Genomic DNA, 72,089 nt, shown 5'->3' with positions numbered 1-72,089 from the left:
GCTTGGAGAGCTGCCAGGCCGATATCTGCAAAACTTGGCCAGGAGTCTCGGAGAGTCACGAACCAATTAAGTGAACTAATTGTCTCCTGCAAACTCCACTCCCCTTTCGCTCCTCTTTTATTCCCTCTGGGAGGGCCCATTCATCATCCCCCTGTGGCCTTACTCCCAAGTCGGGCCCTGTTCTTTAGCTATTCCCTTCCTCTGGCAACTCTGCGCATGCGCACAGTGGGAACAGGCTCCAGCTGTTCATCTGCCTCACTGATTTCTTACTTCGAAGGCAGCTGATAACTGGCATACGGCTCTGGCCCCCTCTCTGCCTCCGACACAGAGCCCTCATCAGAGCCTTCCCCAGACTCCAGCACTGGCCCATCTTCCTTCCCAACCTCCTCACTGTCCGAATCTGCTGTCAGCTCCACTGGTGGGCCGCAACAGCTACAAGGCCCATTTGGTCCAGTGGGTGAAGGCCCCAGGCTAGAAACCAGGAGACCGTGAGTTCTAGTCCTGCCTTAAGCACAAACCCAGCCTGTCGTTCACTCTTAGCCCGAGGAAGGAGGCAACGGCAAATCCCTTCTGAAAAACCGTGCAGAGAAAACCTACCCAGGTAGTTGCCAGCTATCATTATGGAGTTGACACACACGAAGGGTCCAAAGAGCCAAAACAACCACCCACCCCCAAACTTTGGATTGTTTTCACTGTAAAAATAGATGGAAACCCTTGCGTGAAAATTCACCCTGCAGAGCCCAGCGGAACGAACAAGCCCAACCCTTACAGTCAATGGGCCCTCTGGCACTTTTAGCTCCTGTAGGGAGAGCAGAATTAAAAACACTGGCCCCATTTTCCTTCTACTGTAATTAACTAAAGAGAGTGCGGCACTGCCAGATATATATATATTTTAAAAAACATTCTTTTTGGCAGGTCCACCAGCTGGAAGATAGAAGGCATCTACTGTGCACACAGAGGAAGAAGCTTGCCAAAAAACGTGCAGGTGGGGAAGTAGTTGAGGGCTGGTGCTGTAATCCGACTCACTCCCAGCTTTAGAAGCTGAAACACCAAGGAACAGCTTTTGGTTTAACCCTGGGAGTGTGACCTCACTACGGATAGTCCTCGTCTCACAACTGTTTGTTGAGTGACCATTCAAAGTTACAACGGCACCGAAATCTCAAGGATGCTTTCCTCCCCACCCAAGAAGCAACTGGATTTTCTGGTTTTTCTTTTGAAGACGTTTCGCTTCTCATCCAAGAAGCTTCTTCAGCTCTGACTGGATGGTCAGAGCTGAAGAAGGGCGCTCTACATGGGGCAGCCCTTGAAGAGTATTCGGAGACTTCAACTCGTCCAGAACGCAGCCGCGCGAGCGATTGTGGGTGCACCTTGGTACACCCACGTTACACCTATCCTCCGCGAGCTGCACTGGTTACCGATCAGTCTCCGGATATGCTTCAAGGTGCTAGTCGTCACTTATAAAGCCCTTCATGTTATTGGGCCTGGGTACTTGAGAGACCGCCTGCTGCCAATTACCTCTCACAGACCCATTAGATCTCACAGGGTTGGCCTCCTCCGGGTTCCATCTACTAGCCAATGCCACCTGGCTATTACCCGGGGGAGGGCCTTCTCTGTGGCAGCTCCGGCCCTCTGGAATGAACTCCCCGCAGGGATTCGGACCCTCACCTCTCTCCAGGCCTTCCGAAAAGCCGTCAAAACCTGGCTTTGTCGGCAGGCCTGGGGGTGATGAGTTCCCTCCCCTCTCGACATATATGGTTGTGCGACTGTTGTCTACTTTTATTATTTGTATTTTGTTTTTTTATGTTCCCTTTTTTCCCCCTTGAATTGTTCGCCGCCCTGAGTCCTCCCGGAGAAGGGCGGCATACAAATAATAAAATACAAATAATAAAATACAAATACAAATACAAATGGTGGGGAATGGAAGGATTTATACGCCTTGCAGACAGCTGGTCATTTGCATCCTTTTAGAGGGTCTTTGAGGCCACTTGGAGGTTTACCTGTGTCCTTAAGGTCACCTGAGTGGTGCAAATGGTTCCTGTAGTCTGTATTTTTTCCCCTCTGGAAATCCATTCCTTCTTCCCCACCATTCCAAGGGTGTTCATCCCAAATTGTATAGCTAAAAGTCTGTAGAGATTCTCAGTCATCCAGGTCATGGTTGTCCCAAAGGTGCTTTTTTTTCCAGGAGGCAAATGGACTTTCTGGTTCTTCCTTTCTTTTGAAGACATTTCGCTTCTCATAGCAATAGCAATAGCAGTTAGACTTATATACTGCTTCATAGGGCTTTCAGGCCTCTCTAAGCGGTTTACAGAGTCAGCATATCGCCCCCAACAATCCGGGGCCTCATTTTACCCACCTCGGAAGGATGGAAGGCTGAGTCAACCCTGAGCTGGTGGGATTTGAACAGCCGAACTGCCGAACTAGCAGTCAGCTGAAGTAGCCTGCAGTACTGCATTTAACCACTGCGCCACCTCGGCTCTCATCCAAAGAAGCTTCTTCAGCTCTGACTAGATGGTGGGGGAATGGAAGGATTTATTATTCATCGCAGACAGCTGGTCATTTGCATCCTTTTAGAGGGTCCTTGAGGCCACCTGGAGGTTTATCTGTGTCCTCAGGGTCACCTGAGTGGTGCAAATAGAGTCACCTGAGTAGTGCAATAGGTGTGGGGCCTTCTTAGAACTTCTGAAAGGACTGTGTTGTAAACTGGAGATAGATGATGTCATATCCTTCCCCCTCTGGAGTATGAATCCTTCCATTCCCCCACCATCCAGTCACAGCTGAAGAAGCTTCTTGGATGAGAAGGGAAACATCTTCAAGGAAAAACCCAAGAAAGTCCAGTGGCCTCTTGAAAAAGCACCTTTGGGACAACCATGACCTGGAGGACGGAGAATCTCTACAGACCTTTTAGCTATACAATTTGGGATGAAGACCCTTGGAATGGTGTGGGAGTAGGAACGGATTTCCAGAGAGAAAAATTGCAGACTACAGGAACCATTTGCACCATTCAGATGACCCTAAGAATTGAATTGAATTTTATTATTTGTATGCCGCCCTTCTCCGGGAAGGACTCAGGGCGGCGAACAACTCAAAAAGGGAAAAGGGGGAACATAAAACAGAATACAGATAATTAAAATAAGCAAGAGTCAGGCAACCATACAAGTCGAGAGGGGAGGGGAACTCATCAACCCCAGGACTGCCGGCAAAGCCAGGTTTTGACGGCTTTTCGGAAGGCCTGGAGAGAGGTGAGGGTCCGAATCCCTGCGGGGAGTTCATTCCAAAGGGCCGGAGATGCTACAGAGAAGGCCCTCCCCCGGGTAGTAGCCAGATGGCATTGGCTGGTGGACGGAACCCGGAGGAGGCCGACCCTGTGAGATCTGACGGGTCTTTGGGAGGTAATTGGCAGCAGGCGGTCTCTCAAGTACCCAGATCCAATACCATGAAGGGCTTTATAAGTTACGACTAGCACTTTGAAGCGTATCCGGAGACTGATCGGTAACCAGTGCAGCTCGCGGAGGATAGGTGTAACGTGGGTGTACCGCACCCACAATCGCTCGCGCGGCTGCATTCTGGACGAGTTGAAGTCTCCGAATACTCTTCAAGGGCTGCCCCATGTAGATAATAATAATGTCACATGTTCTTGATTCTACCTCGCTTAACGCAACCCATGTAGAGCGCATTGCAGTAGTCCAGTCTTGAGGATAAAACCTCCAAGTGCTTCTTAGACCCTCTAAAAGGATGCAAAGGACCAGCTGTCTGCAAGGAATATAAATCTTTCCATCCCCTACTATCCTGTCAGAGCTGAAGAAGCTTCATGGATGAGAAGCAAAACGTCTTCAAAAGAAAAAAACAACAACAAGATAGTCCAGTTGCCTCCTGAAAAAACACACCTTCGGTTCAGACTGATGGTTTCCCCTAACTCTTCCCTCGTCCTCTGTTGTGCTTGAGGTGCCATGTTTCCCAGCCTGCACTGTCGGCCCTTCCCTTTTAAAAAGGAGCAGAGAAAGAGAGCGATAAAAGATTGTTTTGTGGCAACCAGCAGAACTGTTTTGAAGTAGCCAAGGAACTCCAAGTCAAAGCAAGAAAGACAAGAGTGGGCCAAGGGAGGATGCTTGGCTTCCTGCTGATCTTTGCATTCCCCAGCTGACCACCTAGAAGAAGAGCCGCTCTGGCTGTCTCCGTGTTTGGAGGAAGGCGTTGGAAAAGATAATCATGGCCCACGTTGAATAGGGTTCTCAGGAGGAAGAAGAAATCATATCGGCAAGGAAGAACCTTAAATATCAGAGCCGGGCCCAATTTACACAACAGAGGAGGGGGAAACACACCCCGTTTTGGAGGCCAACATTCTGCTTACACATGTGTATCATTTGCAAAAGAAACAACAAGACAAGTCCCCTTGAGCCAAGATGGGGTGGAGATGGGAGAAAACATTAATCTTGGCCCCTTTTTCATTGCACAAAGGTTGAGAAAAGGTTTGGTTACTCTGAATCGACTCCTGAACATCTCCATCATCCAACTCTCAAAAGAATGGTTCAAGGTCAGTGCAACCGTCATAAATATTCCGAATGAACCATAATTCCCACTTTCGGCTTTCACACACCCCATTTTCAGTCTCTGAGAAAGTCCTACACGGAGGCCAAAATTGGGACATGCAGAGTCCGAAAATGGGGCATGCAGAAGCTGAAAATGGGGTGTGGGTAAGCCAAAAATGGGGTGCATGGAAATCTGTTCTGACCTCCTCCTCCGTCCAGTAATGAAAGCCGAGACACACTTAATGAGAATGTCCTTTAATAAGAAGACCAGAATCTTGGTGGCTGAAACCCAAGTAAACAAACAGATAAGGACCTTGGCAGCAAGTCCGACAAACCTTGGCAGCAATTCAGACAAACTCTAGCAGCAATCCAGCCTGCCAAGTTCATTTCTCTTTAGTCAAAGCGTTGACTTCTGCAAGAAGAGCGTGGCACAAGCAGTCTTTTTTATAGTCTGGAGAGGAGCCTGATGACCATCAGCTGAGCGTAATTACCTCCTGTAATTACATAATTGTTCTTGACGCCGAGTAGCTCTTCGACGGCGTGCATCCCGGAACAACTCACTGTTGGTTTCTGGATCACTCTCCCTTGTCTCCTCCCCACTGGTCCAAGGCTCAGGCGCCACCTGGTGGCCAACCAGTCTCTCTGTGCTCTGCTTGGAGTCGGGACCCTGTCCAGGGTCCTCCACATCCTCCAGAGCCGACTCATAGGGCCCCTCGCTGTCGGAGTCTGGTGGCAGCTCCAACGGCTCCTGCTGGGCCACACAACAGAGATCATAAATGGGACACACAGAGGCTGAAAATGGGCGCGGGGGAAGCCAAAAATGGGAAGTGCAGAGGCCAAAAATGGGATGTGCGAAATCCGAAAATGGGGTATGCGGAAGGCGAAAACAGCTGAAAGGTGGGAGCCGGTGGGTGGGCAGGGCTTTGGCAATATTCGCTCCATCAGACACACAGACGTTTCCACTCTCTTTTGGGGAACAAAAAAAGTGAGTCTTATGGAATGAAAAATACAGTAAATCAAAACACCATGGGATGCTGCAATCGTCATAAATGTGAGAAATGAATATAGGTCACTTTTTTCAGTGCCTTAGTCACTTCGAAGCAAACAATTGTAAGTTAAGGGACTTATATCATAATACAATACAATAGCAGAGTTGGAAGGGACCTTGGAGGTCTTCTAGTCCAACCCCCTGCCTAGGCAGGAAACCATATACCATTTCAGAGAAATGGCTATCCAACATCTCCTTAAAGACTTCCAGTGTTGGGGCATTCACAACTTCTGGAGGCAACTTCTGTTCCACCGATTAATTGTTCTAATTGTTTTTATAATCTGGAGAGGAGCCTAATGACCATCAGCTGAGCGTAATTACCTCCTGTAGTTCTAAGTTGCATCTCTCCTTGATTAGCTTCCACCCATTGCTTCTTGTTCTACCCTCAGGTGCTTTGGAGAATAGCTTGACTCCCTCTTCTTTGTGGCAACCCCTGAGATATTGGAAGACTGCTATCATGTCTCCCCTAGTCCTTCTTTTCATTAAACTAGACATACCCAATTTTGGCGACTATTCTTCATATGTTTTAGTCTCCAATCCCCTAATCATCTTTGTTGCTCTTCTCTGCACTCTTTCTAGAGTCTCCACAACTTTTCTACATCGTGGTGACCAAAACTGAATGCAGTATTCCACGTGTGGCCTTACCAAGGCCTTATAAAGTGGTATTAACACTTCACATGATCTTGATTCTATCCCTCTGTTTATAATAGTATAAATTAGCCATTATTATCTAATCAACAAATCTATCTAATCAGCAAAACTCAAAATCAAAGTTTCTTTTCTTTTTTTTACCTCAAGCACAAAATCCAAAAGCTTCTCCTTAATTCCAGATTGCTTCTCTCCTTGATTAGTTTCCACCCATTGCTTCCTGTTCTACCCTCAGGTGCTTTGGAGAATAGCTTGACTTCCTCTTCTTTGTGGCAGCCCCTGAGATATCGGGACACTGCTATCATGTCTCCCCTAGTCCTCCTTTTCTCCAAACTAGCCAAACCCAAATCCTGCAACTGTTCCTCATATGTTTTACTCTCCAGGCCTTTGATCACCTTAGTTGCTTAGTTGAGGAGCCAAGGTGGCGCAGTGGTTAAATGCAGCACTGCAGGCTACTGCTAGATCAGCAGTTCAGCGGTTCAAATCTCACCGGCTCAGGGTTGACTCAGCCTTCCATCCTTCTGAGGTGGGTAAAATGAGGACCCAGATTGTTGGGGGCAATATGCTGACTCTCTGTAAACCGCTTAGAGAGGGCTGAAAGCCCTATGAAGCGGTATATAAGTCTACTGCTATTGCTATTGCTATTGCTGTTTTTTAAACTTTTTCACAGGTCTCAATATCTTTTTTTATAACGTGGTGACCAAATTTGGTTGCAGTATTCCAAGTGTGGTCTTACTAAGGTTTTATATATTTTTTTATTTTTTTTAAACACATAAACACATCAACAAAAATAAACACATGACTTAAAACAACATAGGGACAAGAAGTTCCATCATATATCATACAGCAGTTCCGTATCCGTTTCTTTACAGTTAGTGTTTTACCTTCTATACATTTCTATCTTGCATTCATGGTCCCCTTATTCGTTATCCATTTTTATGTACTATTCTATATTTATTTATACTTAGCTATTTATAACAAAATATCATTTATCTATATTATGCTTTATATCCTTACTATGATTTATTCTCTTACAAACAATTATAGGTATACATTCACATAGTTATTCTTTTTCTTTGCCATTCTTATACTTCTGTTATTCCATTTAAAAGGTTCTAATATACAGTTTGGGTTGCTTTGTTTACCATCCCTAGCGCCTGTTGTAACACCACCTTATTTTCCCTTTCTTTTATTCCTCCCTTCCTTCTCTACTTCCTTCCTTTCTCCTCTCCTTCCCCTTCCTTCTTCCCTTACCTCTCCCCTACTCCTACCCTCTCTCTTCCCCTTCCTGCCCTCTCTCCTTCTCTTTCTCTCCCTTCCACCCTCCTCTCCTTCTCTTTTTTTACTAAGGTTTTATAAAGCGGTACTAATACAATACGTGATTTTGATTCAATGCCTCTGTTTATACAACCGAGGATTGTATTCGCTTTTTCCGCTGTTGCTGCATATAACAATAGCAATAGCAGTTAGACTTATATACCGCTTCATAGGGCTTTCAGCCCTCTCTAAGCGGTTTACAGAGTCAGCATATTGCCCCCAACAATCCGGGTCCTCATTTTACCCACCTCGGAAGGATGGAAGGCTGAGTCAACCCTGAGCCGGTGAGATTTGAACAGCCGAACTGCAGAACTGCAGTCAGCTGAAGTAGCCTGCAGTGCTGCATTTAACCACTGCGCCACCTCGGCTCTCATGCCTGGCTCATGTTTAAGCGATCGTCAATTAAGACTCCAAGATCCCCCCTTGTGTGACATCATACTATGAAATAATCTCAGAGAACACCAGGGAACATGAGATTAGCAGAAATCTGGAAGGCTGTATTGACACGTTAAGGCTTCTTTGTTCCTTGTGAAATGCACCAGGAAAGAGATCCGGGATCTTTAGGACAATATTCAGACTGTTAGAGAGTCGGATAAGGAGGCCTTTGGAATCAGATCTGGAATTCTAATTGTTGCAGAGACATCCCTTGGCTGCTTGCTGGCGGGGATCATTCCTGGGTAAAAAGAGGTTAAAAAATGCAGACAAAGTTGAAATCGAAGCAGCAGAGATGTTGCTGGGGTACTTTTGACACGGAGTTGCTGTGGATGATTATCTGTAGGACCTACTGATCATTTTCATGACTTTAGCAAATGAGAAATCGAGAATAAGAACAAGTGGACCATTTACGCCGCACAGAGAAACTTGCAATGCATTTTGCAGAACTGCTAACAAAAGCTAAGTTTACAGTGACAAAATCAGAAGACTCTTCCAAGGACACCCATATTATTATTATTGCGTGGTTAATCTTTGGTGAGATTCACAGCCTTTGGGGCTGGTTGATAGCTCAACAGCTCAAGTCCTAACCAAGGACCTAGGAACTGTTAAGGTAACATCAGAGGATATAAGCTGTTCCAAGGAGGGTGGTTTTTTGTAGAATCAGAATGTTCAAGTCTGATAAATTTAAAATTTCCAAATAGCGAGGTAGCCCTTTAGGTATTGCTCCAAGGGCTCCAATTACAATCGGGACAACACACGATTTCTTTTTCCACAGTCGCTCAACTTCAATTTGCAAGTCCCGGTATTTTGTGATTTTTTTCTTGCTGTTTATCTTCAATCCGTGCATCTCCAGGTATTGCAATGTCAATGAACCAAGCTTTTTTCTTTTCAACTATTGTTCTGTCAGGTGTGTTGTGGGCCAAGTGCCTGTCAGTCTGGATTCTGAAGTCCCACAAGATTTTGACTTTCTCATTCTCTAAAACATTCTCAACCTGATGTTCCCAGTGGTTTTTGCTGTACTCAAATCCAAACTAGCCGGAGCCTGCCTGGAGCACCAGATACCATTCTGGTACGGTGCTCTGGAGGGCCCACCCACCTGCCTGAGCTCCTTACCAGTCTTTTAAGTCTTCGGTATTTCCGCACAAGCGCACGGTGTGTACAGCACCTGTGCGACACTCTGCTGAGCAGCTGGAACATCACAGAGGCTCACGGAAGCAGTAAGACGCATGTGCGTGTGCGCTGCGCATGTCCATGTGGACGGCGCTGGGCCCATTTGCAAGTCCCGGTATTTTGTGATTTTTTCTTGCTGTTTATCTTCAATTCGTGCATCTCCAGGTATTGCAATGAGCCGAGGTGGCGCAGTGGTTAGGGTGCAGTACTGCAGGCCACTTCAGCTGACTGTTATCTGCAGTTCAGCGGTTCAAATCTCACCGGCTCAGGGTTGACTCAGCCTTCCATCCTTCCGAGGTGGGTAAAATGAGGGCCCAGACTGTGGGGGCGATATGCTGACTCTGTAAACCGCTTAGAGAGGGCTGAAAGCCCTATGAAGCGGTATATAAGTCTAGCTGCTATTGCTATTGCTATTCCAACCGTACCCGTTAGAACGGGATCCGGAATTCATCACTGACGCAAACTCCTGCCCCACACACATGTAGAGGCGTCTCCAAGCATGAGAGCTGAATATCAGCTGTTCAGTGAGAGGCATGTAGGCATGTGCAGTAGAGCTGAGATGGGCGACAGCTTCTCGTGCCCACAGAGAGGGCTCCATGTGCCACCTGTGCCACAGGTATCCTAAGTTTGCCATCATGGCCCTAGCAGACAACCCCCGGCTATTTTGCCTTCTCCCAAAAGGGAAGCTTGGATGCAAATCGGTTTTTTCTTGCATCTTGCTGGGTCCCATAAAAATGCCTTGTTTGTAAAAAAAAAAGTGCAAGCAATAATCAAGGATGATCTGGTTGGTCTCGGGGAGCCAAAACAAACCAGGCTGAATGTAAAAGAAATTTTCTCCATCTGATTCACCCTTCATCAGCGGTTCTTTGATAGCAAAAGGGGAAGGAGGGGAGAACACGCAGGGCGTATCCACGGACTCTCTCTCATTTCTCTGGCTCTTTAGTCACGATTCCTGATTCTGTGCCATCCAGACTCTCTTTTTCCTAACGGGTAGCCTGGATTTCCCATGCCCAGATCGTTATCTTCAGTGGACATTTGGGTAATTAGTCCTGACGAGGTCAACAGCTCCCTCCCACCTCCCTCCCTGCATTGACAGGCGGTGCTCAAAGGGTTCGGAGGGGTCCAGCCAAGAAACATCTCTGATGACCTCAGCAAAATGTCAGCTCTTTGGCTCTGGGTCAGCTGAACCAGAGGAGAGTCCAGGACCAAGCAGACGGACAGCTGAGACTTTCTCATTGTCTAGCAACCTGCTGTGTTTGGGCCCATCTTGGCAGGGAAGTGGAGATTACTAATAGGGATTTTCCATCTCAGGGGTGGAGGTGAGCCATTACCCACAGCAGACTTTCATGCCTGCTCATCAGCCTCTCTCATTGTCTGCCTGACTCCATTGTTACGAAGACGTCTTCCTAATCCCCTGGTCCAAGCACAACAACAACAACCACAAAAAGAACAACTCTTCCATAGCACCGGTTAGTTAAAGGGCGGACCTGGTGGGAAAGTTGAGTTCACACGACTTTTTTGCTCTCGAACAGAAGGAAGAGAGAGAGAGAGGAAAAAAAAAACAAGCAGAGGAAATTCCGAAACAGCTCGGCTGTTGTAAGAAAGCTGCGTCTGCCAGCTGGCAGGCTAACAAAATGGATTGTTTTTAAAGCTTTTTTAAAGCTGGGTGAACGGTGGGTTGCGAGATTAAATGGCCTCTCGGCCTTGGCACACAGCCTCGTGTGAAGTCAGCATCACTGGGCACGCATTGTGCCATCGTCCTTGTCGCTTTGCTAGGTGAGCTGAGGTTGGTTGCAAAATAGCTTCCCTACCTGTTCTTAGCGCTTGTTTATTTTAAAACAAAATTTATCAGATTGTGGTGCCTTCCCTTTGGTCCCCTTTTGCATAAAGCTGTTAGGTTGTGGCTGACGTGAGGGTAAGTTTAATCTCGTAGAAATGACCCCAGCTTCTTTAGGATGGTGATCTTTAAAAAAAAATGGACCTAAAGGGCTGGAATGAACAATAGAGGAGGGTTATGTGCAAAGTCCTTTATTTGGGGCAGGGGAGGGGGATTGCCCTGAAAACAAAGTCTTACGTTGGCTGGCTGTCTTGATCATAGGTCTTGGGGGAAAGATCTGAGAACAGAGGTTTGATCTTAAGCAGAAAAAAAAATCTGCCAGCAGCGCACAATTCTTTACAGGTGGCCTCCGACTTACAGTTATTTGTTTAGGGTCTAGAAGTGTCCGAAAAAAGTGACTTATGAGTGTGCTAAAGGTGCTTTCCTAACAGGTAACTGGACTTTCTTGCTTTTTTCTTCCCTTTGAAAATGTTTCACTTCTCATCCAAGAAGCTTCTTCTGTTGTAACTGAAGTTAGAAGGTTCCTTCCCTTTCCTCTTCCTTTTCCTCTTCCCTTCCCCCTTCCCTCCCTTCCCCCTTCCCTCCCTTCCCTCTTCCTTTCCCTTCTCTCTTCCCTTCCCTCTTCCCTTCCTTTCCTTCCCCCTTCCCTCCCTTCCCTTCCTTTTCCTCTTCCCTTCCCTCTTCCCTTCCCTCTTCCCTTCCCTTCTCTCTTCCCTTCCCTCTTCCCTTCCTTTCCTTTCCTTCCCCCTTCCCTCCCTTCCCTTCCTTTTCCTCTTCCCTTCCCTCTTCCCTTCCCTTCTCTCTTCCCTTCCCTCTTCCCTTCCTTTCCTTTCCTTCCCCCTTCCCTCCCTTCCCTTCCTTTTCTTCTTCCCTTCCCTCTTCCCTTCTCTCTTGCCTTCCTTCTTTCCTTCCCTTCCCTCTTCCCTTCCCTTCCTTCCCTTCCCCCCTCCATCCCTTCCCTTTCTTTTCCTCTTCCCTTCCCTTCTCTTCCCCCTTCCCTTCTCTTCCCCCTTCCCCTCCACCTTCCCTTCCTTTTCCTCTTCCCTCTTCCCTTTACTCTTCCTTTTCCTCTTTCCTCTTCCCTTCCCTTTCCTCTTCCCTTCCTTCTTCCCTTTTCCCTTCTCTTCTCTACCCCCTTCCTTTCCTTTCCCTTCTCTCTTGCCTTCCTTTTTTCCTTTCCTTCCCTCTTCCCTTCCCTCTTCCCTTCTCTCTTCCCTTCCCAAACCAAAAATCTCTGATTCAGGAATGCAGATATTCCCAGTTGCAACTGGGAATATCTCCATATTTTGAACCAGCTATATTGGGTAGGGAAGAGCTGAGACACCGCCCCGTTATGTGTTCACTTCAATTATAAATATTACACATAGAGGCCTCTTCTTTATCCAACATATTTCACTCCCAGATCTACTCACAGCCAGGGGCAATCAGAAGATCAAATTGATCAAAATGGAAGATGGACTTGTGCCACTGAAGAGGCGGGGGTGCCCATGGCACAATCATTGCCGCCATCTTGACTCCTTTCACAAACGCCACACAATGCGCTCTACATGGGGCAGCCCTTGAAGAGCATTCGGAGACTTCAACTCGTCCAGAATGCAGCCGCGCGAGCGATTGTGGGTGCACCTCCAGAAAGCCGTCAAAACCTGGCTGTGCCGGCAGGCCTGCGGTTGACGAGTTCCACTCCCCTCTCGACCTGTGTGGCTGTGTGATTCATGGCTATTTTAACTACTTGTATTGTGTTTTATGTTCCCTTTCCCCCCTTTGAGTTGTTCGCTGCCCTGAGTCCCTCCCGGAAAAGGGCGGCATATAAATAAAACAAATCTAAATCTATATCTCTACTTACTACACACTTCATTTTTTTTATAGCCACTAGTTGAAAATGAGTACATTTTAGTCAGCTTACAATTAGCAGGAATGAGCACTTCTTCTTTTCCCAATTGACAATGGTTATTTTGTTGTGCTGTTGTTCTAATTCTCACAACTGGGGTAGCGCTAAATCTGAAACACAGGAGGGAGGGAAGGAAGGAAGGAAGGAAGGAAGGAGAGTAGGAGAGAAGAAAGAAGGAAGGAGGGAAGGAAGGAAGAAGAAGTAGGAATGTTGTAAGATAAGATGGAGTTATGGGATGGTAAGAAAGCAATTTCAAGTATATTGTCAACTGTAGGGAGAAAAATTGTTATAAATACATATTATTAATAACAGTTATGAGATCATATAATTGTGAATGTATATATAAAATGAATAAATAAAAAACCTGAAACACAGTTCCCTGATGTGAATAACTCAACTTCTTTGTTTGCATTAGAAGTAATACTGACCTAGAAGGACACAATTTACATCTGGGCTGGCACACCTTTATCTCGGAGGGAGTGAACAAAACCCATAAATATTTTCAGAGACACTAGGTGAGAGACGCCTTATTAGAGATTTGGATGAAAATTTAAATAAATTTCTGTTCTGTCCCCCCTTCTCCGCTCATTAACAGATGGCAGGCAGACAAACCTAAAAGGAACTTTCTTTATCAGTTCTCGGCTCAGACTGGCTTCGAGCTCAAAAATAACATAAATACAGTCTCTGACCAGATAACAGAATACCAAACAAAAACTCTTACAACGCAATGCACTTCTCCAAGTGTATCCTTGAATCAGGGTTACAGAAAAACAAGCACTTTTCCAAGTGTATCTTACATAAACCACGACTGATGATCAATCAATGTTGAACGAACCAAGGAACGTTGACTCCTGCAACTAGGGCGTGGCACCATCCGTTTTTTTATCCCCCAAACCCCACTAACGAGCCCCAGCTGCATCGTTAATCTTGCATTCTGAAAAGACTCACAGAAGACTGCTGCTGAGTCACAACAAATTTCTATACTAAAATTCCTACGTGGATATTAACCATGGAAGCAATGATTTACCCCAAGGTAATAAATTTGAACAGGATACTGACTTACAAAGAGTTATTCCTCATTCAAAGGTTTTATTTCTTTTAAAACACAAATATTTCATCATTCGTCAATCATTAAAACATCGAAGTACAATTTTTTTTGTTTGTGTGTGCCCCTCCCTCCCTCCCCCCTACCCCTCCTCCTCCCCCCCCAACTTCCCAGAACCCGTACACGGTATGGATTTTTAACAAACACAGTCTAAAATCTATTGGGGAAAAAAAAGAAATAAAGAAATTAATGACATTCTGCATTGACCTTAGCTTGTTCTTGCTGAACTAACTTTAAACAATTTAAATCATTTCTGATCTTAAGCATAAGCTAACAGGAATTTCTTGGTCCCGTATTTATTTTGTATATAGTCAATCCATTTTTTCCAGTCTCGTTTATATCTCTCATTTGAGTGATCTTTAAGATATGCCGATATTTTAGCCATCTCGGCTAAGTTTGTGACTTTCAATGTCCATTCTTGGATTGTAGGCAAGTCTTCCTTCTTCCAGTATTGCGCCACCAACAGTCTTGCTGCCGTTATTAGGTGCAGAATCAAGTTAGTCTCTACCACTGTAAAGTCAGTACATATACCTAGTAAAAATAACTTACAAAGAGTTATTGAACCCGCAAGGAAAACTAAAATCAAACCAAGAGTTAAAATGGCAGGGAATTGAAATAGACTGGTGGCCGTACATACAGATTCAAACAACATACAAAAAGGATTTGGAACAATACGGGTTTCAAAATGAACAACAAGAATTGGACCAAATAGTAACAGGGACAGAAGAAACAATGATCACAAAAATGGTATAACTGCCTTTTGAAATTCAAAACGGAGGAGGAAACTGTGAAGGAAACAATGATAATTTGGAGTTAACTTTTTTGGGTATAACATAGAAGTGATTCTCGCAAGTCTAAGTGATCATCATTTTCCAATCTTCTTGAGATAGTTCAACCCTTTTGTCTCCAAAAGGAGAATAATAGATGAGTCATAGGTTGAACTTTACCTTGTTATTCCAGTCTCCTTTAGGAGATTAGATACCATCTGAAGATCAGTTTATAAAAACACTCAATAAAATTCAAGAGAAGATATCTTTGTTTTTAGATCACTTCCATCTGTGTCCTAACTACTAACACAGACTACGCGGAATCAATACAATCATTTCCCCCCCCCCCATAACAAAACTTCTGTTTAATATCCTAAAAACCATTTATTTGCCGCATTAACTGTCCAGATCAAACTTTCAATGAATTGGTAACACAATGAGGACCCGGATTGTTGTTGGGGGCAATATGCTGACTCTGTAAAGTGCTTAGAGAGGGCTGAAAGCCCTATGAAGCGGTATATAAGTCTAACTGCTATTGCTATTGCTATTGCTACGTTGATCTGGAGAGTGGAAAAATCATGGACCCCTGGTAGCCCTTGTTATATGACTGTTATTCAGTCCAAAATTTATGTGGTTAAGCAGCACGTTCGTCAAGTAAGTAGGGCCAATTTTCCAGCCACTGTTGTTAAGCGAATCACTGCAGTTGTTAAGTGAATCGTGTGGTTGTTAAACAAATCTGGCTTTACCCATTGACATTGGAAGGTATTGTTGAAAGAAATGTCCTTCTGGGTTCAGCTCCAAGTGGGGAAGAAGACACTGGAGACATGGAGGCTGCTTGGAAAGATGGTTTATTGTTGGACAGGACCACATGGCTTGAGCTCCTGAACAGAAAAGGTGATCACATGCTTCAATGTTGGTGGAGAAGAAGAGAAGAAGGGCTGAGGAAGGGGCTTGCCGGGCTTTTTATACCCTGTTTAGTCCCACCTCTCTGTTTCCTGTTCCTGTGTAAGAAATGTATTCTGATTCATTGTCAGACTCCCATAGGGCCACGCAGGGGCAACTCTCTGGGCTGTGTTTTGAATCCAGGTTTAGTTGAGTTCTCAGATGCCATGTGGTCAGTTGAGTAAAGGGCCAATATTATCATGCCTTTACTCCCATCCCCCCTGGGGCTGCAGTGGAGAAGTCTTTATTATGTAAAAGGGACTAGCTTGGCCTTCTTAATGGCCCATTGACAAAGCAGGAAGCTACAGGGAGCTATTCTGTCTTTTAAAGCATGTTTCTTTCTTTTCACATCCAGAGAAATATTCTGCCTTTTCAATATTTCCCAGGATATTTTACTTCTCTGGGAGGGGGCTGGATGATAACTTCCCACAGTTGCAAAAGGTGACCTTGGGACACTGCCACTGTCCAAAGTATGAGTCAGTTGCCAAGGGCCTAAATTTTGATCACATGACTATGGAGACCCCGACCCCCCCCAAATGCAATATGCACACGGTCCCCCATGCTTGTGCTATGCACCCATGCATGGGCACCCTCCTCGCAGGTGCACCCCCCCCACATGTGCACACACCTTGCATCCACTTCATCTCCCAGGACATGGCCCCTGCACATGGCTCACCCCCTGGGCATGTGTATGCCCATGCACACGCTCCGCCCCCCTCCCCCACATGCACAGCAGAGACCCGATGACCAACTGGCCAGCGGGAGGTGCATGCGTATGTATGGCAGAGCAGGGAGTGCCAAAACAGGAGTGCATATAGGAGGAGGGAGCACCAGGAACCAGTAGAGCAGCTCCCCGGTGCACATACATGCCAGGGAACTGGTTATCTGGTTTCCAGCACTCCTGCGTGTGTGAAGACCAGCTGGCCAACACCCATGTGCACACCGGAACCTGGAAAAGCAACGAGCGACAGCTGGCGTGCCGGGAGAGATGGCTCTGTGTTGTGACTCAGCAGAAGTTTGCTGTGAGTTGAGTCGGGATGCAGGAATAACAATGCAGCTGGGGCTCGTTAGTGTGGTCTTCTGGAGATAAAAGGACGGATGGTGCCACGCCCTGGTGGCAGAAGTCAACGTTCGTCGTTCGTTCCTGGTTCATTGTTCATCGGTCGTGGTTTGTTTATGAGAGACACTTGGAGAAGTGATTTGCTTTCTTTCTGTACACCTGGTTTGGCCGTAAGAGATCTTTGTTTTTGCATTCTGTTATCTTCTTGCCAGAGACTTTATTTATGTTCATTTTGGGCTCGCAGCCAGTCTGAGCTGAGGACTGATAAAGTTATTTCCTTTTAAGTCTGTCTGCCTGTCGTCTTTGAACGAGCGAAGTAGGGGGGGTCAGAACAGCTCTGTGTGCCACTTCTGGCACGCGTGACATAGATTCGCCATCACAGATGTAGACACATAACAAGATGGCTGCAACTTAGAAGAGTCTGGAAGAACACAAAACGGAGCTGCCTCCAACTTGGAAGTTAGGGGTGGCAGATCCTTGAATTCAGCTATCCTTGTTTAGCTTTAGAGCAGAGTTATTCAATCGTGGCAACTCAGTGGTGGGATTCAAATAATTTAACAACCGGTTCTCTGCCCTAATGACCAGCTTGGGGGCGTGGCCCAGTAGTCATGTGACTATGTGGGCATAGCCAACTCAACATCACTCAGGTCGATGGGCACTTCGCCTTAGCTGTTACAATGTAATAAGGGTTAACCGGAGAGGCAGTTTCTATAAGCAGGGCAATAAAGATTAGGCTAGAAACAACACCAGAATGTTTCCTTCCTGCCTTCCTTACAGGATTAGCCCTATAAAAGTGGAAAAAATCAAAAGGAGATTTCTTCCAACAACTGGTTCTCCGAACTGCTTAGAAAGTTAACTACTGGTTCTCCCGAATCGGTGCGAACTGGCTGAATCCCACCACTGTGGCAACTTGACTAGCTGGGGGATTCTGGGTAATGAAGTCCTCAAGTCTTAAAGCTGCCGAGGTTGGACACCGCTGCTTCAACAGAGTCGAGGTGGCGCAGTGGTTAGAGTGCAGCACTGCAGGCTACTTCAGCTGTTCAAATCTCACCGGCTCAAGGTTGACTCAGCCTTCCATCCTTCCGAGGTGGGTAAAATGAGGACCCGGATTGTTGTTGGGGGCAATATGCTGACTCTGTAAACCGCTTAGAGAGGGCTGAAAGCCCTATGAAATGGTATATAAGTCTAACTGCTATTGCTATTGCTTCAGAGGATATCCAACCACATGGATGTTTAATGATAGGAAGGTTTCTATAAAGTCCTCTTAAACTTTTATACACCTTTTCAAGAAGACAAGCAGGAGCGAGGAATTATCTACCAACAGGCGTCCGTTCATGTTACTCAGAGGTCCTCCTACCAACCATACAACTGACACAAATTTCATATTTCCCTTTGCAATTGTCATCATAGATTCAAATGGATGCCTAGCTTATGTCACCAAAGCTCCTAAATCTGTGGTGGATTGGTTCTAATCTTCTGCAGATGCCAAAAATTAAAAGAAAACAGCATCAATTCTTGGCTACCCCCAATATCAATTAATAATTATATTCTTGTGGATTATAATGATATCATGCATCAATTACAACATTGCTCTCTAAAGATATGTGGGAGTTTACCCATTCTGGTCTCCCGGGCAGCATCGGACATATCCAAAGAAAGCTATTCTGCCAATATTTTATTTATTTTGCTACAAGAAAAAGAAAGTTTTAATTTGGGTTTGGGGCCAAACACACCACAAAAGTGTCTCCTTACACACTGTTGCCCAGTTCTGAATGCATAAGATCTCCGTGTTTTTTTTATTAACTGGACAGTACAAATGATAAATTGTCTTTGGTTACCCTTGCCGCCCCTTGCATTTTTAATCCTTTCCCATGAAGGCTAAACTTTCCTCCAGGTTCAACATTTCCAAACAAACAAATTATTTTCCAGTTTGCATGGAACCTTCTGGCAAAATAAATAAATAAATAAATCACCTAGAACCTGGTTGAGGGGTTAAGCCAAACCAAAGGTGGCATTCACCAGGTTCTGACCAGTTCTGGAAAACTGGTAGCGGAAATTTTGAGTCATTCAGAGAACTGGTAAATACCACCTCTGGCTGGTTCCAGAGTGTGGTGGGAATGGAGATTTTGCAGTATCCTTCCCTTGGAGTGGGGAGGGAATGGAGATTTTGCAGTATCCTTCCCCTGGAGTGGGGAGGGAATGGAGATTTTGCAATATCCTTCCCCTGGAGTGGGGTGGGAATGGAGATTTTGCAGTATCCTTCCCCTGGAGTGGGGTGGGAATGGAGATTTTGCAGTATCCTTCCCCTGGAGTGGGGTGGGAATGGAGATTTTGCAGTATCCTTCCCCTGGAGTGGGGTGGGAATGGGGATTTTGCAGTATCCTTCCCCTGGAGTGGGGTGGGAATGGAGATTTTACAGTATCCTTCCCCTGGAGTGGGGAGGGAATGGAGATTTTGCAGGATCCTTCCCCTGGAGTGGGGTGGGAATGGAGATTTTGCAGTATCCTTCCCCTGGAGTGGGGTGGGAATGGAGATTTTGCAGTATCCTTCCCCTGGAGTGGGGAGAGAATGGAGATTTTACAGTATCCTTCTCCTGGAGTTGGGTGGGAATGGAGATTTTGCAGTATCCTTCCCCTGGAGTGGGGTGGGAATGGAGATTTTGCAGTATCCTTCCCCTGGAGTGGAGAGGGAATGGAGATTTTGCAGTATCCTTCCCCTGCCATCCCCACCAACCCACGCCCCCAGAACTGGCACTAAAAAATATTGAATCCCACCAATGAGTGAAATTGAATGCTGGAGCTTGAAGAAAGATGCAAGACATTAAAAAAAAACACCCTTTGGTAGATGTCTCATCACAAATTAAGGTTTCCAGAAATTGAATTCAGAACATGGATCGGTTTGAGATTTAACCTCCATTTAAACTCTGTTTTGGTCTTTAGGATACTGATAAAATATTCACTTAGACATATCTGTGGAGATTTGTCAATCATCCAGGTATGGTGCGGTCGCCTAGAGGGGGAGCTCTCGCCTCACAATCAGGAGGCTGTGAGTTCAATCCTAGGTAGAGGCAGATATTTCTCTCTCTGGGCAGAATGAGAATATATCTGCTGAACAAAGCTCTGCATTGGTGACAGGAAAGGCATCCAGCCATTAAACAGTCTGCTAGCTTCATTCAGTTGCCCTGACTCCACCCCACGAGGCATTATGGGGTCTTTAAAAGAAGATGATGATTCTCAACCTTCCAGGTCATGGTTGTCCCAAAAGGCAATTGGACTTCCTTGTATTTTTTTTTCCTTGAAAACATTTTGCTTCTCATCCAAGAAGCTTCTTTAGTTCTTCAGAAAGAAACAAGAAAGTCCAGTTCACTTAAAAAAAAAAAAACAACCTTGCTTCTGCTGAATTTCAGGCTGCCATTTCCTGTTCCCTTTTCTCCTTTTACCTAAACCAGGTTAAAAGAAAGAAAGAAAGAAAGAAAGAAAGAAAGAAAGAAAGAAAGAAAGAAAGAAAGAAAGAAAGAAAGAAAGAAAGAAAGAAAGAAAGAAGAAAGAAGAAAGAAAGAAAGAAAGAAAGAAAGAAAGAAAGAAAGAAAAAGAAAGAAAGAAAGAGACTACTGTGGCCCGCCAGCAAAGCTGGCAGTAGAGGCAGACAGTGGAGAGGTTGGGCAGGAACATGGGCCAGTCATGTAGTCTCTGAAAGGTTCTGATGAGGGCTCTATGTCAGAGGGCAGAGAGGGGGCCAGGGTCGTATGCCAGTTATCAGCTGCCTTCAGAGTCAGACGTCAGTGAGGCAGAAGAACAGCTGGAGCCTGTTCCCAGTGTGCACATGCACAGAGTTGTCAGATGAAGGGGACAGCTAAGGAACAAGGGTCGACTTGGGATTAAAGTCACAGGTGGACGATGAATGGCCCCTCCCAGAGGGAATAAAAGAGGAGCGAAAGGGGAGTGGAGTTTGCAGGAGACAATTAGTTCGCTTAATTGATTCGTGACTCTCCGAGACTCCTGGCCAAGTTTTGCAGATATCGGCTTGGCAGCTCTCCAAGCCAGATAAAGTCTGTGAGTGTAAATCCTCCCTTGAAAGGCTTTGCTGGATGTGAATGAGAAGAATTCACAGTCAATTAATAAAAGGGTTTTTTGTCGGGACAAGGAGTTTGTTTCATGCTCTTGGGAAGCCTCGTTCAGAACAACGCCATGGTGTAGTGTAGTACAAAGAGTTTGAAGGATGGATGGTTTAGCTTCAGTGCATTCCTGATAAATCCCTCCCTTGTGCTTAAGGAGATGAAGCCACACAGATCCTAATGCTCAAGGCCTCTTTTTCAGAGTCTGTCTAGCATTTAGCCTCAATCTTGGAAAGGTGAGGTTTTACCAGATGCCATAATTGGCAATTCCCACTGACTCAAAGAGTCAGCTTAACCTTCTGCATCTCTGGAATTTCTCGAGGATTACATCTGCCTCTTTAGCCGACAAGATCAATCAATCCCCTTCGTGAGCAACTTTGACACATGTCCCACACCTCAGTTGAATCAGAGAAGCATCCACAATGGTGATAACTCAGCACATTCAACCAGACCAATTAAAAGCTGGCAGAGGCTTTCACGCTGCATGCTAAATTTTTGTTGAGTTTCATATTTTGGGTGGCCTGGTAATATGTTGTATAAGCAAAGCCAATCTGAACCAGAATTGAGCTGGAAGGGACCTTGGAGGTCTTCTAGTCCAACACCCTTCTCAAGCAGGAGACACTGTACCATTTGAGACAGTCTTTTTGTAGAAATGTCCAGTGATGAAGCATTGACAATTTCTGAAGGCAAACTGTTCCATTGGTTAATTGTCCTCACTGTTAAGAAGTTTTTCCTTAATTCCCAATTCCTTCTCTATTTGAATAGTCAATCTGGTTAGTCCAGTAAATGCAGAGAATGAATTTTTAATCTTCCTGTGATCCTATTGCAATATCCCACCTTTGGCCCTGGAGCCAGCCTTGAAAAACAGAATAATAATAATTGCCTCAAAATAATAATAGAATAACAGAGTTGGAAGGGACCTTGGAGGTCTTCTAGTCCAATCCCTTGCCGAAGCAGGAGACCCTATACCACTGGTGGGTTTCAAATTTTTTTAGAACCTCTTCTGTAGGTGTGGCCTGCTTTGTGGGATTGGCTTGCTGACCATGTGACCAGGTGGGAGTGGCTTTCCGGCCATGTGACTGGGTAGGAGTGGCTTGGCAGTCATGTGACTAAGTGGGCATGGCCAACTTGTAAAATGTGGTGAAACTCACTTAACAATGCTCTTGATTAGCAACCAAAATGTTGGCTCAGAAACTCTGGCATTTGAAGTGTGCAAGTCTTAAAGCTGTCAAGTTACAAGAGCCTTGCACCCCTAACCCTTTAGAAAAAAAACCCAGGGGTGTTCAAACTTGACAGCTTTAAGACTTGTGGACTTCAACTCCCAGAATTCCTCCTCCAGTCATGTTGGCTCAGGAACTCTGGCATTGAAGTGTGCAAGTCTTAAAGTTGTCAAGTTACAAGACCCTTGCACCCCTAACCCTTGGGGGGAAAAAACCCAGGGGTGTTCAAACTCGAGAGCTTTAAGACCTGTGGACTTCAACTCCCAGAATTCCTCCTCTCGCTCTTCATCTTGATGATGTGTGGACGGGCAGGGGGAGGGAGCTGGAACCGGTTCTAAATGGCACTGTAGATTTGTGGAACCTCTTCTGTAGAAGAGGTTAGAACTGGCAGGAACCCACCCCTGATGTCTATACCAGTGTTGGTGAACCTTTTCAGCACCGAGTGCTGAAACAGGAGCCTGTGTGTGTGCATGGGGAGCACCAGAAACTGGCACATATGCACAGGAATGCCAGAAACCAGAAGACATGTTCTCTGGCGTGCTTGCATGCACAGGAAGCTGAGCTTCCAGTTTCCAGTGTGTGCATGACCAGCTGGCATATGCCAGACTAGCTGGAACCTGGAAGAGCAACGGGCGACAGCTGGTGTGCCCGGAGAAATGGCCACTTCCGGCATGCGTGCCATAGGTTTGCCATCAAAGCCCTATACCATTCCAGAAAAGTGGCTGTCCAGTATCTTCTTAAAGACCTCCAGTGATGGAGTACTCACAAATTTTGGAGGCAAGCCATTGCACTGATTGATTGATTGATTGATTGATTGACTATTTATTTATTAAATGTATATGCCAGTGGTGTGATTCAAATAATTTAACAACCGGTTCTCTGCCTTAATGATGTCTTCCAACAACCAGTTCACCAAACTGCTTAGAAAGTTAACAATTGGTTCTCCCGAAGTGGTGCGAACTGGCTGAATCTCACCACTGGTATACTCTACCCATCTAACCTCAAGGTAACTCCTGGTGGCTTACAATCCATAATTAACGCACCGAACATTAATTGTCCTTTGTATTAGGAAAGTTCTCCTTAGTTCTTAGTTCTAGTTCAGTTGATTAGTTTCCACCCATTGCTTCTCGTCTTGCCCTCAGATTCACTTAACAACTATGGTAAGAAGAAGGGAGCACAACTCACTTAACGAATGCTTTAACTTAGCCACATACATTTTGAGCGCCCCTGTGGTCGTAAGTCAAGGAATGCCTGTGATTTGCCAGCAGATTCCGTGACTGAAATAATGATAACGACAATAATATAAGAAAATAGAGAGTGATGGCAGTTTGCCTCAAAAACTAGAGAGAAACTATCAGGATGCAAAAGGGACCAAAATTAAACAGGCTCCTCCTTTTTTTCCTGTCCACATATTTCATCTGACATCTCAGCCCCATTTCGGATTAGTTTGGCTTCATATTAATGGGTGTCAAAAGCTTTTAAGCCATGTCTCCATCCACTTGCCATGAGGTCATTTCTACCACTGACATTCCAGCCAGAATAAAATTAGAAGTTAATTTATAATCTTACGTAGTGAATGTACAGATTTTTCTCTGAGAGTTTCTTGCATCCCTAGCTTATCTCCAAATTCCCTTCTCTGTGCCACGGTTTACAGTTTGCTGCTAGGTAGCAACATGGAGGGAGCCTTTTCTGCCCTGGAGGGTGGGGTTCGAGCGCTAGTGTTGACATGATGGAAGCATCTTGTTTTGAAGTGGGCCTTCGTAGCCTTGAATCTTTTTAATGCAATAGTTTTCTCCTGGGTTTTGCTGTATTTGTAACAACACTTTATTTTTCAGATACATACAGATTTACACTTATTTGCATCTCCCTTGATGGAGGAGGAGGAGGAAGAGGAGGAGGAAGAAAAGAAGAAGAAGAAGAAGAAGAAGAAGAAGAAGAAGAAGAAGAAGAAGAAGAAGAAGAAGAAGAAGAAGAAGAAGAAGAAGAAGAAGAAATGGAGGAGGAGGAAGGAGGAAGGAGTAGTTTCTCCAAGAAAAGAAGAGGAAGAGGAGGAGGAGGAGGAGGAGGAGGAGGAGGAGGAGGAGAAGAAATGGAGGAGGAGGAGGAGGAGAAAAAGGAGAAGAAAAAGAAGGAGGAGCAGGAGGAGGAGGAAGGGCAAAGGAGAGCAGAAGGGAGAGGAGGAGGAGGAGGAGGAGGAGGAGGAGGAGGAGGAGGAGGAGAAGGATAAGGAAGTGGAGGAAGAGGAAGGAGGAGGAAGAGAAGAAGAAGAAGAAGAAGAAGAAGAAGAAGAAGAAATGGAGGAGGAGGAAGGAGAAGGAGTAGTTTCTCCAAGAAAAGTAGAGGAAGAGGAGGAGGAGGAGGAGGAGGAGGAGGAGGAGGAGGAGGAGGAGGAGAAGAAGAAGAAGAAGAAGAAGAAGAAGAAGAAGAAGAAGAAGAAGAAGAAGAAAAGAAGAAGAAATGAGGAGGAGGAAGGAGAAGGAAGGAGGCGGGGAGGAGGAGGAGGAAGAGGAGGAGGAGGAGGAGGAGGAGGAGGAGGAGGAGAAGAAGAAGAAGAAGAAGAAGAAGAAGAAGAAGAAGAAGAAGAAGAAGAAGAAGAAGAAGAAGAAGAAGGGAAGGAGGAAGGGGAGGAGGAAAAAGAAGAGGGAGGAGGAGGGGAGGAGGAGGAGGAGGAGGAGGAGGAGGAGGAGGAGGAGGAGGAGGAGGAGGAGAAGAAGAAGAAGAAGAAGAAGAAGAAGAAGAAGAAGAAGAAGAAGAAGAAGAAGAAGAAGAAGAAGAAGAAGAAGAAGAAGAAGACATTATAAGCCAAAAAGGTATTACTTTTCAAGGTAGCAATTTCCCCTTTCCCCTTTTCTTCATGTAAGTGAATATGATCCAAATCACTTTTTGGGAGGCCTGAAGCTACCCCCTCACCGGGAGACCTTTCCAAAAAAAGCAATCTGCTAATATAACTTGTCAGGAATTACCCTTTTAAGAGATAAAGGGCAGGGCCAGAGGATTCAACTGTGCCCTGGAGCCAGCTTTAAGGAGGAAGATTAAGCTGGGTTTGGCCCCCTGCCATCACCCACACTCACTCCTCACCTGTGAAGCCCTGTAGACATCAGAAAAGCACCTATTATCCGGAATGACACCTAAAGTTCAGGCCCCATCATTCAGGATTGACAGTGCCACTCAAAGCATTAACACCCAGAGCAGAATTAACTCTATTTCCTTCAAGTCCTTTTCCAGTCAGAGAAACATAGGTGCAGGGGCTTCAGTTCACTAGGAAGACAATGCTTGGAATCTGAAATGGGGGGAAGAGAAGAAAAGTCTTTAGGAAGTGCCTAGAAGGCCTTCAAAGCAGGGAAATTTGGCCTTCAAAGGACTAGGTGTGATAACAGAATAACAGAGTTGGAAGGCGCCTGGGAGGTCTTCTAGTCCAACCCGCTACTCAGACAGGAAACCCTACACCCATGATGGCGAACATATGACAAGCGTGCCACAGGTGGCACACGGGAGCCATATCTGAGGACACGCATGGCATTGCTCTTTGCCAGCTCCAGTACACATACGCATGCTTGGCAGCTGATTATCACCCTTCCGGAGAGCTGGGGGAGGCTGTTTTCCCCCTCCCCGGGCTTCAGGAAAGCCTCCGGAGCCTGTGGATGGTGAAAAATGGGCTCAATGGAAGTCTGGAGGCTTCAGTGAGGCCTGTCCGCATGCGTGGGGGGCAGCACGGAGGGGTTGTGTGTGCATGTGTGTGTGGGGGGGGGAGATATTGCATTATGGATGTGGGCACCTTTTGGCACCCGGGCAAAAAAAGGATCGCCATCACTCAGGGGTGGGTCCTGCCAGTTCTAACCTCTTCTACAGAAGAGGTTCCACAAATCTACAGTGCCGTTTAGAACCATTTCCAGCTTCCTCCCCTCCCGTCCGCACATCATCAAGATGAAGAGTGAGAGGAGGAATTCTGGGAGTCTTAAAGCTATCAAGTTTGAACACCCCTGGGTTTTTTCTAAAGGGTTAGGGGTGCAAGGGTCTTATAACTTTCCAACTTTAAGACTTGCACACTTCAATGCCAGAGTTCCTGAGCCAACATGACTGGAGGAGGAATTCTGGGAGTTGAAGTCCACAAGTCTTAAAGCTATCAAGTTTGAACACCCCTGGAGGGTTCTTTTCTAAAGGATTAGGGGTGCAAGGGTCTTGTAACTTGACAGCTTTAAGACTTGCACACTTCAATGCCAGAGTTCCTGAGCCAACATGACTGGAGGAGGAAGTCTGGGAGTTGAAGTCCACAAGTCTTAAAGCTATCAAGTTTGAACACCCCTGGAGGGTTCTTTTCTAAAGGGTTAGGGGTGCAAGGGTCTTGTAACTTGACAGCTTTAAGACTTGCATGTTTCAATGCCAGAGTTCCTGAGCCAACATGACTGGAGGAGGAATTCTGGGAGTTGAAGTCCACAAGTCTTAAAGCTGTCAAGTTTGAACACCCCTGGGGTTTTTTTTCCTAAAGGGTTAGGGGTGGAAGGGTCTTGTAACTTGACAGCTTTAAGACTTGTGTGCTTCAAACGCCAGAGTTTCTGAGCCAACATTTTAGTTGCTAAGCAAGAGCGTTGTTAAGTGAGTTTCACCACATTTTACAAGTTGGCCACACCCACCCAGTCACATGACTGCCAAGCTACTCCCACAAAGCAGGCCACGCCTACAGAAGAGGATCTAAAAAAATTTGAAACCCATCACTGCCATCACTGCCCTATACAATTTCAGACAAATGGTTGTCCAATCTCTTCTTTAAAACTTCCAGTGTTGGAACATTCACAATTTCTGGAGGCAAGTTGTTCCACTGGTTAATTATTCTAACTGTCAGGAAGTTTCTTCTCAGTTCTAAGTTGCTTCTCTCCTTGATTAGTTTCCACCCATTGCTTCTTGTTCTACCCTCAGGTGCCTTGGAGAATAGTTTGACTCCCTCTTCTTTGTGGCAGCCCCTGGGATATTGGAAGACTGCTATCATGTCTCCCCTAGTCCTTCTTTTCATTAAACTAGACATACCCAGTTCCTGCAACTGTTCTTCATATGTTTTAGTCTCCAGTCCCCTAATCATCTTTGTTGCTCTTCTCTGCACTCTTTCTAGAGTCTCCACATCTTTTTTGTGTTGTGGTAAAACTGGATGCACTATTCCAAGTGTGGCCTTACGAAGGCATTATAAAGTGGTATTGTAAAAGATGTTGAGAAGAGCAACAAAGATGATTAGGGGACTGGAGGTGAAAACAGATAAAGAATGGCTGCTGGGATTGAGTATCTCTAGTTTGATGAAAAGAAGGAATGGGGGTGGGTGGATCCTCCTGATGCCACCACTACAAGTTCACCCAATCCTGGCCAAACCTGGAGCAACCCATCTCTGGTTCCAATAGCAATAGCAGTTAGACTTATATACCGCTTCATAGGGCTTTCAGCCCTCTCTAAGCGGTTTACAGAGTCAGCATATCGCCCCCACAATCTGGGTCCTCATTTCACCCACCTCGGAAGGATGGAAGGCTGAGTCAACCTTGAACCGGTGAGATTAGAACCACTGAACTGCAGATAACAGTCAGCTGAAGTGGCCTGCAGTACTGCACCCTAACCACTGCGCCACCTCGGCTCAGAGTCAAGCTAGTCTCCAAAGCACCTGAGGGCAGGACAAGAAGCAATGGGTGGGAACTAATCAAGGAGAGAAGCAACTTAGAACTGAGGAGAAATTTCCTGACAGTGAGAACAATTAACCAGTGGAGCAGAAGTTGCCTCCAGAAGTTGTGAATGCTCCAAGACTGGATGTTTTTAAGATGTTGAATAACCATTTGTCTGAAGTGATGTAGGGTTTCCTGCCTAAGCAGGGGGTTGGACTAGAAGACCTCCAAGGTCCCTTCCGTTATTCTATGTTCTACATCAAGTACTTCCTGCATCATTTTAGCAGCATGGCCTTTAAAGGTAAGATGACTTGTGGAGAGAAAGAGATTTAATCTACTCCATGTTTTCAACGCCATGTGCCACAGTTCAACCGATTCCCTGCTGGCACCGGCTCATCCTGAAAAGGATGGGGCACCCCCCACCCCCACCCCGAAAAAAAATACCTGAAGGAGAGTAAACATGGCCCCTCCCTGCACGCCAATAGACGGCCTCTTTTCGGCCTGGCTTCGTCACGGCTCGCTCACACCAGACCCACCTCGGAGAACCTCTGTTTATGTTGGCGGCTGTTTCCACCCTGGGCAACGCAGCCTGATGGTTGAGCCATGCCCAGGGTTTTTAAAGAAACAAGAACACATGTTTTTTTGTTCAAGAGACATTGCTTAAAATAACCCTGTTTCTAGAAAGTTGGAGCTGAAATTGTATGTTTCCCCCCTCCTGGCCCTCCTTGTCTTACAGCCTTGCTTGTTTGCTCTTTCCTGCTATTTCATCGTTTGTGTGCACGAACAAACCTGTCACATCAGTGGTGAAGTTCAAATGTCTTTACTACCGGTTCTGTGGGTGTGGCTTGGTGGGCATGGCAGGGGAAGGTTACTGCAAAACAGTGGTGGGTTTTAAAAAAAAATTAGTACCTCTTCTGTGGGTGTGGCCTGCTTTGTGGGAGTGGCTTGCCAGCCATGTGACCGGGTGGGAGTGGCTTGACAGCCATGTGACTGGGTGGGTGTGGCCAACTTGTAAAATGTGGTGAAACTCACTTAATAACGCTCTTGCTTAGCAACCAAAGTGTTGGCTCAGAAATTCTGGCATTTGAAGCACGCAAGTCTTAAAGCTGTCAAGTTACAAGACCCTTGCACCCCTAACTCTTTAGGAACCCCCCCCCCCAAGGGTGTTCAAACTTGACAGTTTTAAGACTTGTGGACTTCACCTCCCAGCATTCCTCCTCTCACTCTTCATCTTGATGATGTGCGGACGGGCGGGGGGAGGGAGCTGGAACCGGTTCTAAACGGCACTGTAGATTTGTGGAACCTCTTCTATAGAAGAGGCTAGAACTGGCAGGAACCCACCCCTGCTGCAAAATCTCCATTTCCTCCCAATCAGCTGGGACTCAAGAGGCAGAGAATAGATGGGGGCGGGGCCAACCAGAGGTGGTATTTGCCAGTTCTCCGAACTACTCAAAATTTCCACTACCGGCTCTTCAGATCTGATCCGAACCTGCTGAATTTCACCCCTGTTTCACACACAGGGGAATTGGATGATTGATCAACTTCTCACACCGTCCATCTTCACCAGCTCCAAGATTTATAGTGTTGAGATGCGGCCCTGGTGTGCCAGTTGTATCGCTCAGTTGTTGTTTTCTTAAGACGTCTCTCGCTGGTTTTTCCTGGCGTGTTCTAATGGCTTCATTAAAAGTCAAAACAGGAACAATAAATCTTCTAAAAAAATGAGCCCTCTAACAATTCAGCCTGGACAGAGGCAAATCTGAAGTTGTAGATGCTCCATTATTGAAGGCTTTCCCAAAAAAGATTGGACAACGGTTCATCTGTAATGACATAGGGTCTCCTGCCTGAGCAGAAGGTTGGACTGGAAGACCTCCAAGGTCCCCTTCCAACTTTACTATTGTATGTTCGACATTCTATGAATCCCTTCCCGAAGGCAAATGCTTTGGAATAATCATGCAGCATTCCCAGGCAGAGGAAGAGTGAAAGGAACTGGATTTGCTGATATCCAGCTGACTCACGGACACCCCAGGTGCACAGGTACAAGATAGGTCCAATAGCAGTACTTCTGAGAAAGATTTCAAGATCCTGGTAGACCTCCAGTTAAATATGAGCCAACGTTGGGCTGCCACTGCCAAAGACCAATGCAATCTTAGGACTGCATCAATTATAGAGGTATAATGCCAACTTCACAAGTCATGATCATGCCATTCTCCTTTGCACTGGTTAGAGTAGCAGAATAACAGAGTTGGAAGGGACCTTGGGGGTCTTCTAGTCCAACCCCCATCCTCCTGCTCAGGCAGGAAACCCTCCACCCCTTCAGACAAATGGTTGTCCAATCTCTTCTTAAAACCTTCCAATGTTGGCGCATTCACAACTTCTGGAGACAAGTCGTTCCACTGATTAATTGTGATTAACTGTCAGGAAATTTCTCCTCAGTTCTAGGTTCTTGGTTTTCTCCTAGATTAGTTTCCATTTATTCCTTCTTCTCCTTCCTTCTGGTGCTTTGGAGACCATACTTGGAGTATCGTGTCCAGTTTGAGAAGAACGCAGCAGATCTACAAAGCATGCAGGGAAGAGCACAAAGTTGGTAGGAAGCTTGGAGCCCAAACCCTCTGAGGAATGGTCCAAATAGCCGAGAAGGTTTTGTCCAAAGAAGAGAAGGCCAAGAGATGACATCATCACAGTCTTCCAATACTTGAAGGGCTGTCACAGGGAACGGGGTATGGATTTATTCTCCTTAACATCTGAAGGTGGGTCTGGAACCATTGGTAGAAGCTCCACACAGAGAAATCGACATAAGGAGGAATTTTCTGGGGCTGAAGCAGTGGAACAAATTGTAAGGAGTTGTGGGTCTCCATCGCTGGAGCCAAACTTGGACAGCTGATCTGAGAAGACCTCCCCAGGGATGGGAGTTGGATCAGAAGAGCTCCAAGGCCCCTTCCCACCCCATGTTTCCATAATTGATTCAGTCACATTTCTAGAGGTTTTTGGAGGGCGATGTCTTTATTACAACCCGCAATCCATGGGTTTCTTCCTTATTTTTTGGCAGTCTGTGTTATGAACTATTGTGGTCTGAGATTTAGCCAATAATTAAGGTTCAAGTAGCATCTGTTAGACTTGGCTTGCTGCAAATAAAGTGATTTCCCCACCACCCCAAAACTGCTTCTCCTCTTAGTTCGATTCTGCTTAAGTGATGGATTATGGAAATGTGTCCATAATCTCTTTGACTGCTGTCCTTCCATATCAGTTCTGTCAAACCAGGTGTTTTGGCAAGCAATATTAAGACACTCTTCCCTTTTCCCCAATACATTTCACTGTTCCACGGATTAATTATTCTAACTCTCAAGAAATGTCTCCTTATTACTAGGCTGGTTCATTGCCTAAAACCATGATGGTGAACTGATGGCCCGGCTGCTGTCGCCCCAGCTGAGCTTCATTGCGCATGCGCACATGCCTCCCACCAGCCAGCTGATTTTTGGGTCTCTGTTGCACATGCGCAGGGGGGGCGCATGCGGGAGGAAGGGGGGTCATTTGCACATGCACAGGGGGTGTGGGGAAGCGTGGGGGTCTGCTGCGGTCCCCGTGCCCCATTTCTGGTCCTAGGAGGCTGCAGGGAGGGATGCTAGGCCCAAAACAGGGCGCAGGGGGGAGGGTCGGGCACACATGCATCGGGGGGGGGCTTCTGCTCCTCCTGCTCTTCCTCCTCCTCCTCCTCCTCCTCTTCCTCCTCCTCCTCCTCCTCCTCCTCCTCCTCCTCCTCCTCCTCCTCCTCCTTTCCACAAACCCTACTCCCTTCTAGCACTGATGATGCTACCTAGTTAGGGTAATGAAATGTCTGCAAGAAAACAAGCAAGCTCAGAGAGCACCAAGGACCCCACAGTCCTCCTCCTCCTCTTCTTCTTCTTCCTCCTCCTCCATTCCACAAACCCTACTCCCTTCTAACACTGATGATGAAACATCTGTAAGGAAACAAGCAAGTTCAGAAAGCACCAAGGACCTCATAGTCCTCTTCTTCCTCCTCTCTTCTCTCCTCCTTTTCTTCTTCTTCTCCCTCCTCCTCCTCCTCCTCCTCCTCCTCCTCCTCCTCCTCCTCCTCCATCATTCTACAAACCCTATTCCCTTCTAGCACTGATGATGTTACCAAGTTAGGGAAATGAAACGTCTGCAAGAAAACAAGGAAGCTCAGAGAGCACCAAGGGCCCCTCGTTTCAAATCTGAGCTAGAAATGTTCCCTGTTTTCTAAAACGTCCTGTGACTTTCTCCTTAAATAACTTCATCGTGCTCTGAGCAGCATCTCCCAATGAGATATTTCTGTCATAAAGATCTGGGGGGAAAAAATAGGCGAATGTGCTTCTAAAAATCACATACAAAGAGAGTGAAGCTTTCCATGCTTGGCAACAATCAAGGAGTGAAGGATTCTTTAAACTTTGGCTAAGAAAGTGGTCTCACCTCATTGCATTTCAGAAAGCAGAATTCTGTTTCATTTTGCTTTTTTCTCTCCAGCTAGATAATAATAATAAAGAGGAAGAAATAATCATAGAGTTGTGTTTTGGAAACTGAGCTTGGAGGTAAACCCTCAGTAGCCCTCTGCCACTGAAGAGATCATGGGTTATTTTAAAGGTAAAGGTTCCCCTCGCAGATATGTGCTAGTCGTTCCCGACTCTAGGGGGCAGTGCTCATCTCTGTTTCAAAGCCAAAGAGCCAGCGCTGTCCGAAGATGTCTCCCTGGTCATGTGACCGACATGACTACATGCTGAAGGCGCATGGAACATTGTTCCCTTCCCACCAAAGGTGGTCCCTATTTTTCTACTTGCATTTTTATATGCTTTGGTGTTGCAGCAGATTGAGGTTTGTAATCTACTTACGAAAGACCAGGACTTGAGACCACGAAGGTGAGAGAAACAGGATTATTTGATGCATCGAGTTCAGCGTGTTCACACACCAAAATCTGAACTGCCTGGGCTCTGCCCGGGATGCTACTTTTATGCTGTGTTCCACACTGTGCATTCTCAAGGCGTTTCCATACACGAGACAAACATGACATTTCAAAAAGGGGAAGTTCATTTGGAATGTTACAGAGAAGTACATAGGAGAAATACAAAAAAGAGAAGTTCCTATAATGTCTTAAGCTGTCAGCAGTTTTTACCTCTGTTCTATCTCTCACCCACGTCTGGCTTCCTGTGCCCCTCCTTTACAGGGTCTTGCCGCACTGTTCAGCCCTATTTTTAATACTTATGAGGAAGTTGGAGAGAAAGTTCACTCCAGCTAAAAGTCAACTTTGGAACTCCAGGGCACTAGAGTGAAAAGCCGAGCTAATATGAATTTATAAGGTCCATTCTATTAAGACCACCTAACCTGGCCAGCACTGGTGGGTTTACCTGTGCACCCCCTCCTGCATCATTGGAACTGCTAGGTTGGCAGAAACTGGGACAAGTAACAGGAGCTCACTCTGTTATTGTAGGGATTCGAACCGCCGAACCGCCAACCTTTCTGATCGACAAGCTCAGCACCTTAGCCACTGAGCCACCGCGTCCCTTTTATTTTTATTCTACCCCCAAAAATGACTTGCTTCTCCAGCCCCTCCTTTTCAGGGAAGCCCACACTGACAGACAAACAGACCGGCCGACTGATTGGAAGACGCTTACTTGAGCAATCCTTGCAATGCTTGCCAAAGCTGAAGGCATCTAAGAACCTGTTGAAATGTTCTATTTGTGTGGCTCCAGAAGCCCAGTTTCGAAGCACAACAGAGACTTTGTCCGAACCCCGCAGAGCAAAGGAACCAAAGAATTTCAGGACTAATGAAACTTTCATCAAGGCTTCTGAAGTCACTGAGTCAGATCCTTTTGCAGGAGCAGCTTAGATTTACCGTGACAGCAGAACAGGTCCAATAATGACATCCAGGTAGAGAAGGCTGAAGAAGGGGGGGGGGGATTAAAAGGGTGTAAAACCAGAACGAAACTGCCAGGAGACACTTCCAGGGATGGCCTTCTGCTTCCATGCCCTTGGGGCTGCAGGAAGCTAGCCCCCACCCCTCTCCTAGGAAAATGAGATATTTTAGGAAATATTAAAAGGGCAGAATATTTCCCCTAAAAGGGAGGCAGAAACTCAGCTCCCCGCACTGTCAGTGTTCCAAATATCATGCAGAATTAAATCAGAGTCCAAGGCAAAACTAACCTTAAAGTTCCAATTTAATAAGACAGACATGTTGGCATCATGCTATGGATCCCAATACTGGAAATGACATTGGAATTCCACCCAGTTAAAAGTTCACGATCTTGTCCCCACACCCACAATCCATCACATGGTCCAATCTTCTTCTTCCACGCTGGCATCCACACCCAGCTTCTTCCGGTCAGGTGTACTGGTGCGGAGACAAAGGATGACCTTGGCTTCTAGTAAAGAATGAAAACAATGCATTCCACAATCTCACTCCTGTCTATTCCCCCCTCCCATCAACTATACTGAAGAAACAGGAGGGGGTCAGAACACCATGCATGTGGTTTTCTCATATGCGCAGCGTGCATGCATGCATGCATGCATGTGGGATTGAAAACGAGTCTACATAGGACATAGGAGAGTTCGCTGTTGCTGATTCAAGCAAACCACTCCGAACCGGCTGAATACCACCTCTGAATGACAGTCTATTCTTTTCTTGAGAGTCCAATGATAAAGTCTGGCAAGATTCCAGTAATTTTCCGTGAGGGCAAAAATAACATGGTTTTGAAGGGGTGAATATTTCCCGGCAGAATTTCAGCAAGATCTTCATAGTCCTTCTCACATGTAATGAGAGATTTCAAATTGGGAAGGAGGACAGGAGAAAGTGAACACTTCCCCCCGCCCCCTTTCTTCATGATAATAATTTTGGCAGATTGTAGGAAATTAGTAGGGACACTGTGGCTCAGTGGCTAAGATGCTGAACTTGTTGATCAGAAAGCTCGGCAGTTCGGCGGTTCGAATCCCTAGCGCCACGTAACGGAGTGAGCTCCCGTGACTTGCCCCAGCTTCTGCCAACCTAGCAGTTCGAAAGCATGTACAAAATGCAAGTAGAGAAATAGGAACCCCCTTTGGTGGGAAGGTAACAGCGTTCCGTGTGCCTTTGGTGTTTAGTCAGGCTGTCTACATGACCATGGAGACGTCTTTGGACAATGCTGGCTTTGAAATGGAGATGAGCACTGCCCCCTAGAGTTAGGAATGACTCTAGCACCTCTACCTTTTAGGACATTAGCATAAATCCTGCATAGGTATCTATTTGTAGACATCTTTTTTTTTTGCAGAAAATGGGCCAGTGGCAAAACAAATAAACAAGCAAAACCCAAAAGAAAAAAAATCAGAAAAACTAGTACAAGGTTAAAGGAGCTATGGTGGAAAATAACTTCGAGCATCACTATGTGCCTTGACTGGTTGGTATCCGAGTACAGAAAACACCATGTAATCTAGGCAGACACAAACAAACATACAAGTCTAGCATTTTCCAAGAAAGCTTCCAGCACTATACTGTAGTCCCTGCTCCCAGGAACTCCACAGAATGTTATTTATGTTAGTTATGGACTTGGGGATAGAGGTGAGGGTCAAGGGATGAACCATGGTGAGGATCAGGGGGGGGGTTTAACTTCTGCTTAAACCCCCATGTTTCAGTATGATCTAAGTACCGATGAACACAAAGAAGAGGGGGTCAAGCTATTCTCCAAAGCACCTGAGAGCAGGACAAGAAGCAATGGGTGGAAACTAATCAAGGGGAGACGCAACCTGGAACTAAGGAGAAATTTCTTGACAGAGCAATCAATCAATGCAATGGCTTGCCTTCAGAGGTTGAGCTGCAACACTTGAAGTTTTTTTTAGAAGAGATTTGACATTTGTCCAGAATGGTATAGGCAATAGTAGGCTGCTACAGGTTCGTCTGGGTTCAGGAGAACCTGTAGCTAATGTAATGGCTGGTTCAGAGAACCTACAAATCTCATTCCTGGTTGGCCATGCCCATCCCACCTCTCCACTCCCAGGAGTCTCCAAGTGGCCCGTTTTGTATGTGAGATAAGTGCAGGGCCCGTGCGAGGTCTCTTCCAGTTCATGAATATTCTGACAAAGTCTTATATTGGAAGCCTTATCCTCTGAGTTAGAAGTCTGGTCCATGAAAGTTCTCTACTCCAAAGAGCAGCAATTTTTCAGCTTGCGTGCCAGCCAGTTCCTCATCTCTTTTTCTGGCTGAACCCCAAGAGGAACTGAATATGGGTCTCGCATATGTCCTCTCTTGCTCCAGGGTTTGATGATGCCAATATAGCCAGGAAGCTGGACTTGAAGTGCTAGAAAGTTACAAGCAGGGGTGCGTTGCTGTTGGAATTACTGCCAGTTCAGTGCACAATTTTTTTTGCACATGTGCACTTTTCTTTGCTCATGCGCACGCCAAACGCATTTGCACCTAAAAAGGTCTGAGCATCTGCCACCAGACTCTGACAGCGAGGGGCCCGATGAGTTGGCTCTGGAGAATGTGGAGGACCCTGAACAGGGTTCCAACTCCGAGCAGGACGCAGAGAGGCTGGTTGGCCACCAGGAGGCACCTGAGCCTTGGACCAGTGGGGAGGAGAAAAGGGAGAGTGAGCCGGAGGCCAGTAGTGAGTTGTTCCTTGATGCACGTCAGGAACAATTACGCAATTACAGGAGGTGATTGTACTCAGCTGGTGGTCATTAGGCTCCTCTCCAGACTATAAAAAAGACTGTTTGTGCCACGCCCTTCTTGCAGAAGTCAACGCTTTGACTAAAAAGAAACTAACTTGGCAGGCTGGATTGCTGCTAGAGTTTGTCTGAATTGCTGCCAAGGTTTGTCTGAATTGCTGTCAAGGCCCTTATCTGTTTGTTTACTTGGCTTTCAGCCACCGAGATTCTGGTCTTGTTATTAAAGGACATTCTCATTAAGTGTGTCTCGGCTTTCGTTACTGGACGGAGGAGGGGTTCAGAACAGATCTCCATGCACCCCTCTTTGCCCTCTTTGCAGAAGTCAATGCAGGATTGAATGTCAGAGGACATTACTGGGAGCTTGGCAGGCTGGATTGCTGTCAAGCCTTATCTGTGTTTATTGCTGCCTGAGTTTGTCTGAGTTGCTGCCAAGGCCCTTATCTGTTTGTTATGCTTGGCTTTCAGCCACCGAGGTTTTGGTATCTTGCTATTAAAGGACATTCCAGTTAAGCTTGTCTCAGCGTTCGTTACTGGACAGAGGAGGGCGTCAGAACATGAATGTATACTTATAACTATAAATAAGAGAATAACAATAATATAAAAAACAACGGCAAACAACCTCCCCAAAAAATATCAGAATGAAGTAGTGGAGTTTCACAACATGTCATCTGGAGGTGGTCCATGCACATTGAGATGCATTTTTTGAAATTATCTTCCAGATATATTTCCTGTTGTCCGTTTTCTGAATTCCGCTTCGTAGAGTGGAGCGTTGGGGTACAGGCCCCAGGCAGACCAGCGTGCCTGTTTTTCGGCAGGACTATTTGAGGTCCCTTGGCTTTGGCCGTCCTTCTCCTTTGGTGTCTCCACTCCAGCCTATTGGTGGACCTATTGGGGTAGATATTCGGAGACCATCCCAATGTGCTCTCTGTCCAAGGTTCTCTGTAGATTTTGAAGAAGAACGGGCAGCTTTTCCTTCAGAATCTGCTCAGAATGAAGGTCCCTATCTGTTCCACTGAGGAGAAAGAGGTGGGTGGTAGCCATGGCAATGGACCAGCTATGAGACAGCAAATATTTGGCTGCAAAAGGTGCTGTATTTATTTACACAGTTTTTACTGGTACATACACCCAAAAACACATGCTTTCATGGAAATTCTGGGTATATGGCTGTATTAACTTTGGCTGGAGCTTGGAAACTATTTTCAGAACGCTTCGTACATCTGCAGGAAGTACCTTTCCTTTCTTTTTTAAAAAAAATTATATTCAGTGTTATTGTTAATTTTGATGGATTAGATGAACAGAAGAAGGCACTTCTAGCTTTGCTTCCTCTAACCTTTGGGCCAGAGGTGGATTGCGGGTGGTTCGGCCCAGTTCAGCCGAACCCGTAGTGGGATTCAGGCCTGGGTCGCAGAATTGGCAGTGACCCAGGCGTGCCCCGCCCTTGAACCAGTCGCCTCACCGTCGCTGGGATGCCGCCATGTTTTTATTTTAGTGTCTGCGCGTGTTCTGTTCACTGTAAATTGTTCTGCGCATGCGCGCAGAACAATTTACATTGAACAGAACACGCGCATGCACGACCGAAGCAAACATGTGCACTCGTTGCACACAGTTTGCAAATTGGTAGTAAAATTCGCAGCACCCCCATCCCTGCTTTATGCCAAAAAAAAAAAAACCAGGGGAGGAGGAGGGAAGCACAGAATGATCAAGATTTGAAAAGAATCCACCTCAGAAGTGCCTTGTTTTATAAACTTCCTGCCTTCCTTACAGGATTAGCCCTAGATTTTGTTATGAAGGTAAATCAATCTGGGTCAGAATTGAATTGAATTGAATTGAATTTATTATATTTCTATGCCGCCCTTTTCCCAGAAGGGACTCAGGGCGGCTCACAACCCAAGTCAGGGGGGCGGGGGGATAGGGGATACAAATAGGGGAAAAAGACATAGACAAACAATACCACAATTTTAAAAACAACTCAACAGCCACACCATTCGAGCGGGGACAGGAACTCATCAGCCCCAGGCCTGTCGGAACAGCCAGGTTTTAAGGGCTTTGCGGAAAGCCTGGAGGGTGGTGAGGGTCCGAATCTCCACGGGGAGCTCATTCCAGAGGGCCGGAGCAGCCACAGAGAAGGCCCTCCTCCGGGTGGTCGCCAGTTGGCATTGGCCGGCGGATGGAATTCGGAGGAGGCCTAATCTGTGGGATCTAATCGGTCTATTGGAGGTAATTGGCAGCAGGCGGTCTCTCAAGTACCCAGGTCCAATACCATGAAGGGCTTTATAAGTGACAACTAGCGCCTTGAAGCGTATCCGAAGACCAATAGGCAGCCGGTGCAGCTGGCGGAGGATAGGTGTAACGTGGGTCTACCGAGGTGCACCCACAATCGCTCGCGCAGCTGCATTCTGGACAAGCTGAAGTCTCCGAATGCTCTTCAAGGGCTGCCCCTTGAAGGAGATGTGATACAAACAGTAAACGATTCATTTTTCCTTTTTTTCCCCCCCAACTATAATAACAATAAGGAAACGTTAATGGATACCTCTGGTGATTATTAAGCAGAAATGTCAACATTTTTTAGAGTGTTTTAGATCCTAAATGTTTAGTTTGTTAACATATAATTAATCAAGATAATAACAATGAAATGATAACCCTAATTAGTAAAATAAATTTGATATAAATTGCAATTTGGGGATTAGGGAAAAGACCTATAAATCTTATTAACAAATTCTTGTTGAGAGCTGGTTATAAAGGGATAATCTCTTTGGGCCTGAACAGAGGAGAGGTGAGATAAATAGTAAACAATCCTTTGGCAACTACAATAATAACAAGGAAATGTTGATGGATAATATTTAATGATATACACTGGTGTGTTATACCACTAAAAGTAATTTGGCCAGAAGAGCCAATTAGTGAGTTGGGAGGGAAAAAGGGGGAGGGAATGTTAGATATCCTACTAATTGATTCTTTTTTAGAAGATGTTATAAAGATGTAAAGGCACGGCAGATTCATGGAGATTGTGAAAATTTCACAGTAGGTGGTTGTGCCTTTAAATATAAATGATTTTAGAAAAAAAAAAAACTTTAAGGAACTGTAATCAAATACAATGATAGTAAAATACATAAATTCTAAAATGCACAATTTAATTTGAATGAAGTATAGGTAATAATTGTGGAAGAAACGCACGAAATGTATCTGTACCAACGGACACGCTTTTGTTCTGTAACGAAAGATGATTCGTTTTTTCTTTCTTTCTTTGTGTATGTAATAAAAACAATAAAAAGATTAAAAAAAGAAGTGCCTTGTCTTTCCAGATAAACTTCCAATGCACCTCCAGCAAAATCTTCCAGCTGGCGGTGTGGCCCGAAAGAAAGTTTAGACAGCAAGTGTCCACGGAGAGATTCAGATCTCACTGTCTTTGTGAGTAATGAAGTGGCTGACCACACTGAGTTGGACAACGAGTGCAACGCTCACATAATCCATGGCTTTCGAAGCCGGCCAAGCGCAGGGTTGTAGAGATGTGTTTGGCAGGGTAGGGGGGGAATCAATTAGAGAGGCCTTCAAGGGAGACCAGTCATTTCAGGAACCCACCCACTAACTCTACACACCCCCTCCAAAGAAAAAGAAAAATCCCCACAGAGAACTAGCCGACAAATCGCCTTGACTTCTAACCAGAAGTATATGTGGGCAGGAACTTTCGTATACAAATTGATTCATAGCATATGTCTGGGAAGAAATGGACCTTGCCCGTTCCCCATCTTGAGTTTTCAAATCATGGAACACCTTAATGAGTCTAAATTTAATTTCCAGCAGCAGCGGCGGTGGCGGCAACGGTGGTTGGTAAATTTGAACTCAGCGGATTGAAATAAATTGCCCTAACCTGAGTAGTCTGTGGTCTTTGAGAACAGGAGCCATTTTATTGAGAAATAATCAAAGTATAAAATAGAATGAATTTAGTTCTTCTTCTCTTTCCTTTTCCTTCCTCCTCCTTCTTCCTGCTTCCTCCTTCCTCCTTTCTTCTTCCTTCTATCCTCCTTCCTTCCTCCTTTCTTCCTCCTCCATCCCTCCTTCTTTCCTCCTACTTCCACCCTCTTTTCTTCCTCCTTCCTTCCTCCTCCTTCTTCCTCCTTTCTTCCTCCCTCCTTCCTCCCTCCTTCCTTCTTCTTCCTTTTTTCCTTCTCCTTCCTTCCTCCTCCTCCTTCTTCCTCTTCCTCTACTATCATTATTTCCACCAACTTTATTATTATTATTATTATTATTATTATTATTATTATTATTATTATTAATTAGACTTATATACCGCTTCATAGAGCTTTCAGCCCTCTCTAAGCGGTTTACAAATTTTTTAGCAAATTGAGTCAGCAACTTGCCCCCACAGTCCAGGTCCTCATTTTACCCACCTCGGAAGGATGGGAGGCTGAGTCGACCTTGAGCCGGTGAGATTTGAACCGCTGAACTGCAGATCACAGTCAGCTAAAGTGGCCTGCAGTACTGCACCCTAACCACTGCGCCACCTCGGCTCTTCACTTCATGGCAAATCTGAAAACAGTCATTAATAGTCATAATTATTTCCATAAATAAATTTTCCTTGAATTACAATATGCATTATTTCTTCACACAAGAATGCAGATTTAGCTTTTAGTATTGGAAGTATCGATGGAGAGAAGGCGGCTTGTTTTTTGAAATTATTCTGGATTCTTATTCTAAATATTTATTCTTGTTTTTATTTCTTCTTATTTTGAAATTATTCTGAAGAGCAGGAATAGCTTTGAGGTCATCCTGAAACTAAATTGTAACAAAATTCTGTCCGGGTCAAATAGTTTTGAGGAACTTACTTTGATTGATATTTTTGAATCAATAATGGCAGGTATGTTATACCTGCTTGGATACAGTCTATTTGTAGAAGAGGATATTGTTAAGTAAGCTTCCCTTTGGGAGAGCGAGTGCGTTCAGAGAAGTGTTGTGAGAGTTGTGTTGAAGAAGACACAAACCAGCATACAGAGACACTGCAGTTTAAATAGGCTTTTACTTTCGTGGAAATAGAGGTATCAGAGTCCATCAAACAGTCCAAGTCATACACAGATAAGACAGTCAGTCATCAATGTCTCTCAGTAAAGGGATAATCCAGATAACACAGTCCAGTATCATATAATCAATCTAGTAATCAAGATATATGTCCCTTAGCCCCACAAGAATAACATTTTCGAACAGTATAGCAGTGGTGGGTTTCAAAAATTGTTCGAACCTACTCTGTGGGTGTGGCCTCCTTTGTGGGAGTGGCTTGCCACCCATGTGACCGGATGGGAGTGGCTTGCCACCCATGTGACCGGATATGAAGATGCCGACGACACTTATCAGAACCACCTTAAATTACCTCTCACACAGCACTGGAATGCATAAGAATATGATGTAAACTTGTTTTTTAAAAGGCATCTTTGGTTTGCGTTAAAACAACTTCAACACACGCAATGTTCTGATTGCACCACAAACGCAGAAGTCATCCTTACCTTTCGCAGAGGCACTGAGTTTTATAAATAGGAGCATGATAGTGTAGAATAATCATATCCAAGGACCAGTGGTGGGTTTCAAAAATTTTTGGAACCTCTTCTGTAGGTGTGGCCTGCTTTCCGGGTCCACTGGTGGAACCTCTTCTAACCGGTTCGGTAGATTTGACAAACCGGTTCTACCGAATAGGTGCGAACTGGTAGGAAACCACCTCTGCAGTATAGGCAGTAGAAGGTGACTCCTCATGTTGTGGTGGTTTCTCTCTCAGTTGTTCCCTCTCCATCCTTCTCCTTGACTCTTCCAACAGTTGTGCAGTAATGTCAGTCAATGTTAATTCATCTTGGGTTAGGACTTCCAGAGATGACACAAAAGCTTCATAACTCTCATCCAGTGAGGAGAGCGTGATATAAGCTTGATGTAGCTCAGAAAAGATTAATTCTTTTTCTGATATGAAGAAACAAAGTCTTAGCCAAGATTAACATGAATGAGGATTTCCACAAGAATTTTGTCATAACAAAAAATGAACGAGACTCTAAAAACTAAGAAGGAAATAAAAATGATAATTCCAGATAGCAGGTGGAATTTTTGTGTGGTGCTGGGGCTTAGAAAAGAGCCTATTAAAAGCACTGGATAAATTAGAAAGGAGGATCCATAGTCGTCTGAATGGATTAAGGACAAGATTGCTTTACAAAAAGGGAAGAGAACACAAAGTTGGTTTATTTGACCAGAGTTTAAATGAAATGTGTTGCAATTTTTGGTAGGGTGTTGTTTTTTTTTAATTTGCTGTTATCAGGACTGGGGAAAATGTTGTGCATTGAATTTGCTTATAAACATAGTGTTTAGACCTTTTCCTTACAGTTACTTCATGTATCCTAATATGAGAGTATTCTTGTTCTACCCTCAGGTGCTTTGGAGAATAGCTTGACTCCCTCTTCTTTGTGGCAACCCCTGAGATATTGGAAGACTGCTATCATGTCTCCCCTAGTCCTTCTTTTCATTCAACTAGACATACCCAATTCTGGCAACCGTTCTTCATATGTTTTAGTCCCCAGTCCCCTAATCATCTTTTTTGCTCTTCTCTGGACTCTTTCTAGAGTCTCAAAATCCTTTTTACATTATGGCAACCAAAACTGAATGCAGGATTCCAAGTGTGACCTTCCCAAGGCATTATAAAGTGGTATTAACACTTCACATGATCTTGATTCTCTCCCTCTGTTTATGCAGCCTAGAACTGTGTTGGCTTTTTTGGCAGCTGCTGCACACGGCTGGCTCATATTTAAATGGTTGTCCACTAGGATTCCAATGAATTACATTCATTCAGCATTTTGCACAATTTTTCTCAAACCCATTTCTAGATTCTTCATTATCCCCAAGCTACGGATTCCTACATTTATAATTATCTAGAAGGCAATAATTCATGTATGGTATACATGTCTGGTGTGCATTTTAACCTCCTCATTCATAATTAAAGCTACCCTTTCACTTTTATACGTTTGCATTATTACTTCCACCCACTTTACTTTATCATCATATTCTTTGAAAAAAGTTTTACAGAGAAATTATTTAGCCTGTCATTTGTACTTCTGTAACTTTCTCATTTGGTATAGCAACCAACCAGGACAGGTAGAGACTTTGATGGATAGTTAAATGTAAAGCTAAAGGTTCCCCTTTCACATATGTGCTAGTCGTTCCTGAATCTAGGGGGCGGTGCTAATCTCCGTTTCAAAGCTGAAGAGCCAGCGCTGTCTGAAGACGTCTCCGTGGTCATGTGGCCGGCATGACTAAACACCGAAGGCGTGCAGAACGCTGTTATCTTCCTACCAAAGGTGGTTCCTATTTTTCTACTTGCATTTTTACCTACTTTCGAACTGCTAGGTTGGCAGAAGCTGGGACGAGCAACGGGAGCTCACTCCGTTACGCAGCGCTAGGGTTTCAAACCACTGAACTGCCGACCTTATGATAGACAAGCTCAGCGTCTTAGCCACTGAACCACCGCATCCCTGACCAATAGATAGGACTGCAGAAAAAACAATTGCAACCAGCTTGGCTTCCATTGACATTGGCATCCTTCAGTCTCAAAAGACAATAGTATTGTGCTCTGGAAAGAGGTCAAAGCTGGAGTGTCCTCTCCAGCACAAAGCCTGGGTAGATTAATATGGAGGATAGACTGTTACCCAAGCAGCAGATTCCCCCCTCTCCATGTCACTGAAATAGTCCAATAGAACAGCAGAAGCCGATTGCCTTCCATTAAGGACCTACCGTATTTTTCAGAGTATAAGAAACACCTTTCCCCCTCAAAAAAGAAGCTGGAAATCTGGGTGCATCTTATACACTGAATACAGCATTTTTTCCCTCCTGAAACCCCGCCCACTTCTCAGAAATGGCGGTGCATAGCCTTTAGGAGGTTTCCAGAGTGTTCCTGGGGGTTGGAGAGGGTAGAAATAAGTGAAAAACAGGCTGTCTTTTATTCAATCCCCCCCCCGCCTCCAGGAGCACTCTATAAGCCTCCTAAATTTCTGTTCCATGGGTTGATTGCTCTCACTGTCAGAAAATTTCTCTTTAAGTTTAGCCTTAATACTCAGAACTATGCTTCGCTATGCATGCCCCTTTTTTTTTTTTTTTACAGAAAACGGGCCCATGTTTCATGAAAAACAGGCCATTTTGGGGAGGTCTGCAGAGTGCAAAAACTCTTCAAAATCATGGTGCGTCTTATACTCTGAAAAATACACTATATACTGCATAGGACAGAAGAAGGGCTATTCACCCGTATACCTAGCTTAGAAGAATCAAAAGCCTTCACAGCCTGTGTAGCAAACCAGCTGTTTCCTTCTGGCTCCTCGCTTGTCCACAGTTAGCTGATAACAGTCTCAATTCAACAGGGCTTTTGGGCTGCCTCTCCGACTTAAACTTGGTCTCTGCTCCAGCTGAAGACAACGGAGCCAAGTGAAAGACTGCAAATGAGCTAAGAGGAGCATTTGGACGAAGCAAAGATACAAAATATTTCTTTTGAAGACAATTCAACATTTGCTCCTAGCTAAAGAATCATACTTTGGAGACTAAATTCCATGTTCTAAGCTGGATACCCCAAAGCCACATTAGGTTTCTCCTGTATCCTCCGACATGTTTAAACAGATGAACAGAGTTGGAAGGGACCTTGTAGGTCATCTAGTTGAACCCCCATCCCCTGGTCCAAACAGGGGATCTTACACCATTTCTGACAGATGGCAGTCCAGTCTCTTCTTGAAAGCCTCCAGTGATGAAGCCTCCACAACGTCCGAAGGCAACTTCTGTTCCATGGGTTGATTGCTCTCACTGTCAGAAAATATCTCTTTCAGTTTAGCATTAACCCTCAGAACTATGCTTCGCTATCTACTTTTCACCATGTCTTTGGATTTTGGGGCTACCATCAGAGATGGTGAAATGATAACCTCATGATGGCAGGTGGCCAAGAAGAGCCATTAAGGTCTCAACCATCTTCACCCTCTGTTAGGGGTATCTCCGTTGGGAGACAGAAAAGTAGTGCAGCGGAATGTACAGCTAGAGAAAAAGAACGTTGCTAGTAGAAACACACGAATAGAGTTTCAGACACTGCCAGTCAAAACAAGTAGCTTTACTACTGATAATTGCTTCACAAGCAGGGATAGTAGATATTAGTCCAAACACAATTCAAAGAACAAACAATAGCTTACAGTCGCAGTTCACATTCCAGTCATCAAGCCATCAAGCATAGGACAAGCAGAGAGAGAGAGAGTTCTCTTGACTCCTTCTTATAGTAAAGCTAATTACACCTGATAAGTACGTCCACTCATTTAAAGCAACAACGACCATTTGTTATTGTATATAGATATATATTGCCTACCCAACACTAGGAGTATACTCCCAACACCCTCTATGCTTGCCTCTTTCTCCTAGTTCCAGGCCTGATTTGGTTTCCTTCTTGTAGATACCTTAAGCAAACATTGGTCCCTATGTCCTGTGGGAAGTTAGCACCCTCCCCTTCCGTAGGAAAATGAGATATTTTAGGAAATATTAAAAAGAGCAGAATATTTCCCCTAAAAGGGAGCCACAAACACATCCCCCTGCTTTGTCAATGGGCCATTAAGGCCTGAGCCAGTGTATTCTATGCAACAAAGATCTACCTCCTTCAGGCAGAGCCCTAATAGGAATCCCAAAGCCCTTTCATTACATCGTCACCCAGCAAGAGTCAACCAAGCCTGGGACTCAAAAGATAACCTACAGAGTTGGCTCCATGGGAGTCCGACAACCAATTAGAATACAAGCTCAAATTCAAAAGCCCAGAGAGGGCATAAAACCCAGGGATTCTCAGCATCTCTTCCCTTTTTCCCCCAGGACCTCAAACCACGTGGTCCTGTCCACCATCAATAAACCTTCTTTCCAAGCAACTTCCATGAATCCAGTGTCTTTTTCCCCACTTGGAGCTGAACCCAGCCCCTCCCCCAACAGCCCCTCCTCCTCCTGTCCCGTCCTTCCTTGTCTTCCAACCCCAAAGGACAAAAGGTGGGCTTGTTGCAAAGCACCGAGAAGAGCATTCTGATTTTTTTTTTCTCCCATAATGTTATGCGCAGCTGGATATAGAGAAAAGTTGGATAGGAACCCGGTAACTTATCCAAGTTCTGATGTGCTGCACCGGTTAGGCAGTTTGAGTGCCTTTGGCATGTTAGAATTTTCCAGCCCAAATTGCCAAACTGTAAACTTAGCAGGAAAAGAGTAATCATTTCATCTTATTTGAAGAAAAGAAAAAGAAAGAAAAGGAGCAGAAGCACAGCATCAGCGCAACATGATGCCTCAAGTGAGAGATAATCTGTAATTATAAGCAAGATCCCTGAATATTTCCTGCATTAACTCTTTCATAGACTAATCCTCTTAATTCTAGCCTTAGGGGGAAGAAGATTCATAACTGTTTTTCAGGAGAAGGAATGTAAAATCAATAGCAATAATAATGGTGTGTGTGTGTGTGTGTGTGTGTGTGTGTGTGTGTGTGTGTGTGTGTGTTGCGTCACAACCCCTGGTATGCCCAAATATGGGAGGGAGCATACTGCTTCTCTTTTCTGTCTTTCGGCTCACCCTAGGAGCCATCCAGGCAGAAAGCCATTTTTTTATGTTGCCTTTGTTTATTTATCAGCACAAATGCAACACACCCAACACACACACACACACACACACACACACACACACACGTATAGTTTGTTGATATCAGGAATTTCAGAATGACAGAATTGAGAGGTACCTTTGAAGTCTTCTAGTCCAACCCACTGCTCAAGCAAGATACCCCATAGCCGGGGTGTCAAACTCGATTTTATTGAGGGCCGCATCAGGGTTGTGTGTCAGGCCTGCAGCCATCTTTTCTTTTGGATCTTTGGCCTGCCACACTTTCTATTATTCTACTATGCATTTTCTATTGTGGGAAAATGGGAGGGGGATTATACGGAGTGGGATGCTATGCAGCCATAACAACATTCTTTCTAGAAAGCCAAGGTCATCCTTTGTCTCTGCACCTCTGCACCTGACTGGAACTGGATGGGTGGAAACTGCCAGCATGGCAGTGGGAGATTGGACCATGTGATGGACTTGTGGGTGTGGGCGCAAGATTTTGAACTTTCAACTGGGTGGGGAAAACCGGGAAGCTTTCAGATTTGGGTTTTCCCAGATGTGCCGACATGGCTCTCTTCATAAATTGGAACTTTGAGGAATCCTTTGCCTCGGACGCTGATATAATTTTGGATGATATTTGGAACCCTGACATTCTGTTTGACCTTGGGAGGGGGGGGGGCAGGATGGGTGTGGCCAGGGTGGGCATGGCCAGCTCGATGTCACTTGTGTTGGGGACACCTGTGGCGGCCCAATCGCTGTACCAGTGAAAACAGGCTCCCAAGCTTCATTCCTTGCTGCAATGGCCTCCTGTAGCCCTCAGGAACTCTGTTTTCGCTGGCAGAGGCACCGAAGGCTGGTAGCTCACTATTTCTTAACAGACCCTGCCCTATAGTATTCAGGACAAATGGCAGTTCAGTCTCCTCTTAAAATTCTCCAGTGTTGGGGCACCCTCTTCCTCTGGAGGCAAGCTGTCCCACGAGTTAATTGTTCTCATTGACAGGAACTTTGGTCTGTGGTATTATCAGAGTATTAGCTACTCTCAACACCGGGGAAATTAAACTTTCAGCAACAGTGTTTCTTGGTGGTGGCATGAATCTTTCAGAACTTCCTGCCAGTAGAGCTCTGGTGGGCCCCCATCCTCTCTGGCCACCAGAAGCTGCCCCAAACTAAGCCCTTCCAGAGAGTATTTGTTCTATGTTTAGATTAGATTAACAGAGTTGGAAGGGACCTTGTAGGTCATCTAGTCCAACCCCCCACCCAAGCAGGAGATCCTACACAATTTCTGACAGATCTCTCCTTGAAAACTCCCAGTATGAAGCTCCCACACCTTCTGAAGGAAAGCTGTTCCATTGCTTGATTTTTCTTACTGTCAGAACATTTCTCCTTATTTCTAGGTTCAATCTCTCCTTGGTTATCCATTATTCCTTGTCTGGCCTTCGGGTGCCTTGGACAATAACTTGACTCCCTCCTCTCTGTGGCAGTCCCTCAAATATTGGAGCAGTGCTATCATGTCTCCCCTGGTGCTTCTCTTCACTAGATCAGTTCCTGCAACTGTTCATCGTATGTTTCAGTCTCCAGTCCCCTAATCATCTTTGTTGCTCTTCTCTGCACTCTTTTTAGAGTCTCAATATCTTTTTTATAGTATGGTGACCAAAACTGGATGCAGTATTCTAGGCACAGTCTTACTAGCAATAGCAATAGCAATAGCAGTTAGACTTATATACCGCTTCATAGGGCTTTCAGCCCTCTCTAAGCAGTTTACAGAGTCAGCATATTGCCCCCAACAACAATCCGGGTCCTCATTTTACCCACCTCGGAAGGATGGAAGGCTGAGTCAACCCTGAGCCGGTGAGATTTGAACAGCCGAACTGCAGAACTGCAGTCAGCTGAAGTAGCCTGCAGTGCTGCATTTAACCACTGTGCCACCTCGGCTCTACTAAGGCTTTATAGAGTGGTGTTAGTATCTTATTTGATCTTGTCTTCATTAGTTGGTGGACCTTCATACATTTTTTTTAATGGTACATTTGTCTGATAAACTGCTGAGACATCTTGGGAATTGCTAACTAACAAAATGAAACTCAATGTAAAGAAAAGTAAGGCTTTACACTTAATCAAGAAAAACCAGGTACAGGTACAGATTGGGTGAAACCTGGCTCAATAGTAGTAACTGTGAGAGGGATCTTGGAGTCCTAGTGGACAATCATTTAATTATGAGCCAACAGTGAACTGGAGCTGCCAAAAAAGCCAACACAGTTCTAGGCTGCATAAACAGAGGGATAGAATCAAGATCACGTGAAGGGTTAATACCACTTTATAATGTCTTGGTAAGGCCACGCTTGGAATACTGCATCCAGTTTTGGTTGTCACGATGTAAAAAAGATGTGGAGACTCTAGAAATATTGCAGAGAGGAGCAACAAAGATGATTAGGGGACAGGCAGCTAAAACATATGAACAACAGCTGCAGGAACTAGTTCAATGAAAAGAAGGACTAGGGGAGACATGATAGCAGTGTTCCAATATCTCAGGGGCTGCCACAAAGAAGAGGGGGTCAAACTATTCTCCAAAGCACCTGAAGGCAAGACAAGAAATAATGGATGGAAACTAATCAAGGAGAGAAGTAATCTAGAACTAAGGAAACATTTCCTAACTATGAGAACAATCAACCAGCGGAACACCTTGCCATCACTGGAGGCGCTTAAGAAGAGTGGACAACCGTTTGTCCAGAATACAAGATACATTTAATTTTTTATATATTTCCTGCCGCATCGTTAGACTAGTTTTATTCTGTGCATTGTCAAAAGTACTCTTATACACGACTTAGTTTTAAATTTTAAAATATTCTAAAGTAATGAATCAATAAATGTTACATTTCTCGGTTATAATAATGTAGTGGATTATTGAACTCTGTAAATAAATCATGGTCAATTACTATCTCATTAACAATTGGTGGATTAGCATGCCTTACAAAAAGTACTCTGTAGTTTTCCAATGATATGTCCAACGTTGAAATTATTTTCTTACAATTTTCTACAGTATGAACAAATATTCTCATGTACAATGACTTTGGTACATTGTACCAAATCTGACATGCAAAATTCCACACACCCACAAGATGGCAGCAGTGACATACTTTAACTTTGCTGCTACCTAGTTGTTACCTATACCATGTTTCCCCAAAAATAAGACGGCGTCTTATTTTCTTTCGACTCCTGAAATAAGCACCGGGTCTTATTTTTGGGGAGGTCTTATTATTTCTGAGGTGCAGGAGGGGGCGAGCAGAGTCACCTCATGGCTGCTGCTGAGTTGCAATATTTTCGGGGGAGGGCTTATTTTAGCGCATGCGCTGCAGGGGTGGGTTGCTGCCGGCATTACTGCCAGTTTGGTGCACAAAAAAAATGTATTTTATTTAAATTCATGCGCTCTGCACACGTGCACCTATGCACATAATTAAATCTGTGCATGGGCAAAATGTTTAAAAATGGGAAAAAAATTAAATTTCTGCCGTGAAAATTGTTCTGCGCATGCGCAGAAACGAAAATCAAGATGGTGGCACCATAGGAGAACCGGTTTTTGGGCGTGGCAGGCCTGGCTCGCTGCTGGTTCCAGCGACCCAGGTTGCCAAGTTAATACTGGTTCGGCTGAACCGGTCCAAACCAGTAGGAACCCACCTCTGATGCGCTCAAAAGCCCAATTGGGCTTATTATCCAGGGAGGGCTTATTTTCAGGGAAACAGGGTATTTAGCAGCTTAAATATAGTTTTCCTCTTTGAACAAAGAGATTCCCACTGTAGTAGTAACAAATAGTTTTATAGTGTAATAGTTTAACAAATACCAAAGATTACTTGATATAATAGTGAAATTTTAAATTTATTAAATTTATTTGCTCCTTTCTCATCATGGGGATAGTAGTATTAATACTAATACTTGTAATAATCGTAAAAGGTAAAGAGTCCTTGCAGAATTTACTCCAATAGCAGGGGGCGGTGTTTATCTCCGTTTCAAGGCCTTTGAGCCAGTGCTGTCTGAAGACATTTCCACAGTCATGTGGCCAGTATGACATCACGGAGAGCTGTTATTTTCCCGCCGAAGTGGTATTTATTTATCTATTCACATTTGCATGCTTTCGAACTGTTAGGTTGGCAGGAGCTGAGGATGGGAGCTCACCCCGTCACATTGCATGACGGGTCTCAAACCTGGGCTGCTGGCTTTCCAGGCAATGAGCCCAGTTCTCAGCCCCCGCATCACCCCATTACTTATAGTACGAGTTCTAATATACAACATGGTACCTTAAACACATCTCAACATTTTCAAAACTAGCTGGTCAATTTTGTTAGGAGTTTTTTTTTAAATTCCTGTCCCAGTGGTGGGTTTCAAAATTTTTTTAGAACCTCTTCTATAGGCATGGCCTGCTTTGTGGGAGTGGCTTGGCAGTCATGTGATTGGGTGGGTGTGGCCATTTTGTAAAATGTGGTGAAACTCACTTAACAACGCTCTTGCTTAGCAACCAAAATGTTGGCTCAGAAACTCTGGCATTTGAAGCATGCAAGTCTTAAAGCTGTCAAGTTACAAGACCCTTGCATCCTTAACCCTTTAGAAAAAAAACCCCAGGTGTTCACATTTGACAGCTTTAGGACTTGTGGACTTCAACTCCCAGAATTCCTCCTCCAGTCATGTTGGCTCAGGAACTCTGGCACTGAAGTGTGCAAGTCTTAAAGCTGTCAAGTTACAAGACCCTTGAACCCCTAACCCAGGGGTGGGTTTCTCGCCCCGTTCCAACCGGTTCGGTTGGAACAAGGCCGGCGGCGTCCTCGCGCACGCGTGCGGCGTCCTCGCGCACGCGTGCGTACTAGCGTCTGTGCAATGCTCCAGCTGCTCCTAGAGGATCGCACAGGCACTGTATGCATCCTGCGCATGCATGGAAGCGCAGAATTCATCAAAACCGGGTAAGGAGCGGGCACGCCGTTCCCGGAAGTTACTTACTTCTGGGTTCGGCGACCAACCGGTTCGCAGGGACTGCTGCGAACCAGTTGAAACCCACCCCTGCCCTAACCCTTTAAAACCCCCAGGGCTGTTCAAACTTGACAGCTTTAAGACTTGTGTACTTCAACTCCCATAATTCCTCCTCTCGCTCTTCATCTTGATGATGTGCGGACGGGCGGGGGGAGGGAACTGGAACCAGTTCTAAACGGCACTGTAGATTTATGGAACATCCTCTATATAAGAGGTTAGAACTGGCAGGAACCCACCCCTGGTTTTAGCCCCTAATCATCTTTGTTGCTTTTTTCTGCACTCTTTCCAGAGTCTCAACATTTTTTTTTATAATATGGTGAGCAAAACTTTTTAAAATGATTTTATTTTTTATCATATGGTGAATAAAATCAAAGAGATTTTCAAAACGGAAGCTCATCAAAAGGCCACTGAGTTTGTGACAAACTATACAATCCAGGTTTTAAATGTTTCCTTGGTTTTCAGAAAAAACAAGCTTGAGGTTTTAAGATCTTCGAAAATGTTAGATGTTGTAGAGAAGAAACCATATTTTTAACCTGTATTCAAAATACTGTCAGAGATTTCTCACGTTTTTTTGAGAAACATGAGATCAGGATAAATATTTCATTTAATTGTACAGTTTAAGACAACTTGTTAGATACAATATTCATCTAGTTGTTTAAAAAGGCTGCTCTGTAGGCTGTCCTGAGTCCCAGGCTTGGTTGACTTTTGCTGGGTGATGATGTAATAAAAGGGCTTTGGGCAATTCCTATTATGGCTCTGCCTGAAGGAGGTAGATCTTTTTTTATGGAGAATAGACTGGCTCAGACCTTAATGGCCCATTGACAAAGGTGGGCTGTGTGTGATGAGATTCTGCCTCCCTTTTAGGGGAAATATTCTGCCCTTTTAATATTCCCTGAAATATCTCATTTTCCTAGGAGAGGGGTGGGTGGTAACTTCCTACACATCCCTGCATTCAGCCATCCTATATCCTTCTTATTCTCTAATGTATCCATGCTGCACTTCTCTGGGGAGTAAGATAGCTTGTTCACAAAATTTCCTTCACCAACTTTAAGGGTACCAAATACATTCCTGATGTTAAATGTATGGTCTTCTTGTATGTCCTTCAGGTTAATCCCATTGGCACATTGGCACTTTCTTTATCTGATACAATCACTCACAATCTGTTCCAAATCAGACTTGATTTGGTTTGCTAGACATTGCTTCTCCGTATTTTGTTTCTTATTATGTGGTTAATTTGATTTCCATGTTACCCAGCCAGCAATGTCCATGGTCTGGAAACTATGTTCCTTGAAGCAAATTTGTTCCTTGAAGCAACTTAACCACTGCCCTTCACTAATGGCATCCTAGGTCGCAACATAGAGTCTTCTCACTCTATGGAAGAGAGAAAGAAGTTGAATGAAAGGAAAGTCCCAGCCATCTGGCTCTATATACAGGTCCTTCTCCTGTCCAAGAAAAAAAGGAAACATGCAGTGGTGGGTTTCAAAAATTGTTCGAACCTACTCTCTGGGTGTGGCCTCCTTTGTGGGAGTGGCTTGCCGCCCATGTGACTGGACGGGAGTGGCTTGCCACCCATGTGACTGGATGGGAGTGGCTTGCCACCCATGTGATCGGATGGGAGTGGCTTGCCGCCCATGTGATCGGATGGGAGTGGCTTGCCACCCATGTGACCGGATATGAAGATGCCGACGACACTTGTCAGAACCACCTTAAATTACCTCACACACAGCACTGGCATGTATAAGAATATGATGTAAACTTGTTTTCTAAAAGGCATCTTTGGTTTGCGTTAACACAACTTCAACACACGCAATGTTCTGATTGCACCACAAACGCAGTAGTCATCCTTACCTTTCACAGAGGCACTGAGTTTTATAAATATGAGCATGATAGTGTAGAATAATCATATCCAAGGACCAGTGGTGGGTTTCAAAATTTTTTGGAACCCCTTCTGTAGGTGTGGCCTGCTTTCCGGGTCCACTGGTGGAACCTCTTCTAACCGGTTTGGTAGATTTGATGAACCGGTTCTACCGAATAGGTGCGAACTGGTAGGAACCCACCTCTGGAAACATGCCTTGGTTACTAAGGGGGAGATAAGAAGCTGCAAGGCCAGCAAGGAACTTGCAGGACCCAAAACTCAAACCTGGGAACCGAGAGGAAGTAAGGCAAGAACTTGTCCTGATGGCAATGTGGTCCACTCAAGGTCATTGTTTCCACATGAAACTTGGCTTCAGATGGAAAATCAGCTTAGCAACAAAGGAGAAGGGCAATATTTGAAGGGACCCCAAAGGTACAGAGCAAAATCAGGAATTGGGTTGTCTGTAGGGGGGGTCAAATAAATGAAAGAGGGGTGCTAGAAGTGTCTTACCCCCCCCCCACAGTATTTGTTTCCAGAGAGTAAGTCATTTGTGTACCACGTTTGGTTGAAATTGCTCGAGGCGTTCCAAAGTTATGCTGGAACACACACACCAGTGGTGGGATTCAGCCGGTTCGCACCTATCTGCGAGAACCGGTTGTTAAACTTTCTAAGTAATTGGGAGAACCGGTTGTTGGAAGAAATCTTTTGTTTTTTCCCACTTTATAGGGCTAATCCTGTAAGGAAGGCAGGAAGGAAACATTCTGGTCTTGTTTCTAGCCTAATCTATATTGCTCTGCTTATAGAAACTCCCTCTCCGGTTAACCCTTATTACATTCTAACAGCTAAGGTGAAGAGTGAGTGACATTGAGTTGGCCACACCCACCCAGTCACATGACCACCGACCACAGCCTACCCAGCTGGTCATTAGGGGAGAGAACTAGTTGTTAGATTATTTGAATCCCACCACTGACACACACACACACACACACACACACACACACACACACAGAGGGGGGGAGGGAGGGAGGGAGAGAGAGAGAGAGAGAGAGAGAGAAAGATTTAAAGATAGATAGATAGATAGATAGATAGATAGATAGATAGATAGATAGATAGATAGAAAAAGACAGACAGACAGATATACTGATGACAGACATAGGGAGAGACATAGGGAGAGAGATGATAGATGATAGATTGATAGATAGATAGATAGATAGATAGATAGATAGATAGATAGATAGATAGATAGATAGACAGATGACAGAGATAGAGAAGAGAGACAGGGATATAGATATAGATAGGATAGATAGATAGATAGATAGATAGATAGATAGATAGATAGATAGATAGATAGATAGATAGATAGAGATAGATAGATGATAGATAGATAGATAGATAGATAGATGATAGATAGATAGATAGATAGATAGATAGATAGATAGATAGATAGATAGATAGATAGATAGATAGATAGATAGAAAAAGACAGACAGACAGATATACTGATGACAGACAGAGAGACATAGGGAGAGAGATGATAGATGATAGATAGATAGATAGATAGATAGATAGATAGATAGATAGATAGATGATAGATAGATAGATAGATAGATAGACAGATGACAGAGAGATAGAGAGAGAGAGACATAGGGATAGATAGATAGATAGATAGATAGATAGATAGATAGATAGATAGGTAGGTAGGTAGGTAGGTAGGTAGGTAGGTAGGTAGGTAGGTAGGTAGGTAGGTAGGTAGGTAGGTAGGTAGGTAGGTAGATAGATAGATAGATAGATAGATAGATAGATAGATAGATAGATAGATAGATAGATAGATAGATAGATAGATAGATAGATAGATAGATAGTGATAGATAGATAGAGCGATCTTGGGTTTCCACCATTTTCAGGAACAAGATTTTATTCTTGTTATATCCTGGAATTGTATTTCCCTCTTACGTCTGAAGAAAGACAATTAGCATCTTGACTTTTGCCCATACTCTCTCTTGTGGTCAGAAAAACTGCAATCACAAACTTTTCAACCGTGACTTCCATCATGGAGCCAAAGTTCAGGAAAGAAGAGGTAGGGAGGGAAAACTCTGAGGGATTTAGTTTCTGGGATGTTTTACCTCCAGTTTTCTGGGAATGTCTCTGTCCAAGCAAAGGTATTTCAGAGAAAAACCATAACCAAGGCACCACATAAACAAAACAAAAAAATTCACTAAGCTCCACTTTCTCCCGATGTTTAAATAAGCATTTGGGTTTCATTCTCATATTTTTTTTTGCCCTTTTGGCTTCAGAAAATATCTCTCTAGCGATCACATTAACAAACTGCTTGGCTTTGAGCCATCCTGCCTTGTTCTTCTAAACTACTCCTTCCCTTGGTATCACTGACTCATTAATAACAATATCAGGTTAACTGCAATCCAAAATTTCAGCCTGGTTTTATCTATTCGGTACTCATACATATGACAGTTTTTGGAACTCCAACATGTAATTACCATATTTTTCAGAGTATAAGATGCATTTCCTCCCCCCTTAAAAGAGGGTGGAAATTTGGGTGCATCTTATACAACAAATGTAGCCCCAGCCCCCGCCGGCCCCCACCCTTTGACTTCCGCCTCCAGCAATTTGTCTCCTTGCAACAAACAGCAAACAGCCGTTCAGTTTCAGCAGAGCCTGATTAGCACAAGCAGCTGATTGTTGGTTGGCTCAGTCTCCTGGTGATCAGCTGTTTCAAGCGGCAGGGATGCCGCCATAGCCTATTGCTTCCTCCATGGGCCTCATTTTTGGCCTCTATACGCCCCATTTTTGGCCTCTCTGCACACCCCATTTTCCGCCCATTCCGATCCCCACCACCTGGAACAGGTGGAAAATGGGGTGCGTGGTGGCCAAAAGCAGGTCATGCAGAGGCTGAAAATGAGATGCGGAGGCCAAAAATGCGGCGCGTGGAGGCAGCAATAGACTATGGCATTCCCTGTAGCCTGAAACAGCTGATGTGGGGATCGGAATGGGTGGAAAATGGGGCATGCAGAGGCCAAAATTGGGAAGTGGAGGCCGAAAATGAGGCACATGGAGGAAGCAATAGGCTATGGCAATCCCTGCAGCTTGAAACAGCTGATCGCCGGGAGACTGAGCCAACCAACAATCAGCTGCTTGTACTAATCAGGCTGTGCTGAAACTGAAACAGGCTGTTTGCTGTTTGCTGCAAGGAGGCAAATTGCTGGAAGGCAGAAGCAGAGGCAGACTTTTTTTTCTTGTTTTGCTCCCCAAAAGCTAGGTGTGCCTTATACTTTGGAGTGTCTTATATTCCAAAAAACATACAGTATCTTCTCAAAAGCACAGAACATAGAATAATAGGATTGGAAGGACCCTGGAGGTTTTCCAGTCCAACCTTCTGTTCAATCAGGAGACTCCATAGCATTCTAGACCAACGGTTTTCCAGTCTCTTCTTGAAAATCTCTGGTGATGGGGCACCCACAACTTCTGAAGGCAAGTCATTCTACCAATGATTTGTTCTCACTTTCAGGACATTTCTTCTTAGTTCAAGGTTGGATCTCTTTTTGATAAGCTTCCACCCATTACTTCTTGCTCTGTCTTCAGGTGTTTTCCTACTCGAGCATGTTCCAGAGGTGGGAGGAAGCAGAAGTGGGCTGCTGGGGGTACACAGGGGTTTGGGAGAATCTCTAGCTAAGATTCTGTGCAGTTTGGAGAACTCCCAAATCCCACTCCTGGCTGGCCCCCCCTGCTCTCCCCCCACAGGAGTCCCCACATGACCTGTTTTGGAGGCAGTTCTGCAGTTCGGCTGTTCAAATCTCACCGGCTCAAGGTTGACTCAGCCTTCCATCCTTCCGTGGTGGATAAAATGAGGACCCGGATTGTTGGGGGCAATATGCTGACTCTGTAAACCGCTTAGAGAGGGCTGAAAGCCCTATGAAGCGGTATATAAGTCTAACTGCTATTGCTATTGCTATAGGTAAGTGCAGGGCAAACACAGAGGCTCAGGGAGGATGAAAAACTGATCTAACGGAAGTTCTGTAAAGCTGGAGGGCCTTCGGGGTGTGGGGAGGTCAATTTCATCCTCCGGGGGGCTTGAGGAAAGCTTCCGGAGTCCGGGAAGGGCAAAAATACCCCCCACACTGAGGCCAACTAAGCCCTGCAACCAGGCACAGAAACCTTGCTAAAAAAAAATTGAAGCCCACCATTGGGAGAAAGAATCTAATGTCGGGACTGTCCTAGAAAATGAATGTAGGAAACACTTCAGTCCAGAATGCAGGAATATTGGAAGGACCTCCATTCAATCATCATGAGGTCAAGGCTAAATATGCATTGGGCTTACATTCCCCTTTCCACCCCTTCCATGCTATCATTTGAGCATTCTCTCTTGCTTATCATTGTTGGAAGAAATGTCCATCTGGGTTCAGTTCCAAGTGGGGAGAAAGACACTGGAAACATGGGGGCTGCTTGGAAGGGTGGTGTAATGGTAAACAGCGGAGGTGGCATTCCCTTCCCTTCCCTACCGGTTCACAAATGTGAGGCTACGCGCCAGAGGTGGGTTCCTACCAGTTCACACCTATTCGGTAGAACCGGTTCGTCAAATCTACCGAACCGGTTAGAAGAGGTTCCACCAGTGGACCCGGAAAGCAGGCCACACCTACAGAAGAGGTTCCAAACATTTTGAAAACCACCACTGCCACACACGCAAGCACACACACACACACACACACACACACAGACTGACACAGAGAGAGAGAGAGAAAGAAAGGAAGAAAGAAAGAAAGAAAGAAAGAAAGAAAGAAAGAAAAAAGAAAGAAAAAAGAAAGAAAAAAGAAAGAAAAAAGAAAGAAAAAGAGTGAGAGAGAGAGAGATGAAAGAAAAAAAGAAAAAAGGGACAGAGAAACAAAAGGAAGGAGAGAGAGAGAGACAGAGAGAGAGAAAGAAAGAAAGAAAGAAAGAGAAAGAAAGAAAGAAAGAAAGAAAGAAAGAAAGAAAGAAAGAAAGAAAGAAAGAAAGAAAGAAAGAAAACACATGGCCGGCAAGACACTCCCACCAGGTCACATGGGCAGCAAGCCACTCCCACAAAGGAGGCCACACCCACAGAGTAGGTTCCAAAAAATTTTGAAACCCACCACTGCCGAGGTGGTGCAGTGGTTAGAGTGCAGTACTGCAGGCCACTTCAGCTGACTGTTATCTGCAGTTCAGTGGTTCTAATCTCACCGGCTCAAGGTTGACTCAGCCTTCCATCCTTCCGAAGTGGGTGAAATGAGGACCCAGACTGTGGGGGCAATATATGCTGACTCTGTAAACCGCTTAGAGAGGGCTGAAAGCCCTATGAAACGGTATATAAGTCTAACTGCTATTGCTATTGCTATTGAGTGCCTACAGAAGCTGTTGATAAAGCCCAATACTCTTTGGAGCATTCAAACTATCCATTTGGATCCTGCTTGCCACAGTGGTGTTTTCATGACCCAACCGGTCTGCTTTGCTCACAGACTGTGAGGAGGAAGGAAACGCCATTCCAAGTATTTTCCTCTTGTGTTTAACGGAGCTCAGGGTGACTGATAACGCTGTGCAGAACGGAAGCATGAAATTATTCCAATGACACTAATAAGCCGTAAACCGAACAGATTGCTCAATTTGTAATAAAAGTACGATCTCTTTTAAACTGAGCCATGCTAAATTGCATCTCAGGCAGCTTTTGCATTCGGGGTTGATTTGTTCTTTTAACAGATTTTTCTTTGAAAACAAGAAAGTCGCCTTTCATCTTTTATACGACACACTTTTGGGGCTCATGAAAGGCTGGCATCAGAGGCAATACCTGCTCTTGATGTTTGGGGGTTACAGCAGGGGTGAAATCCACTGACCTTTGCTAACAATTCGGTAGCAATGTGAGCTCGTGCATGCGCAGAGCATCAAAAACGGACATGATGAGGTCCAAGCATGTGGGCAGAACCTGCTACTAAACATGCCTGCAAAGGTAGGTGAACAGTGATGGGGGGAATCTCCCCCCAAAATAAGGCCAAGTGCTTATTTCTGGGGGTCAAAAGAAAATTGGGGAAACACGCAATATATTAGAATGTAGGTATCAGAATGATAGATAGATAAGAATGATAGATGTTGACGTTTTAGAATATGATGGTCAAAAATAACTGTACAACATTAGCACTGTTTATTTATTATTACCTCCACTAGGCCGATACGATCCCATAGATTAGGGATCCATCAGCCGGCCAATGTCGGCTGGCAACTACCCGGAGGAGAGCCTTCTCGGTGGCTGCTCCGACCCTCTGGAACGAACTCCCCGTGGGGATTCGTACCCTCACCACCCTCCAGACCTTCTGCGTAGCCCTTAAGTCCTGGCTGTCCCAACAGGCCTGGGGCTAAAGATTTCAACCCCACTCGAATTGTATGACTGTTGTGTTTTTAATGATGTATCGTTTTTATGTCTGTGACTCGTTTGTCCTCCCTCCCCTTGAGTTGTGAGCCGCCCTGAGTCCCCCCACGGAAAAGGGCGGCATACAAATAAAGCATCTCTCTCTCTCTCTCTCTCTTTGTTTAGAATGGTGTTCTGACCCCTCTCTTCCCACACCAACACACTCCGAGTCAAAGATACTTTCCGGAATTTATTATCAGACAGACAGGTCCTTGGCCGCAAGCCGGCACAGATAAGCCATGGCAGCAATCCAGCCTGCCAAGCTCACAATTCCAAGCTCACATTACTTCCTGCGTTGACTTCTGCAAGAGGGGCGTGTGCACAAGCAGTCTTTTTATAGTCTGGAGAGGAGCCTAATGACCACCAGCTGAGTGCAATTACCTCCTGTACTTACGCAACTGTTCCTGACGCCTATTAGCTCTTCGGTGCCGGGCATCCAGGAACAACTCACTGCTGTCTTCCGGATCACTCTCCCTTGTCTCCTCCCCACTGGTCCAAAGCTCAGGCACCTCCTGGTGGCCAACCAGTCTCTCTGCGCCCTGCTTGGAGTCGGAACCCCATCCAGGGTCCTCCTCCAGAGCCGATTCATAGAGCCCCGCGCTGGCGGAGTCTGGTGGCAGCTCCAACGGCTCCTGCTGGGCCACAAAAGAATGGTATATATCTTATTTGTTTTCACTTTGGTTTTTATGGCAAATGAAATGCCAGGACAATTACACTGCATTCAGTGTAGTTATATGCAAACAATAAAAATATATTAAAATAAATAAATAAATGGAACGAATATCTCCTTTCAAATAAAAGAAACATTAACAGTTGTTTGTTTTTGTTTTTTTTTTAAAAAGGGTGAACAATATGTCATTGTCTAAGAGCAATTCTGGACATGCAGATTATCTGTGAAGAGACAAGAATGAAACTAGATACACGAAACAGGGATCTTTAAAAAAAAAACCACACCATTAGTGTATAATTGCTGTCGTTAAAGTTGACAAATAGACTCTTGACTGGCCAATTCAAAGGCTCACCTTTGTACATGGGTGTGTGTAGCTGCATGGTATGTCTGTGAATTAGATACACAATTGACAATTCTGTCATCTTTGAGGGATGTTTTCCTTCTACGGGAATGAAATCTGTAATGGTATTGAGGATACTCAAATAAAGCAGTCCTTTCTCTTCCCGTCCAAAAAACCCCCACCAAAACGTTTCACTAGAAAGACGGTGGGTTTCACATTCACGGAAGCGCCCGGCCTTCCGCGCATACACTTTCCACACATGCGCATGCACTTGGCCTCAAAAATGTGCCTAAATAGGACAACATAGAGCCAGGGTGGGTGGGCAGGCCCATTTATGATTTCCATAGCAGTTAGCAATAGCAGTTAGACTTATATACCGCTTCATAGGGCTTTCAGCCCTCTCTAAGCGGTTTACAGAGTCAGCATATCGCCCCCAACAATCCGGGTCCTCATTTCATCCACCTCGGAAGGATGGAAGGCTGAGTCAACCTTGAGCCGGTGAGATTAGAACCGCTGAACTGCAGATAACAGTCAGCTGAAGTGGCCTGCAGTACTGCACTCTAACCACTGTGCCATCTCGGCTCTATATTCCACTACTGGCTCAATGCTGCCTCTGGTCTGCATGCTTCTGGACCAGGCTGGAGATGGCGTGATGCTTCCTTCGACAGCCTGTAGAATAGGACTGGATTAACCCTGTCTATCTTCTTTTTGAAGCTCATAGAAGCGGTGAACTTTAATGGTCAATTTACGGCCCTTTGGGGAATCTCATTTTCGGATTATAATGGATTCCAAAAGAAAATAAGCAAAATTTAGGCGGGGAGGGGAGAGTGACAGCTGGTTGCCATTTGGAGTTACACAGGTTAAAACTATTATCTATGGGGGTTTGGGTTTCTTTTTGAACTATTGGCCTGCTTTGTCCACAATAACAAAAGAGTAATCATAGAGAGAAAGACAAACTATATCAGAAGGTTCTCCAAATATATATTTGTGTATATTACTTTCGGTTTATCAGATCCACTGAATGACCTCGGTAACTGAAGGATTTCTCTTATTTTAATAACACAGGCACACACCATTATGAACTTTTAGCCTCCAAAAGAGACCTCTTGTTTTCCCAAGAAGTCACTGAGCTAACGGAGAGGTTAGAAAATGTTTCTAAATAAAGTCTTCCCCTAGGATAGCATGCCGGCTTGCCAAAGAAAATGCAACTAACAAAACCTTTTGTTTCTCTAGCGAAGGTTCTTCCCAAGAAAAATACACCTGCAGTGATAAGAAGTATTTGCTATCGGGCTACACATTTCTATGTTGTGGTACAATGTGGAATTCACAAATATGCAATTTAAAAAAAAAACTCTCCTGATAAGACAGGTGACTTACTAGGTTTCAGGAACTGGCCTGGTTAACATATGTATCAGGGGTTTGATGCAAATCCCAGTGCTGCTGATTTGCTGGGCTCGCGTGTGACGCCTCTGTGCATGTGCAGAGGTTTCTGTGCATGCGCAGAAGCGTGGGAATGGGTGGGCGGAGCCTCCCACCTCCGCCACTACTGGTTCGTCCGAACCGGGAGCAACCCACCTCTGATATGTATGTATGTATGCATGCATGTATGTATGTAACCTTTTGATGGCATTGCAACATACCTGTAAGCAGGCACTCATCCAATACGCATGTTCCTGGCTTATCTTTTTTGTAGTGGTTGAAGAAGGAAGGAAGGAAGAAAGGAAGGAAGGAAGGAAGGAAGGAAGGAAGGAAGGAAGGAAGGAAGGAAGGAAGGAAGGAGTTCTCATGGAGAGTGCTAATGACCAGATGGTTGCAAGGAAATATGATCCTTCCCTCATCCTGTTAAAATTAATCCTTCCATCGCCCTCACCATGCTGCCAGAATTGATGAAGCTTCTTAGATGAGAAGCAAAATATCTCCTTCTTCTAATTCTCCTCCTCCTCCTCCTCCTCCTCCTCCTCCTCCTCCTCCTCCTCCTCCTCCTCCTCCTCCTCCTCCTCCTCTTCCTCCTCTTCTTCTTCTTCTCCTTCTTCTCTTTCTTCTTCTTCTCCTCCTCCCCCCTCTCCCTCCTCCTCCTCTTCTCCTCCTCCTCCTTTCTTGGAGAAAACAGTCCAGTTGCCTTTTCAAAAGAATCTTTGAGATATCCAGACCTTCCGCACAGCCCTCAAGACCTGGCTATCACGTCAGGCCTGGGGATAAAGATTGTAATCCGTCCCCACCCGAATGATGAATGAATGTTGTGTTCTATTTTTACTCATGTATTGTCTTATGTCTTATTGTCTTGTGTTCCCCTCCCTACAAATTGTAAGCCGCCCTGAGTCCCCTCAGGGAAAAGGGCGGCCTATAAATAATAAACTCATAAACTCATAAAACTCATATCTTCTCAAGGCTACTTGATTCTCTCAACTTTCCTGCAACAACAACAATATATATATATATATATATATATATATATATATATATATATATATATATATATATATGTGTGTGTGTGTGTGTGTGTGTGTGTGTGTGTGTGTGTGTGTGTGTGTGTGTGTGTGTGTGTGTGTGTGTATGTGTGTATGTGTGTATGTGTGTATGTGTGTATGTGTGTATGTGTGTATGTGTGTATGTGTGTATGTGTGTATGTGTGTATGTGTGTATGTGTGTATGTGTGTATGTGTGTATGTGTGTGTACACACACACACACACACACACACACACACACACACACACACACACACACACACACACACACACACACACACACACATATATATATATATATATATATATATATATATATATATATATATATATGCCAGGAATGTTTTGAAAGAGACAGGATTGACAGAATCTCCTAGCAGGGATAATTTAAGTCCTTCATCGCCAAGTCTTCATTCCTCTTTGAAAGTTCTGCAACAATCTCCACCATCTCCACTGCCATAACACAGCTCTCACATCTCCCTGGCTATGCCAGTTAGACATCACCAACAATCTTGATTTTATCTGTGTCTCTAATCATTTTAAGCCCCGTGGTTAATGGAATAATTGCCTAATATGCAGCTTTGTTTGATCCATTTGTCTGGATTTCTGAGCAGGACTTGATATTTTTAACACAGCATGTAAATCCTGCTCTCTTTCTTCTTTTCCTTTTGAACAAATGGTACCTTTGACTGTTGAGCTGTATCTCAGCTGTAGGTCGCCTTATTTACCAGTACTTGAGAGACCGCCTGCTGCCAATTACCTCCCAAAGACCCATTAGATCACACAGGGCTGGCCTCCTCCGGGTTCCGTCTACCAGCCAATGCCATCTGGCTACTACCCGGGGGAGGGCCTTCTCTGTGGCAGCTCTGGCCCTTTGGAACAAGCTCCCCGCAGAGATTCGGACCCTCACCTCTCTCCAGGCCTTCCGAAAAGCCGTTAAAACCTGGCTGTGTCGGCAGGCCTGGGGTTGATGAGTTCCCTTCCCCTCTCGAATTGTGTGTCTGTTGGTTATTTTTAAATGCTTGTATTTGTAGTTTTTGTGTTTCCCTTTCCTGCTTTGGGTTTGTGCGCCGCCTTGAGTCCCGCTGGGAATAGGGCGGCATATAAATAAAACGAAACCTAAACCTAAACCTAAAATCATACATACCTATCTTTACTATTTCTTGCACTTTCAGCATATAAACAATAGCGTATGCTTCCCTTCCCCACTATCCTATCAGAACTGAAGAAGCTTTTTGGAGGGGAAACTAAACATCATCAAAAGAAAGAACAAGAAAGTCCAGTTGCCTCCTGAAAAAGCACCTTTGGGACCTCCAAATGAAAGTGACTTCTGGAGAAGCATCATCAGGATGTTCATTGTCGTAGCGAATTTTCCCTGGAATTTATTTAAAAAGGTAAACTTAAAGGTTTCCCTCGCACGTATGTGCTAGTCACTCCCAACTCTAGGGGGCGGTGCTCATCTCCGTTTCCAAGCCGAAGAGCCAGTGCTGTCTGAAGACATCTCCGTGGTCATGTGGCCAGCATGACTCAATGCCGAAGGTGCACGGAATGCTGTTACCTTCCCATCAAAGGTGGGAGCCAAGAGCCAAGGTGGCGCAGTGGTTAAATGCAGCACTGCAGGCTACTGCTAGATCAGCAGGTCAGCGGTTCAAATCTCACCGGCTCAGGGTTGACTCAGCCTTCCATCCTTCCGAGGTGGGTAAAATGAGGACCCAGATTGTTGGGGGCAATATGCTCACTCTCTGTAAACCGCTTAGAGAGGCCTGAAAGGCCTATGAAGCGGTATATAAGTCTACTGCTATTGCTATTGCTATTGCTATTGTCCCTATTTTTCTACTTGCATTTTTTAATGTGCTTTCGAACTGTTAAGAAGCTGGGACAAGTCATGGGAGCTCACTCCATTACGCGGCACTAGGGGTTCGAACCGCCGAACTGCCGACCTTTCTGATCGACAAGCAAGCTCAGCGTCTTAGCCACTCACCTCTTCTTCATTCCAGTCTCAACACTAAACCGTTGGCCTGGATATCCCCAAGAAGTCACGCAACCCTGCTTCAGAAAGCAACAAAACAAGGAAGATTGAGGTGCTGCTGTTTACGCTGGTTTCCAACTTGTCAAAGAGCCTCGCCTTGAGTTGACTCCACCACACGTATTGCCTCAATTAAGATGGTTATCTAACAAAGGAAGCATTGTTTTCAAGGCAGAAGGTTGCACCGTGAAACTAAATTCGTACTGCCTCAAGCCATGGCAAAAAAAAAAAGCCGGTGAGCTTCGTCGTTGGAACAAGCAATCCTCGTTCGCTCGAAGGGTTTGGCTGCACTTGATTTATCTGCATTACCCAGCCTCCTTTCAGACAAAGTTGATGAGAAAAGTACCTGATTTTTTTAAAAAAGTATTGTTCGCCTTAATTTGACCGAAGGCTGCACAATTTCGGGGCGAAGTGTGCATCTTTCTGCTTGCCTCTTATTGGCTCTGGAAAGAATAGTGTTGACTTGCCGGATGAAAAATTGATAAATTAGAATAGCAGTAGCACTTAGACTTGTATACCGCTTCACAGTGCTCTACAGCCCTCTCTAAGCAGGTTACAGAGTCAGCATATTGCCCTTCCTCTCCCCCCCCCCCCCCGCTGCTGCCGCCCACCTACAATCTGGGCCCTCATTTTACTAAACATGGAAGGATGGGAGGCTGAGTCAACCTTGAGTTGGCGAGGTCCGAACTGCCAAATTGCAGGAAGCCAGCAGAAGTAGCCTGCAGTACTGCATTCCAACCACTGCACTACCACGGCTCCGATAGGATAGAAAATATGGAATGGAATGGAATGGAATGGAATGGAATAGAATAGAATAGAATAGAATAGAATAGAATAGAAAAGAAAAGAAAAGAAAAGAAAAAAAGAAAAAAAGAAAAAAAGAAAAAAAGAAAAAAAGAAAAAAAGAAAAAAGAAAAAAGAAAAAAAGGAATGGAATGGAATGGAATGGAATGGAATAGAATAGAAAAGAATAGAAAAGAATAGAAAATAAAATAAAAAAGGAATGGAATAAAATAGAATGGAATAGGATAGGATAGGATAGGATAGAACAGAGTAGAATAGAATAGAAAATATGGAATGGAATGGAATAGCATAGAAAAGAAAAGAAAAGAAAAGAAGGAATGGAATGGAATAGAATAGAATTGAAAATATGGAATGGAATGGAATGGAATGGAAGGTCAGTCTTGGAGATCGAGGGAAGTATGGTCTTTATGAATATTAGAACACATCCTGTGGAATAAATCAAGCCTGTCGCAACAATACAACTCCTGGAAACAGGGTTTTTTTTTGCTCCAGCTGACCTAACAAATCCTGCAGTCATTGCTGATGAACTTTAGAAAAACTTAGACAGAATTACAGGAGGGTAGGATCCATCCAATAAAAATCTTGTGTTGTTTCCTTTACTGCACTGTAATAAATTTAGTTAGTAATTTGATCTTGGTGGGATCAGCTCTGTTATCCAGCCTAAGTATTCTAGCAGTAGCCCTGCACTATTGCTCACAACTGGAATGGAAAGCAGAGCAGGAAGAAAATATGCCTTATCCACCATGCTCTACAAGTCTTGGGTGAGAATACTAACCCATTGCTAACTCAGGACAAGGGTAACTAATCACACACATAATTTCCTGCATGTTGCCCCCTCCCCCCATCCCAGTTTCCAATTTTCTGGTTTAATCTCTGTTTCTCAACCATTCTATATAATTGAGTGGCCAGTCATCAACCTGATTGTGAAAGACAGAAGAGGATTAGAGGGCAAAAGTCACTCTGAGGAACTTGCCGGGGGGTGGGGGGGAGGCACAGATGATATAGATGGATGGATGGATGGATGGATGGATGGATGGATGGATGGATGGATGGATGGATGGATGGATAGATAGATAGATAGATAGATAGATAGATAGATAGATAGATAGATAGATAGATAGATAGATAGATAGATAGATAGATAGATAGATAGATACAGTAGATGATAGATGATAGATGATAGATGATAGATGATAGATGATAGATGATAGATGATAAATGGATGGATGGATGGATGGATGGATAGATAGATAGATAGATAGATAGATAGATAGATAGATAGATAGATAGATAGATAGATAGATAGATAGATACAGTAGATGATAGATGATAGATGTTAGATGATAGTTGATAGATGATAGATGATAGATGATGGATGGATGGATGGATGGATGGATAGATGGATAGATGGATAGATGGATAGATGGATAGATGGATAGATGGATAGATGGATAGATGGATAGATGGATAGATGGATAGATAAATAGATACGGTAGATGATAGATAGATACCCTATTTCCCCCAAAATAAGACTCTCTGTATAATAAGCCCAATCGGGCTTTTGAGCACATGGACTAAAATAAGCCTTCCCTGAAAATATTGCAACACAACGGCAGCCATGACCATGCTTGCCACCTCCTAAACCTCAAAAATAATAAGAACTTCCCAAAAATAATGCCAAGTGCTTATTTCAGGGGTCAAAAGAAAATAAGACCCTGTCTTATTTTCAGGGAAACACGGTAGATAAATTGAATCATATACAGACAGACAGACAGACAGACGGACGGACGGACGGACGGACGGACGGACAGAAAGATAGATAGATAGATAGATAGATAGATAGATAGATAGATAGATAGATAGATAGATAGATGATAGATAGATGATAGATAGATGATAGATAGATAGATAGATAGATAGAGAGAGAGAGAGAGAGAGAGAGAGATGATAGATGATAGATAGATAGATAGATAGATAGATAGATAGATAGATAGATAGATAGATAGATAGATAGATAGATAGATAGACAGACAGACAGACAGACAGACAGACAGACAGACAGACAGACAGACAGACAGACAGACAGACAGCAGTGGTGAGTTGCTTCTGGTTCGGTCCGGTTCGGCCGAACTTTTAGTAGCAGTGGGGGAGGCCCCGCCTACTTCCAGACACTTCTGCATGTCTGCACATGTGCAGAAGCATTGTGCACGTGTGTGAGTACAAGCGAGACAGCGCCCGAACCAGTCACTAAATGACCGTTGTAAGTGGAGGACTACCTATATATCATTTGGATTTCTCTCTCTCTTTTGGGCTGGGGAGCAGCCTTTAAGGGAAGAAGGATTGTAAGGAGAGATGGAAAAACAAACCCTCATGAGTTGATCTAAGTGGCAATAAAAGAGGGCAGGAAATCCTTTTAGATCTTACGACACTTTTTCCCCTGGATTTTGGTAATTAAAAATACAAAGTTAATGACGTAAGGAGACACAAACACACAAGGCTGGGAAAACACCACCTGATTTTCCTTTTTCTTTGCCCTTATAATGTGGAGAGGAGGTTACAGTCAATGGAAAATCAGCATGAACAGCCTCCGAGGGCAGCAGCTGCACCACCAGGGAGAAAGGAAAAACAAAACTACTGATAAAAAGTGAGATAGAAAAGAAAAAAGACCGACTGACAGAGAGCTGATCCAGCAGATGTTGCAAACCCATAACTGCAAAATGGGAAGCTTCTGTCTGCAGAGATTTATTTAGGATGCCTCTTCTTTATTTATTTTTCAAACATTTTTTTAATTAAGTTGCGAAGTATCACAACATACAAAAGTAAAGAAAAGAGCAGTGAGAGGAAAGGGGAAAGAAAAGCGAGGAAAGGTAGGGAAAAGAAAAGGGGGGGAAAAAAGCATTGACTTCCAACTCTCTCTGTTGCCGTTGAATCAGGGGTGAAATGCTACCGCTTCGTAGTTAAAAAAAAAATGCTTTAAAAAGTAAAAAAAAAACGATTAACTGTGTGACAATCGGCTGTGTCTAATTGTCTGTGATGTTCCTGCTTGTTGCAGGGTCCATTTTGTGTGAAGTCCATCGGCTTTTGCATTGCGTGTGAGTCCGTTGTGTAGCTTTGGCGTTGTTTTTGTGTAAAGTGTGATAGGGTTTCTTTTTTTAGCTCTCTGTGACTCTGCGACAGTGGTAGGTTATTATTATTATTTTATTATTATTATTTAATAGATTTATAGGCCGCTCAATCCCGGAGGACTCCGGACGGCTTACAAAACAAAGAAAGTAATTAGTAAAAAAAATAGAAGAAAAAAAAATTAAAATAATTTAAAACATCACCATGCACCCAATCTGATCAGGGCTGGACCTCAGTAATGAGGTCAACAGCCCCAGGCCTGCTGGAATAGCCAGGTTTTAACGGCTTTTCGGAAGGCCATGAGAGTGGGTAAGGACCGGATCTCTGGGGGTTGTTCATTCCATAGGGTCGGAGCAGCCACAGAGAAGGCCCTCCTCTGGGGAGCCGCCAGCCGACACTGCCTGGCTGACGGCACCTGAAGGAGGCCCACCCTGTGCGATCTTACCAGCCGTTGGGAGGTTGCAGGCAGTACACATCAGTATGAGTGTACCGGAGCCTGCCCGGAGCCTGCCCGCCCACCCGAACTCCTTACCGGTTTTTTAAGTCTTTGGCACTTCCGTGCATGCACACGGTGGGTACAGCGCCTGCGCGATGCTCCGCTGAGCAGCTGGTGTGTTGCGGAGGCTCGCAGAGGCGTTAAGACGCATGCGCGTACTGTACGCGTCCATTTGGATGCCGCCGGGCCCGTTCCAACTGTACCAGTTGGAACGGGTTCCAGAGCCCGCCACTGCTCTGTGAGGTTCCTGCTTGTTGCAGAGGCCATTTTGTGTGAAGTCCAGCTGCTTTTACATTGTGTATGAGTCACAATGTGGGGGGGAGGCGAAAAACAGCCCAACATGTAAACCGGAAGTTCAGGAATAGACTTTCGGGTTGGCCGTTGGATGGTTTTTCGCCCTCCAGAGGATTCTGGGAAGCCTCCTGAAGCCTCCGGAGGGAGAAAATTGACCCAATGGCCAAACCACAAATTTGTTCTTGAACTTCCAGTTTGTAGGTTGGGCCATTTTTCACCCTCCCCAGGCCCCTAGAAAGTCTCTGGAGCCTGGGGAGGGTGAAAAATGGACCTACTGGGCCCACCAAAAGTCAGAAAATGGGCCATTTCCGACCTCTGGAGGGCCTCCGGGGGACGGGGGGCGTGCGTTTTCACCTTCCCCAGGCTCCAAGAAAGTTGTCCGTGCATGTGCGGGGCAGTGGTGGGGGACATGTGCGCATGTGCAGGGGGCACAGCATGGGGGGGTCATTAAATTATGGGGGTGGGCACGTGAAAAAATGCCAAAAAAAATGGCACCCAAGGGAAAAAAAGGTTTACCATCACTGGCATAGGGTCTTCTGCTTGAATAGGGGGTTTGGGCCAGTGGTGGGTTTCAAAAATTGTTCGAACCTACTCTGTGGGTGTGGCCTCCTTTGTGGGAGTGGCTTGCCACCCATGTGACCGGATATGAAGATGCCGACGACACTTGTCAGAACCACCTTAAATTACCTCACACACAGCACTGGCATGCATAAGAATAGGATGCAAACTTGTTTTTTAAAAGGCATCTTTGGTTTGCGTTAAAACAACTTCAACACACCCAATGTTCTGATTGCACCACAAACGCAGTAGTCATCCTTACCTTTCACAGAGGCACTGAGTTTTATAAATATGAGCATGACAGTGTAGAATAATCATATCCAAGGACCAGTGGTGGGTTTCAAAATTTTTTGGAACCTCTTCTGTAGGTGTGGCCTGCTTTCCGGGTCCACTGGTGGAACCTCTTCTAACCGGTTCGGTAGATTTGACAAACCGGTTCTACCGAATAGGTGCGAACTGGTAGGAACCCACCTCTGGTTTGGGCTGTCACTCGAGGACCTCCAAGGTCACTTCTAATTCTGTTATTCTGTAATTGTGTAACCTGGCACCTAGTCCATGCATCAAAGCATCTCTCCCCACCCCTCCTTACAAAGAATCTTCTTCTTGGTAGGATTTACTGTTCTTGACAATCAACAATTTGTCCAACGTCTTGACTGGTGTTTCCTCCCAAGCCTTCCACTTGGGAAGCCTTTTTGAACTAAGAGGACCAAGGATGCTCCCTGACTTCCCTTCCCCATCCATTGACTTTGGCTTTCATTCGGCCAGTTTGGTGGCCAAGAGGATCTGGAAGCCTTGGGAGAGTCTTCTGCTGACTTCTAGAAACCGTGTTTGGAAATGAAAACTGAACACAGACCTAACCAGGTTGCTGAGTAGCTCTCTAACCCATCATCTAAGCGACTCTTTTGGTGGGCGGCGTGAGACAAGTAGCCTTTTGAAGACCAAGGGGCAGGAAGCTGCTTTGTGGGTTAGGATCAATTAGGTGTGTGTCCAGGAGGAAGCGGCTCTTAGAGATCCCTTGCCAGCCTCCCTTTTTAGAACAT

The sequence above is a fragment of the Thamnophis sirtalis genome, unplaced genomic scaffold (genome assembly GCF_051295495.1).
Source record: "Thamnophis sirtalis isolate CommonGarterSnake01/CBP01778 unplaced genomic scaffold, rThaSir2_p1.2 scaffold_9, whole genome shotgun sequence".
Taxonomy (NCBI): Eukaryota; Metazoa; Chordata; class Lepidosauria; order Squamata; family Natricidae; genus Thamnophis; species Thamnophis sirtalis.
Note: the sequence above shows the minus strand (reverse complement) of the source record.